This window comes from Lithobates pipiens, unplaced genomic scaffold (genome assembly GCF_037356315.1).
Source record: "Lithobates pipiens isolate NorthernLeopardFrog02 unplaced genomic scaffold, aLitPip1_a1.2 Scaffold_8, whole genome shotgun sequence".
Taxonomy (NCBI): Eukaryota; Metazoa; Chordata; class Amphibia; order Anura; family Ranidae; genus Lithobates; species Lithobates pipiens.
In genome coordinates, this window is record NW_027507903.1 from 550508069 (window position 1) to 550569016 (window position 60948).

Sequence of the window (60948 nt, forward strand, 5' to 3'; positions counted from 1 at the left end):
ATATATATATATATATATATATATATATAATATAGTGCATATATATATATAACTACAACAATGCACCCCCAAGTCAAAGACTATATTATCTCTGCATGGGCTTTAGGTCATATTATCAATTCTTGTAGCTTCTTCATTCATGGCAAAGTGCTTCTTTTCTCAAATTAATAATAGTTCATGTATCATGTACAGTTTTATTTCCCCATATTGTAAAAATAACTTGTCATCTACTTTACTGAGGTTTTGGTTTGCCTGGATCAATAGGATTAAAATAGTTCCACCATACTGAAAGTTGGTTCTCTTATTCTCTTTGGACCTTAGTAGCTTTTGATGGCACAGTGGCTTTGTTTGATGGGCACAGTGGCTGCGTTTGATGGCACAGTGGCTGCGTTTGATGACACAGTGGCTGCGTTTGATGGGCACAGTGGCTGCGTTTGATGGCACAGTTTGTTTGCACCCCCCCCTAAAATTTTGAGCGCCAGCCACCACTGGATGGGATCATCTTTGTGCCCTTCTCCTTACTTGTTGAATGACAGGCTGAGTGCCTGTACATTCCAGTTGAATGTCATTTAATGAGACTGGCTGTTGTTCAAACTGGAGGGCTTATTTTATTTTTATTTTTAATTATTTTAATTATTTATCTTGCTGCTTATCTTGCTCATTCTGCTTTCAAAATTAACGCCAGGCAAACATCTATTCACACACATATGTGAAATGTTTCCTCTACCAAAAGATTTATAATTCTGTGCAGATATTTTTGTGATTCATATTCCTCTGCCAGACAGTACACCCAAAATGGTGTGACAGTACCACCTTCTCTATTACAGTTAAGTAATACAGCAGTGTTACCCTCTCCACAAACCTGCTGACGATGAAGAAGCATTAGACAGTTAAGTTATCAATTATGCTAATTCTGTTGTTATCATGGCTGCCCAGTCTCTGACCGTCTCCTGTATCATTGTCCGCACAGTCTCTGACCGTCTCCTGTATCATTGTCCGCACAGTCTCTGACCGTCTCCTGTATCATTGTCCGCACAGTCTCTGACCGTCTCCTGTATCATTGTCCGCACAGTCTCTGACCGTCTCCTGTATCATTGTCCGCACAGTCTCTGACCGTCTCCTGTATCATTGTCCGCACAGTCTCTGACCGTCTCCTGTATCATTGTCCGCACAGTCTCTGACCATCGCCTGTATCATTGTCTGCACAGTCTTTGACCATCTCCTATATCATGGCCGCACAGTCTCTGATTATCCCTGTATCATGGCCACACAGTCTCTGACCGTCTCCTGTATCATTGTCCGCACAGTCTCTGATCGTCTCCTGTATCATTGTCCGCACAGTCTCTGTTCATCTCCTATATCATTGATCGCACAGTCTGACCGTCTCCTGTACCATTGTCTGCACAGTCTCTGACCATATCCTGTATCATTTTCCGCACAGTCTCTGACCATCACCTGCATCTTTGTGGTGTGATTGTCTTTCAGCACCCTGTCTGTGGCTCCAACTTTTCATACCGTGTTAGCCAGGTAAGAGTTTGCTTGTCATTACCATAATAAAACTCCTGTATCACTGTCGGCACAGTCTCTGACCGTCTCCTGTATCACTGTCGGCACAGTCTCTGACCATCTCCTGTATCATGGCCGCACAGTCTCTGACCATCTCCTGTACCATTGTCCGCACAGTCTCTGACCGTCTCCTGTATCATTGGCTGCACAGTCTCTGACCATATCCTGTATCATTTTCCGTACAGTCTCTGACCGTCTCCTGTATCACTGTCGGCACAGTCTCTGACTGTCTCCTGTATCATGGCTGCACAGTCTCTGACCGTCTCCTGTATCATGGCCGCACAGTCTCTGACCGTCTCCTGTATCATGGCCGCACAGTCTCTGATCGTCTCCGGTATCATGGCCGCATAATCTCTGACCGTCTCCTGTATCATGGCCACACAGTCTCTGACCATCTCCTGTATCATGGCCGCACAGTCTCTGACCGTCTCCTGTATCATTGTCCACACAGTCTCTGTTCGTCTCCTGTATCATTGATCGCACAGTCTGACCGTCTCCTGTACCATTGTCTGCACAGTCTCTGACCATATCCTGTATCATTTTCCGCACAGTCTCTGACCATCACCTGCATCTTTGTGGTGTGATTGTCTTTCAGCACCCTGTCTGTGGCTCCAACTTTTAATACCGTGTTAGCCAGGTAAGAGTTTGCTTGTCATTACCATAATAAAACTCCTGTATCACTGTCGGCACAGTCTCTGACCGTCTCCTGTATCACTGTCGGCACAGTCTCTGACCATCTCCTGTATCATGGCTGCACAGTCTCTGACCGTCTCCTGTATCATGGCTGCACAGTCTCTGACCGTCTCCTGTATCATTGGCTGCACAGTCTCTGACCATATCCTGTATCATTTTCCGCACAGTCTCTGACCGTCTCCTGTATCACTGTCGGCACAGTCTCTGACTGTCTCCTGTATCATGGCTGCACAGTCTCTGACCGTCTCCTGTATCATGGCCGCACAGTCTCTGACCGTCTCCTGTATCATGGCCGCACAGTCTCTGATCGTCTCCGGTATCATGGCCACATAATCTCTGACCGTCTCCTGTATCATGGCCACACAGTCTCTGACCGCCTCCTGTATCATGGCCGCACAGTCTCTGATCGTCTCCGGTATCATGGCCGCATAATCTCTGACCGTCTCATGTATCATGGCCACACAGTCTCTGACCGTCTCATGTATCATGGCCACACAGTCTCTGACCGTCTCCTGTATCATGGCTTTACTGTCTCTGACCGTCTCCTCTATCATGGCCGCACAGTCTCTGACCGTCTCCTATATCGTGGCCACACAGTCTCTGACCGTCTCCTGTATCATTGGCTGCACAGTCTCTGACCGTCTCCTGTATCATTGTCTGTGCAGTCTTTGACCGTCTCCTGTATCATTGGCTGCGCAGTTTCTGACCATCTCCTGTATCATTTTCCGCACAGTCTCTGACCATCTCCTGTATCATTTTCCGCACAGTCTCTGACCATCTCCTGCATCTTTCTGGTGTGATTGTCTGTCAGCACCCTGTCTGTGGCTTCAACTTTTCTTACCGTGTTAGCCAGGTAAGGGTTTGCTTGTCATTACCATAAAACTGTCTCCTGTATCATTGTCTGCACAGTCTCTGAACGTCTCCTGTATCATTGGCTGCACAGTCTCTGACCATATCCTGTATCATTTTCCGCACAGTCTCTGACCGTCTCCTGTATCACTGTCGGCACAGTCTCTGACTGTCTCTTATATCATGGCTGCACAGTCTCTGACCGTCTCCTGTATCATGGCCGCACAGTCTCTGACCGTCTCCTGTATCATGGTCGCACAGTCTCTGATCGTCTCCGGTATCATGGCCATGATACAGCTGCACAGCTGCACAGTCTCTGACCATATCCTGTATCATTTTCCGCACAGTCTCTGACCGTCTCCTGTATCACTCGGCACAGTCTCTGACTGTCTCTTGTATCATGGCTGCACAGTCTCTGACCGTCTCCTGTATCATGGCCGCACAGTCTCTGACCGTCTCTTGTATCATGGTCGCACAGTCCCTGATCGTCTCCGGTATCATGGCCACATAATCTCTGACCGTCTCCTGTATCATGGCCACACAGTCTCTGACCGTCTCCTGTATCATGGCCGCACAGTCTCTGATCGTCTCCAGTATCATGGCCGCATAATCTCTGACCGTCTCATGTATCATGGCCACACAGTCTCTGACCGTCTCCTGTATCATGGCTTTACTGTCTCTGACCGTCTCCTCTATCATGGCCGCACAGTCTCTGACCGTCTCCTATATCGTGGCCACACAGTCTCTGACCGTCTCCTGTATCATTGGCTGCACAGTCTCTGACCGTCTCCTGTATCATTGTCTGTGCAGTCTCTGACCGTCTCCTGTATCATTGGCTGCGCAGTTTCTGACCATCTCCTGTATCATTTTCCGCACAGTCTCTGACCATCTCCTGTATCATTTTCCGCACAGTCTCTGACCATCTCCTGCATCTTTCTGGTGTGATTGTCTGTCAGCACCCTGTCTGTGGCTTCAACTTTTCTTACCGTGTTAGCCAGGTAAGGGTTTGCTTGTCATTACCATAAAACTGTCTCCTGTATCATTGTCTGCACAGTCTCTGAACGTCTCCTGTATCATTGGCTGCACAGTTTCTGACCATCTCCTGTATCATTTTCCGCACAGTCTCTGACCATCTCCTGCATCTTTCTGGTGTGATTGTCTGTCAGCACCCTGTCTGTGGCTTCAACTTTTCTTACCGTGTTAGCCAGGTAAGGATTTGCTTGTCATTACCATAAAACCGTCTCCTGTATCATTGTCTGCACAGTCTCTGATTGTCTCCTGTATCACTGTTGACACAGTCTCTAACCGTCTCCTGTATCATGGCTGCACAGTCTCTGACTGTCTCCTGTATCATGGCTGCACAGTCTCTGACCGTCTCCTGTATCATGGCCACACACAGTCTCTAACCGTCTCCTGTATTATGGCTGCACACAGTCTCTGACCATCTTCTATATCATTGTCCACACGCAGGCTCTGACCATCTCCTGTATCATTTTCCGCAGTCTATGACCATCTCCTGCATGAATTCCCATTTACGAGACAGTACAGAGCATAATAAGCAGGCAGCTGCACAATTTGATCTATATCTGTGTGCGTGTAACATATATATATATATATATATATATATATATATATATATATATATATATACCAACCCACCATATGTTTAATATTTGATTAAAGAATAATTGGTTAGACAAATTTATAGAAACTGTGAATTCATAGTTCATAGGATTTAGGTTAATATATGCGCATTTATACAGTTAATTTTGATCGTTTTTATAATATTTTTCCCATTATGGGCGTGAATGGGGCCTCATGTCTAAGTTTTGCCTAAGGCCTCACAAAGTCTAGAGCCGCCTCTGGCTCTGACGACGGAGTTGTGGTCCCTGCCAAGGTCAGGCATACCCGACCCCATTCTACTTCTGCTGTCGTTAAAGTGCAAGAACCGCAGGTCCCTCATATGAAGCAGAGAGCCAGTATTAGTGCTGCTGATCCTCCTGGTGAACTGGCAAGCACCAACGGCTTAGAACATCCTGGCCGTACATCCAGCACTGCAGTAAAACTTTGTGATGTGGCGAGTCCCATTAGTGCAGTTCAAGCTGGCGAGGTGGCAAGCAAGGGTAGTGTCCTTCTGCCACCAAGAAGAAGACAAACACAGGCCTGCTGAGCCCATAGTGCCCTTTCTGTTGCATTCTGCCACACCCATACTTCCCCCATTCACTGGCCAAACCAGAATTCAGGTGCAAACAGTTGATTTTACATCACTTGATTTTTACTCGCTGTTTTTCACCGAAGATCTCTATGGATCTATTGTTGACCAAAGCAATTTGTATGCTGGTCAATTCATCGCTGCTAATCCCCAGCCGACCCTTGTCAGAGATTGGAAACCAATTACAGTTTCCGAATTTAAGACATTTCTGAGCCTATCCGTCCTCATGGGCATAACTAAAAAGAGTGAGTTGTGGTCATATTGGTCCAGTGACCCAATTCATCATATGCCGTGTTCTCTGCCTCCACGACCAGGACACAATATGAGCAGATCTTGTGGTTCATGCACTTCAATGACAATGAACTCTGTCGTCCTTGGGGTGACCCTGGATTTGATCAGCTCTACAAAATTCGGCCCCTCATAAACCACTTGAACCAACATTTTACAGCTTTGTTTACTCCCGATCAAGTTGTCTGCGTTGTTAGGTTAAGTTTTCTGGCCGCTTGTCTATCAAACAGCATCTTCCCAGAAAGCGTGCCAGATATGGGGTCAAGATGTATAAGCTCTGTAACAGGGCCACAGACTATGCATATAGTTTTATGGTTTACGAGGGAAAAGATAGTCATGTAGAGCCGGAGAACTGCCCAGACTACATAGGGAGTGCTGGTAAGATAGTGTGGGACTTGGTTTTGCCCTTATTTGGAAAGGGGTAACACTTGTACGTGGACAATTATTACACAAGCGTGCCACTTTTTAGTCACCTTTTTGATTATGGAATTGGCGCATGTGGCACCGTGCGATCTAATCTCCAGGGCTTCCCCCAATGGCTTGTAGAATCCCGATTTAGACGGGGGGAGAGAGCCTGCTTGAAGTGTAATAATTTGTTAGCAGTGAAGTGGAGGGATTCAAGGAAAGTTTTTGGTCTGTCCTCGCTTCACACAGACATCGCAGTCCAAATTCCTACGGCGACTGGTGTTGTGGAGAAACCCCTCTGTGTCCACCAATACAACCTTAACATGTAAAGGGTGGACCTCAACGTCCAGAGGTGCAGGGTGCTGTGTAATGTAAAGGGGCCCTGAGGTTCAGGGGGTTGTGTAATGTACAGGGGGTTGTGTAATGTAAAGGGGTCTAGAGGAGCAGGGGGTTGTGTAATGTAAATGGGTCCAGAGGTGCAGAGGGTTGTGTAATGTAAAGGGGTCCAGAGGTTCACCGGTTCTGTAATGTAAAGGGGTCCAGAGGTGTGTAATGTAAAGGGATCCAGAGCTGCGGGGTGCTGTGCAATGTAAAGGGGTCCAGTTGTGGAGAGGGGGTACAAAGTAGTGACAAAGAGATATTGGGGGAAGCAGAGGTATGCAGGGAACACAGTGCAGTGTTTTTACCTTTTAAAGTGGGGGGGTGCCAGATATAGGAGTTGCCCCGGGTGCCGAATGCTCTAGGTACGCCCCTGCTAGGCTCAAAAAAAGTCTCACACATGAGGTTTCCCCGTACTCAGGAGAAGCAATAGAATGTATTTTCAGTTTGTTTGTGCCCCCCCCCAAAAAAAGTTTTGAGCACCAGCCGACCACTGCCCTGAACGTATCATGAAACATGGTGGTGGCAGCATCATGCTGTGGGGATGCTTTTCTTCAGGTGGGACGGGGAAGCTGGTCAGAGTTGATGGGAAGATGGGTGGAGCCAAATACGGCAATCCTGTTAGATTCTGCAAAAGACTTGAGACTGGGGCAAAGGTTCACCTTCCAGCAGGACAACCATTGTTAATTTCTAAAACTTTTTCGTCAAAATTTGCATCAGCAGCATTTTTACAGTGATGAAAACGAAACGAAAAGTACATCACATTTTCATCCACTGATGAAAATTATGATGAAAATCTATTTCGTTTTCGTTGATGAACAAAAACAAAATGAAAATGGGAGGCAGGGACGTTTACTCTTGTAAATTTGTGTGCATCTTCAAAATTTGGCTTTCACAGGGGTAACATCACCCTATCTGATGAAGGCTCTATCAACACAGTTTGGACATACTAATGTCTGATATTGCCTTCAATTTATCAAAGTTGAACTTTATAAGTTCCTGAGTTGTGTATTGTTTTATGTTTTAAAAAACATGCCTGTTTACCATAACAAAGGATATTTCTACTGCCCCCCCCCCCCCCAAAAAATATATATATATATATATATTCCAAAAAATATGTTGGTTTGTTCAAAAACTCTTTTCTAAACGCACATGTAAATGTACACAGAGTAAACATTTTTCTACTCAACAATGTGTGGCTTTCAATGCTCAACAGCAGTTTTTTGCTTAAGTTGGTGTTTACAGTGACAATGGGGGTTATTTCCTAAAGGAAAATCCACTTTGCACTACAAGTGCAGTTTCAGTGCACTTTCAAATGCACTTTTGCAATGCACTTGTAGTGCAAAGTGGATTTTCCTTTAGTAAATAACACCCACAGTGCTGAAAATTATGAATATTATCATTAATGCATTACATACATTAACAACAAAAACAAGGTGTTTGTGTAGCAGAGCCACAACATAAATAATAATTAGCTGAAGAAAAGATTGTCACCTCATGTATCAAAGAAATTACGTTGGAACTATTGAAGAAAGTGGCCAAAAAAAAAAACACATTGGAGAACCTAGGAGACAGCTAAAAGAAACACAAGCAGTAAATCAAAGTAAATATTTTTCATTTTAAAATACAAATTTATTTTAAAAATACATTTATTTAAATACATATAATGTGATGTTAAAGGATAAAACTTACCCTAATATAGTTCTTATGCAGGAACTGAATGATGGCAGAACAGGTCTCTGGAATAATGATCTCCAGAGCCTGGGAGGAGATGCCTGTTGAGAACTTGATGTCCTTCAGACTTCTCCCCATCACTAAAGTACTGCAAGGTGGCCACTAGCCTCTGCTCGGGAGTGATGGCTTGCCACATGGAGGTGCCCTGCTTCATAATATAAGGGGACAGCAAAGCCAACAGACGGTGAAAAACAGGGTCCGTCATCCAGAGATAATTCCTGAAATCATCAGGATTATTCTCACGGATCTCCACAACAAAGGCATATGAGAGAATTGGTCACGCTGGAGCAAACAATTCTTCGTCCGTGAACTCCTCCTCGCCCTGTTCATGGACTGGACTTGGGTCAAAGTAAGAACTCCAACACCGAGCCCCTGCACAGCACAAACTGTACGATGAGTACGTACCTGCAACATGGCTTCAAAACGGTCGGTTGGTCAGAACGAACTAACAGAACACACTGAAAATCAAATAAGTAATATAAAAATACGCACTGAAAACCAGATGCGAAATGACTACACGCACTGAAAACCAGATACAAACCCACAAGCACAAACTGAAGAGCAGTAACGAATTAAAATAGCACAACGCAGAAAATCACGAATTGTCCTTCACCAAACTTCTACTAACACAAGATAAACACGAAGGGTGGTGCACTGGCTATTGAACTTCCTCTTTATAGTGCCATCGTACGTGTTGTATTGCAGCGCATTCTTGACGATTGGAGTTTCCAACAACATTTGTGCGACCGTGGGTATGCAAGACAACCGACTCGAAACGACCCTAAACATACAGCCAGAGCTACAATGGAATGGTTTAGATCAAAGCTTATTCATCTGTTAGAATGGCCCAGTCAAAGTCCAGACCTAAATTCAACTGAGAATCTGTGGCAAGACTTGAGAATTGCTGTTCACAGACGCTCTCCATCCAATCTGACAGAGCTTGACCTATTTGACCTTGACAATACAACCAGAATCTGTAAGCCCACGTACACACGGTCGGAGATTTTGCCAACCAAATCCGTCGGATTTTGCCCGTCGGATTTAGTCCGACGGATTGTGTCCGAAACTGTTGCATACACACGGTCGGGCCAAGTTGGCGAAAAATCCGATCTTTCAGAACGTAATGACGTAATTTCGTTACGATGGGACTACATTCAGGCTAGTAGCCAATAGCTTTGATGTAGGAATTTGATCTGAGCATGCGTGGCACTTGGTCCGATGAAAATGCTATACACATGATTGGATTAGGTCCGTCCGGCCCAGTTGGTCGGGAAATATTTCCAACATGTTGGAAAATTGGGTCGGACGGAGATTCGGACGGAATCAGTCCGATGCATACCACACACAGTCGGATTATCTGACGACACGGTCCGATAAGACTCATTCCGACAGATTCTCCGACCGTGTGTACAAGGGCTTAGACTCCCATCTGCCAAACTGCTTTACCATGTTCTCACCCAATACCCATCAAGACACCTCAGCGGCCGTCCTAATGCGTAAGGAATGAGAAGCAAAATCTGAGGGGTGAAAGCCCACCACTAACAGACATCTGTGGAAGACCGACACAAATTGAAAATGTGACAGGAAGGAGCCATCCCCATGTACTAACAGAGAACCACCCATCCACGGCCGCAACAGAAAGAACTGTTCCAAAGCCATAACCAGGCAAAGACAAGGCTCATTGCCCGGAACAACTCCATTCGCACACCCTTCCCCCACTGGTCCATCTTGGAGCGATGGATCCTAAGCTGGGCAGATTCCAATGTGACTGCTACATCACCCATGAGCAACCTCCCGCTATTCATGTGGACAGACTGACCAGTTTGCCAATGCAAAGAGCTCCAAAAAATGCCGATGAGTATCGTAGGAGCTGCAGCCCCTGCGGTAACCCCTCATTACCTGCTTGACCAAGAAAGCTTTAGTAAAATCCCCAACACCAGACAACTTGAATCAAAAGGCTTGGCCTGCCAGTTTGCGATCCACAGAAGAAGCCAAAGCCCCCCTAACAAAATTACTAAGAACAAAATGGAGAACCATCAATGGAACAGCAACCCCAGAATAGACCCACCTACCTAATCCAGCAAAGAAAATTCATTCCCTCCAAGCCCTGGAATAAGCCTCCCAAGTAGCAGCACTCACGCAATTTCCAAATCAATCCAATGCGATCTGCCACAACTGTTGAGGACAAAGCATACCATGTTGCTCTGCTGCCGGTGCCAACACGCAAAACTCTTCCCACTGAAAAGGAGACAAAGCATCCGCTACTTTGTTGCAAATACCAGGAATATGCACCACATAGATGGAAGCAGTCTCAGACATAGTAAGACTAAATGGCACAAGGCGCGCACCACAGGCAGGGAAGAGGCCAAAACGTTATTGATCGCCGGCACAACTCCCATATTGTCACAGTGAAATCACAATTTTTTGTTTCGATGTTTCGAAAAGGAATAACCCCAGAGTTCAACCTCCAGGACTATTGGAAACAGTTCCAAAAGCACCAGGTTTTTTAACAAAGCAACCGAAACGCCAGGCTGCCCGGCCACCGTTCCGCACTCCAGTGCCCCTGAAAGTAAGCCCCATAGCCAACAAAGCCAGCGGCATCCGTAAGCAGAACCAACTCTGCAGTACTAACCGGACCCATCAGCCACAACAATCGACCATTATAGGACTCTAAAAAAGTGTCCCAAACATAGTGATCAGCCCTGAGCTCCCTGGTCAGCCTAATGTAGTGCCGCGGGGACACTAACATCTGAAGTAGCCAAAGACAACAGACAGCAAAAAATCCTGCCCATAGGAATAATTCTAAAAGCAAAATTTAATTTGCCAAGCAGCGACTGCAACTCATGCAGCTGAATCCTCCAACGACCGTACGTGACTCTGACCTCCCCCCGCAATGCCACCAATTTTTCAATTGTAATGCCAAGGAAAACCAGTTCTTTTGCCGAACCTTCTGTCTTGTCCAGGGCCAAAGGAATGCCGAAACAGTCTTCTATGTGCTGTAAAGTCCCCAGTAGAACCGCACAAACTCTAGAAGCCGGCGGTCCAATGCAAAGAAAGTCATCCAGGTAATGGATGATGGAGTTAATTCCAGACACATTCCTCAGTACCCACTCAACAAATGAACTAAAAGTCTCGAAAAGGGCACAAGAAATGGAACAGCCCATTGGTAGACAATGATCAATAAAATATGAACCCTGCCACTGACATCCCAAAAGTTGGACACTGTCCAGATGAACCGGAAGCAGGCGAAAAGCCGGTGCCCACAGTACGCACTCTCCCCCGCCGGGCTGGCAAGCTGACCGGAGCAACACCAGAAGCACTAGCCACCCGCTCCAGAATCCTGATGGGGTGTCCACTTCCTGTGGGCTCCGCCTGAGCTGGGGATTCCTCCCAGGGCCATCCCCGGCTGAGGCACTGAGCCCAAGGGGTCCTGTCAGGGTTGAAGTGCTCTGGAGGCCTGGAGCTCGGAGCTCCGAGGGGCACTCTGCCGGACCCCTTCTAGTGAGGCTGCCACCTGGCTCTGCACCCATGCCGAGCCATGGACATCAGCAGCAGCCCTGAGCTGAGCTAAGGACCGATCCAGTTCGCTAATTTTTCTTGTCTTTTTTCTCACAGGGTGAGGAAACCCAGACGCCGACTGCACAGAGATGTTTATCCACTGAGTTTTTCCACTGCAATTGCCCTTACCCCTCCTACCCAGTAACATATCTTACCACTCCTCCTGTCACGTACCTGGTGGTGGGAGCCCGGAGTGCAGGGAGTGGCCTCTCGTAAGCCTCTGGCTCGAGATCCCCTGAGAGTGGGAACAGGGGCTCTGGAGGGCAGAGGGCACAAGTGCCAAGTCCGTGTAGGTGGGCCTGGTCCAGGAACTGGCGTCAGACAGCAGTGGATAAAGACAGGTGGTTCTGGAGTGGCTGGAAGTCAGCAGCTGGCAGCAAGTAGGTGGGCACACAGGAACGGCTGGCAGGCAGGCAGCAGGCAGTAACGGTCACAGAACACGGACTGGAACAGCAGGCAGAATCGGGGTCAACACAAGCCGGGTCGTCAACGGGCTGGCAGCAGAAGTACCGAAGGAGGAGGCAGAAGAATAGTCAGGAGGTCCGGGGGTCAGGGCTGGCAGCAAGCAGGATAATCAGGAACAAGCCGAGTAGATCAGAGACAGGAACGATCAGGTAATCAGAGGCAACTCTCAGGAACGCTGTAGACAGGACAGCAACGGGCCACTAGAATGAATCACTTAAGAAGCCTTCTGGGCGCCAAGAACGGTCGCACGGCGTGCCCGTTCGCGCCCACGTCAAACCGTGCAACCGACCGTGACCCCGCGCACCCGCGTGCGCACGTTCGCAACCTTGCGCACCCGCGTGCGCCCGATCGTACCTGCTCGCACCCGCGTGCGTCCGTTCACGCTAACGCGCGCCCGGGAAGACCTATTAGCGCTCAATGGACCAACATTGTGGGTAAGTCTTCCATGGGCTGCTGGAACTCGGAACCGACCATGACATTGCCCCCCCCAAGGGGCAGCCTCCGGATGCCCAATTGGGCCATTTTACTAGGATGGGCCCTTCTGAAGGCGAGAATCAGTCTCCTGGCATGAATGTTGGATTCAGGTTCCCAAGAATTCTCCTCAGGTCCGTACCCTTTCCACTTTACCAGGAATTGAACTTGATTCCGTCTACGCCTGCAGTCCAAGATAGACTCCACCTCGTACTCGACTTCACCGTCGACAACCACAGGTTCAGGTGGGGCAATCCTCCGACTGACGAAGGGGTCTGGGACGGCTGGCTTGAGTAACGCCACATGGAATACGGGGTGAATCCGGAATGACTCTGGCAGTTTCAGCTCAAATGCTACATCGTTTATTTTCTTTACAATTGGGAAGGGACCCACAAACCTTGGTCCCAACTTCTTAGTAGGGCAGGCCATCTTTAGATTCAACGTGGAGAGCCACACCTGGTCCCCAACCTTGAGTTCAAGCTCCCCCCTTCTCCTCCTGTCAAAGACTTCTCTATTATGTCTTTGGGTCTTTGCCATGGTCTCCTGCAGAAGTTTGTTATTGGCACTAAAGAAGTCGATATTCTCCTGGACTGCTGGTACCGGGCTTTCAGGCAGGTCTTGGGACAAGAATGAGGGGTGGAAGCCGTAATTGGCGAAGAACGGAGACTGACTTATGGCAGAGTGGATGGAGTTGTTATAAGCGAACTCCGCTAACGGGAGCAAGGAAGCCCAGTTGTCCTGAGAAAAGGACGAGAAGCAGCGTAGGTACTGCTCCAGCGTCTGGTTCGTCCGTTCTGTTTGCCCATTGGTCTGTGGGTGGTAGGCAGACGAGAGACAGAGATCAATTTTCAAGGCCCTGCAGAGTGCCCTCCAGAACTTGGACGTGAACTGCACACGCCGATCCGAGATAATGTTTGCGGGGACACCATGCAGCCTCACGATCTCTTTAATAAAAACCTCAGCGGTCTCTGCAGCGGAAGGGGTGCCCTTCATCGGCAAGAAGTGGGCCATCTTGGTTAGCCTATCTACTACCACGAAGATTGTGGAGTAGCCTTCTGATGGAGGAAGCTCTACGATGAAATCCATCGAAATCATCCGCCAAGGCCTCTCTGGAACAGGTAATGGTTTCATCAGGCCCCAGGCCCTGGACTTGCTGCTTTTATTACGGATGCAAATGGCACAAGCCTCCACGTATCTTTTACAGTCGGATCTCAACTGGGGCCACCAAAAGGTGCGCTGGACCAACTCGGTGGTCTTGAGGGCGCCGAAATGGCCGGCCAACGGGTGGTCATGGCATGCACTGAGGACTGGCACCCGAGCCTCCTGGGGGACAAAAATTTTGCCTTCATGCCAGAGAAGTTCATCTTGGGCCAGAAGTGTGACGTTAGGTGGAGGAGTGGCACCAACGGAGACTTGCTTAATCAGGGACAACAAATCAGCTTGAAGAAGAAGGAAGTTCCCTGAGGTCAGGATGGTATCCGGATGTGGAGAGGTCTCTGGCTCGTTGAACATTCGGGACAGGGCGTCCGGTTTGGTATTCTTGGAACCCGGGCGATAAGTTATGTGGAACAAAAACCGGGAAAAGAAAAGAGCCCATCTGGCCTGGCGTGGCTTCAACCTCTTGGCGGACTTCAAGTATTCCAGGTTTCTGTGATCCGTGTAAATGAGGATTGGATGCGTAGCCCCCTCCAGCAGGTAACGCCATTCCTCAAGGGCCACTTTAATGGCCAATAGCTCTCGATCTCCGACATCATAATTTGCCTCTGCTTCGGTTAGCTTGCGGGAGAAGAAGGCTACTGGGTGCAAGCGGGCCCTAGGCCCATGTCTCTGGGAGAGAATCGCCCCAACCGCGATCTCAGAGGCATCAACCTCTAAGATATAGGGCCGGGTCGGATCAGGATGTTTGAGGATGGAAGCCGACACAAATAAGTCCTTCAGGGTAGAGAAGGCTTCCTGAGCCTCTGGGGACCATTGAAACTTCAGACCCTGCCTGGTCAGTCTGGTGATGGGGGCTATAATAGTGGAAAACCCCTTAATAAATTTCCTATAGAAATTTGCGAATCCCACGAAACGCTGGACCCCTTTTCTGTCAGTGGGAGCGGGCCAATCACGGATAGCGGAGACTTTCTGAGGGTCCATCTCGATGCCATCTACAGAAATTACCAGCCCCAGGAATTGAATACTTGATTGCGCAAAGGTACATTTCTCCGGCTTGGCATATAGCCCATGCAGACGAAGTCGGGATAGTACTTTCCTGACATGCTCCCGGTGTTCTGCCAGAGAGGAGGAGAAGATCAGGATGTCGTCCAAATAGGTAATGACGAACAGGTCTAGGTAATCCCTGAAAATATCATTGATAAAGTGCTGGAATGTGGCGGGAGCGTTGCATAACCCGAAGGGCATGACCAGGTACTCGAAGTGCCCGAAGCGAGTACGAAAGGCAGTTTTCCACTCGTCGCCATCACGGATGCAGACCAGATTGTAAGCCCCCCGGAGATCTAGTTTCGAAAATACTGCCGCTGACCCCAGTCTCTGGAAAAGCTCCGGCACAAGTGGTAGGGGATAACGATTCTTAATCGTTATTTTATTAAGGGCCCGGTAGTCAACGCAGGGGCGCAAGGTCTGGTCTTTTTTTTCCACGAAAAAGATCCCTGCTCCCGCCGGTGAAGTAGAGGGACGTATAAATCCCTTCCTGAGATTATCGTCCAGGTAGGACTTCAAGGTCACCAACTCAGTCTCTGATAGCGGAAAGATCCTCCCAAAAGGAATTTCTGCCCCGGGAAGTAATTCAATGGGACAGTCGTATGGCCTGTGAGGGGGTAAGGTCTCCGCACCCTTTTTGCTAAACACGTCCAGGTAGTCATGGTAGGCAGATGGTACAATTTGGCGGGTTTCTGCGTCAACTTCCAGGCAGAGCAAAGAAGAAGAGGCCTGGTCGGTTCCCGACAAACAGTGCTGGAGGCAGTAAGGTGAGGGGAATCTCAACTCCCCGGTGGTCCAGTCAACAAGGGGGTTATGTGCCCTCATCCAGGGCATGCCGAGAATGATAGGGAAGAGGGGAGAAGTAATAATGTCCAGACAGAGTAATTCTTGATGGGTCCCGGCAATAGTGGTTAACAGGGGCTGAGTCTGCTGGGTTACAGGTCCGGACTTGAGGGTGGAACCATCGGCCAGATGTATAGAAAGTCCCCTTGCCCTGGGCCGAAGAGGGATGTTATGTTTAGAGGCGAAGGTTAGGTCCATAAAGCCACTGCAAGCTCCCGAGTCAATAATGGCGTTGGTCTGGACGTTCCCTCCTGGTAGCTGCAAGGAAATGGACACAGTCAAATGGGAGGCAGCACTAGGACAGTCTAACGTAAGGGCAGGAGATACGAAGAGGGACTTACGGAGCTTAGCAGGGCAATTGCGCACGAAGTGTCCAGACCCTCCACAGTAGAGGCAGAGATTTCCTTCCCGGCGGCGTTGGCGTTCTTCAGGCGTTAAGGAAGGCCGGAGTAAGCCCAGCTGCATGGGCTCAGGGAGGTCTTGACTTGTCGTGGTGACAGCAGGAGGGGTGAGATGAGGAGAGCTGGGGACCCGAGGAAGCATCCATATCGGACGAGAAGTGGTTGAAGACCGCTCCAGGCGGCGTTCTCTCAGCCGCCTGTCTATTTGGATCGGCCAGTTCCACTAAGGCTTCTAGAGTCTCTGGAATGCCCACTCGGGCGAGCTCGTCCTTCAACGGTTCCGATAGGCCCATCCGGAACTGATAGCGTAATGCCGCGTTATTCCAGTCTGTGTCGGAGCTCCAGCGTCGGAACTCCGACACGTAGTCCTCTACAGGCCGGCGACCTTGCTGCAGCGAATGCAGGGCTGCTTCAGCGGTGGCGGTTAGTTGTGGGTCTTCATATAACCGCGACATGGCCTGGAAGAAGATGTCCAAGGTTTCAAGGGAGAGATCCTTCTTTTCTAGTAGACGGTGGGCCCAAGACTGAGGTTCACCGGTTAGCAGAGAGATCACATAGCCCACCTTGGTAGCCTCGAGGGAGAAGGTCCTTGGCTGTAGAGCAAAGAACAGTTCACATGAGTTCCGAAAAGCCCGGAATTTTCCTCGATCTCCGGAAAATCTCTCGGGTGTAGGCACCCTGGGTTCGGGTGGCAGCATCACTACAGCAGGAGTAGCAGAAGTTCCGGAAGTAGCAGGAGAGGAGGTGGACAGGGCCTGGACCCGTTCCTCCAGTTGACTGTAACCCTCCTGTAAACTCTTCACTGCTTGAGTGAGGCCTGCGAGATGGCGGCAAAGTTCGTCCATTGGAGAGGCTCCCTGCGTGGGCTCGGACATGGCTGTCCTGTACTGTCACGTACCTGGTGGTGGGAGCCCGGAGTGCAGGGAGCGGCCTCTCGTAAGCCTCTGGCTCGAGATCCCCTGAGAGTGGGAACAGGGGCTCTGGAGGGCAGAGGGCACAAGTGCCAAGTCCGTGTAGGTGGGCCTGGTCCAGGAACTGGCGTCAGACAGCAGTGGATAAAGACAGGTGGTTCTGGAGTGGCTGGAAGTCAGCAGCTGGCAGCAAGTAGGTGGGCACACAGGAACGGCTGGCAGGCAGGCAGCAGGCAGTAACAGTCACAGAACACGGACTGGAACAGCAGGCAGAATCGGGGTCAACACAAGCCGGGTCGTCAATGGGCTGGCAGCAGAAGTACCGAAGGAGGAGGCAGAAGAATAGTCAGGAGGTCCGGGGGTCAGGGCTGGCAGCAAGCAGGATAATCAGGAACAAGCCGAGTAGATCAGAGACAGGAACGATCAGGTAATCAGAGGCAACTCTCAGGAACGCTGTAGACAGGACAGCAACGGGCCACTAGAATGAATCACTTAAGAAGCCTTCTGGGCGCCAAGAACGGTCGCACGGCGTGCCCGTTCGCGCCCACGTCAAACCGTGCAACCGACCGTGACCCCGCGCACCCGCGTGCGCACGTTCGCAACCTTGCGCACCCGCATGCGCCCGATCGTACCTGCTCGCACCCGCGTGCGTCCGTTCGCGCTAACGCGCGCCCGGGAAGACCTATTAGCGCTCAATGGACCAACATTGTGGGTAAGTCTTCCATGTGCTGCTGGAACTCGGAACCGACCATGACACCTCCCCATCACCCCATCTCATGGGCCAATCATGTAAGAGTCCGTACTAGCCATGCCATCCTGAATATTTAACCCCCTTATGTCTGGTTCCCCTTCTACCCTGTCATGTATACCCTATGCTGACTATGTTCCTTCTCAGCTCCGGGCATGTCTTTCTTACAGTAAAGCATGGAGGTGGTAATATCCTGTTATGGGGGTGTTTCTCTGCACCAGGGACTGGAGAACTTGTCAGGATAGAAGGAAAATTGGATGGGGCAAAATGTCATCAAATTCTTGAGGAAAATCTGCTGCCTTCTGCCAGAAAGTTGTCAATGGGAAGAAGGTCAGTATTTTGTTAAACCACCTTTTTTCTTTAATTACAGCCTTTAGTCTGTTGGGATATGTCTCTACTAACTTTGCACATCTAGACGTTGCAATATTTGCCCACTCTTCATTGCAGGGCCAGTGCTGGACTATTTTGCACCCTAGGCAAGACCAGCTACTTGCGCGCCCCTCACCACGAAAAAAAAAAAAGGGCGCACAGGTACACGAAGGGCCACCCTTCCACAGTATATGTGCGTGGGGCGGTCCGGAAGCGGATATATACAAAAGCAGCAGTCTTTTATTATAATAATATTAATATATATATATATATATATATATATATATATATATATATATATATATATATATATATAGTTATATTTAAAATACTGCTGCTTTTGCACTGACAATTGCGCGGTCGTGCGACACTGTACACAAATAAAATTGATGTCCTTTTTTTTTCCACAAATAGAGCTTTCTTTTAGTGGTATTTGATCACCTCTGCGTTGTTTTTTTTCGAGCTATAAACGAAAAAATACCAACAATTTTGAAAAAACACAATATTTTTTTCTTTCTGCTATAAAACATATCCAATAAAAAAAATATTTAAAAAATCGCATTTCTTCATCAATTTAGGTCAAAATGTATTCTGCTACATATTTTTGGTAAAAAAAAAAGTGTATATTGATTGGTTTGCGCAAAAGTTATAGTGTTTACATATATAGGGGAATGGCACACAAGACTGCCGCTTATATCATTTACTTCTGATATTATACACTGATCCGATCCCATCTCTTCTCTCATCTAGATCAACAATCCAGTATCCAATATTTATCCATGACCATAGTATAATAAATATGTACATGAGGCCATAATACTGTACACAGGGAATTCCGATTATGATTTCTGAAGCTGCAGACTGTTTCTGTATTTTATACTGTTTGTCGACTACAGGCCAGGCAGCAATTATTACAGGCCAGTTCCACACTGTCTGTTATTACACACACACACACACACACGGGTGGACTGACAACTCACGGGGCCCCCGGGCAATAGGAGATTATGGCCCCCCCCAGGCAATCAAAGATTATGGGGCCACACAGTATACACACACAGTATACAATCACACAATATACACATACATGTACACACAGTATACACAGACATGTTTCTATTGGCTGAGAAGGTACTGGAGATTCGGGGCAGCTATAATCTCAGCATTTTTAGACCAAAAGAAGAAGGTAAGGGACATTTCAGAGACAGATGTAAAAAAAAAAACACAGATTTTTACATACTGTCCCTGGTTTTACTGAGGCTGGCAACCCTGATGGGGCCCTCTAGTGGCCCGGGGCCCTTGGGCAGTGCCCGAGTAGCCAAATGGTCAGTCCGCCCCTGCACACACACACACACACACACACACACTGACATTGTACCTTCTCAGACTGTTTTAGCCTGAGCCTCCACAAACAATCCACACCGTATGAGACAGTCCAGACAGCCAGGGACCGCCTGGGCTTCTCTACTCTTGCGTGGGTGGGACTGGAGTGGACTGGGTGGGACGTCACGTCGAGGCAGGCGGAGTACCATGCCCGCGCTCAGCACCTCATTGGCACAGCAACTGTCCTGAGAACACAGTGCCAGCCAGGTCACAGGGATTGGCATAGTCTGATGGGCGGCTACGACTCACCACCAATCCTATACGTGCACTGCACATAGACAGCGCTGCCCGGACACACAGCAGCAATCATGCAGAGCAGCACAGAGCGAGTGACACGCCATCAGACTCAGCACGGACACAGCGCTATTCCGGCGGAGCCGTGCCGGCTGCGACTGACCCCGGGCCCGGCAAACTGATTCATTTGGGCCAGCCTGCACCCTTCTGGCTAAGCTAGGCAGCAGGGCGCCCCTAGGCGGCTGCCTAGTTCGTCTAGCAGGAGTGCCGGCCCTGCCTGTTTGCAGAACTGCTCAGGTTCAGTTACATTTGATGGGAAGATGGTTTACCTTCCAACATGACAATGACCCAAAGCACACAGCAAAAATGACCACACAGTGGTTGAAAGTGAAAAAGGTGAATGTCCGTACATGTCCTAGTCAGACTTAAAGGTGTTGTAAACTCTTGTGTTTTTTCACCTTAAAGCGGTTGTATACCCGCTGATGTTTTTTTTTTTTTTTTTTTTTTACTCAGCCCCCCCCCTCCCCCCCTGTTTTACCTACCTGAGCCCTGGAACTTCACCCGGCGGGGATGCACTGTCCCTCTGCCCAGGGTTCCACAAACGGTCATCATCACATTTATCTGACCTTGAGTAGTTCTACAAAGAAGAGTGGGCAAATATTGCAAAGTCTAGTAGAAAGTTAGTAGAGAGATATCCCAACAGACCAAAAGCTGTAATTAAAGCAAAATGTGGTTCAACAAAATACGTAGAGGACGATCCTTTTTACTCAGTGATTCTGTTTTTGATTTTTTTTTTCTGCCATGTTGGTGTTATATCTTTCACTTGGATGTTATAAGCTGCTCTGATTATACAAATAGGTAAAACAAAAACTGTGTCTTCATTTCAGGCTGCAAAGCAACAAAATGTGATTATTTTAAGGGGGGGGGGGGTTGATTATTTTCTATACCCACTGTAGGTGACAGTGACAGTGCGATAAAAACATATAGTGAATAACTCACAAGGTGTAACCTCAGTCACAATATAAAGTGCTTAATAGCTTAAAAAGTGACAATATATCTGAATGATGAAAAATCAAATAAATGTGATACATCCAAATTTCATCCACTATAAATAAAGTGCTTGTGCAAAAATAGATGAGAAATAAATGCCAAAAATACTTTTATTGGATTACTACACTATGGAGACTTCTTTATATTGCATGTGAGCTTTGTATGGAGGGAGGTGAAGGTTACTAAAGAAGATATCAATATTGAAGCATATTCGATCTGGCTGGATATTCTAAAGGAAGGAGTCTGCTGCTTAGGATATCGAAATTATTCAATAACAAAGGCTCGACTAGACCTGTAGGGGTCTATAATTGGGGTGAGCGGCTGGGGCACATCATTGGCGCACTACGGATGGTGAAAGCGTTTCTATGAACTGGATTTTTTTGGTATTTATTTCTCATCTATTTTTGCACAAGCACTTCATTTTATTGGATGAAATTTGGACTTATGTTTATTGGACTTTTCATCATTCACATATATTGTCACTTTTTAAGCTATTGCACTTTATATTGTGTTTGAGGTTATCAGTTATCAATTATTCACTATATGTTTTTATCGCACTGTCACTTTAAGCCCTTGTACACACGGTCGGACATTCCGACGGAAAATGTCCGATCGGACCGTGTTGCCGGATAATCCGACCATGTGTGGCCTACATCGGACTGTTTCCGTCGGATTATCTGACCGACAAAGTTTTAGAGCAGGGCTATAAAATTTTCCGACAACATGATCCGATCTGACTTTGTCTGATCATTTGTAGAGAATTCCAATCGGACAAAGTGCCACACATGCTCAGGTCAAATTCCTAGACCAAAGCTATTGGCTACTAGCCTGAACGTAGTCCTGTTGTAACTAAATAACGTCATCACGTTACGAACGATCGGATTTTCCGACAACTTTGTCCGACCGTGTGTCTGCAACACCAGTTTCGGACAAAATCTGACGGATTTTGTTGTCGGAATGTCCGACCGTGTGTACAAGGGCTAAGATTTATTGCACTTTATATTTGAAGAAACATCATATTTATTACTTATTATTCCTGTACATATCATTTTGAATTGGTCACTGAGTAAGCGTCATATTTATTGATTAGCAATTTATCACTGTGTGGGAACATTTTTTCATGTTGGAAGCTACTCGCTCTTGATTTAGTTCTTGGGGTTTGCACATTAGTATTTTTACTTCATTTAGGTATTGAGTGTTGTCACCCTAGAACAGCAATTGTGCAACTGACAGGATCACCAGTCAAACATAAATAAATAATAACCTGAAAGTAATGCAGCCATCAAATGTAAGAACAGATAAGCTGCATGTTTAGAGGTTTAGATATGGTTTAAGATGGGTGGAGGAGGTGTATGCCGAAACCTCTGGTTTGACTCAGGAGACAAAAGGGTAAATTCACAAAACTTTACCATAAGGATAAGGATCTTTATTTTCAGCCATGGGGCCGTAATTTTCCAATCTTTTTGGACTCAGTAGAAATATAAGAAAATTTCCTTTTTTAAGGCTGGGTTCACACTTATGAGAATTGGATGTGGATTTCCTTGCATCCAATTCGATGACAGAAGACGGAGACTGGCTCTCAATGCAGACGGTTCACACATCTCCGGGGTGGCTGCGGAGCAGATTGCACAGAGATCCTGCGTCTTTGGCTCTGCACTGAGAACAGGGACACACACCGGAGCCCTACTGTCAGCAGCAACTGTTTTAAGTGTGAACCCAATCCTAAATGAGGTTCCCTATCTTGGTCTTTTTTTTACTAAGCTTAAAGTATTCTATTATTTCTCTTTAGATGAGTCAGATTTTGGTGTCTCCAGTCATCCATGGCCATGAGACAAAACCAGCCAGACCAGGGGATGTCTTTTCATGTCTATAGGTGTGTTTATGTGTAGAAACAACTCAATACAGGTGGAACATTCGACAGGTGCACACATTGTTCCCAATTTCACCCCCTGCAACCTAGGGACAATGGGCCAGTTAAAGGACCCTAAGAACATTAAGACATGAAAGGTACCCTGGGGAGATACACACATGGAAAATGAAACAATGTGAATATGATTAAAGAGAAAATAGATCATTTGGGCTTGAAAAATAATTCCTGAAACATAATTATGTAATCTCTTGTATGTAACAGTTGCTTAGCGGCCAGCACTGCTGTTCTGTAGCACTGAGGTTCTTGGTTTGAATCACATTCATACTTGTGAGGGTTTACTCCCAAATAACATGCTGGCAGGATAAATGTTTCTTGCCTAAATTGGCCCTAGTATGTATGCATGTGATATAGGGACCTTAGATTGTAAGCTCCTTGATTCAGGGACTGATGTGAATGTATGTAGTGTTGGCACTATATAAATACCTGTAAGAAATAAAATGTAATGTATAGCCTTGTCTGAATAGCCTGGACATCCATAGGATGGATGGTCTGTTTCTGTCTCTGAATGCTATCACAGTTTACAAAAAAATTGTCTGATTAGCCTGAGGACTCCCAACCAATGTCTTGCCATCCACATGTGGTTCTCGGTGCCTTTCTTATTAATATTGGCAACTTGTTCTTTTTTTAAACTCAAGAATAAAGTTTATTAAGTATTAACAAAGATATAAATTACTGAAAAAGAGGACAGCGGTATGTGTCCAAGCTGCCCCTGAGCTGCCCCTGAGCTACACATGGCACTGTCCCATAGAATACAAATACATACATGACCAGTGTAGTTCAGAGGTACCCAACCTGCCTCTTACTGCTATACCACTTGTACTCCACCATCCCCATTTCTTACCCTTCTAAAATGATGAGACCACACCTTAATTTTGGAGTATAAATGGCCATAGCAGCCTATTTATTATTCACACCATATAAATAACTCCAATATCAAATATATACCAAAATATCACCTCCGTAACAACTTGTTCAACTCCAGTCTGTTGGTCTTTGATGGCACCCCGGAACTCCAACACATATTCCACCAATACACTGCGGGACCTTTTTCCACACGATAGGCCTCCAGCAGATAATCAGCTCGGAGACAACCCCCTTCCCGCAGTGCAACCATTACAGTATTCCAGCTAACCTTTCGCTGGAATACACCGGAGGGGCACATACTACCGATGAGCCCCCCACCCCTTTCCATCACATATGTTTACTGCCACCGTCAAAGACCAACAAAACACCGCCACAGCCCGCAAGGATGACACCTTACCCTTAAGGGCTCCCCCACACCCCCGGGGCCCGCTGGATCCCATCTTTGAGTCCCAGAGCCCAGAAAACTATCCCCACTACCTAGAGGTATATTCTAACACCCTCAATTACAGGCCCACATTAGTTTCCACCTCTACTTTCCTGATCACCAGGCCCCCCATTCTGAGCCACAACCTCCCCACCACCTGAGTGTTAGACAACTGTACGAAGTCGTAAAATATCTGACTTAACGTCCGAGATCAGCTCCCTGATCATTCGAACCCAAAAGCATTACCCCTTGCATGCATAACCCAAATGGCCGGCGGTTTATCCCGCCGCGCCTAACGTTCCACTTCCCATATCACCTTGCTGCACCTCAACCCTCATACACCTAGCCAGTGAACACATGCCTCCCTCCTCTAACTACCCAACTGTCTGCCAACCGATCTCGCATCTGCTCTCCTGGCCCCCCCAACAAACATACAGATAACAAAGAAAATCCAGACAAGGCGTATAAGTCCTCCATCTGGACAAAAAAAAAAAAAAAACGGCAAACAAAGGCAGCACCAACTTTAAAGTAAACCAATGTAACCCCATACCACAAACAACACAGCTCTATGTACAGACTACTCCCCCACTCGTGTGTTTTTATTTTTTTTTATTTTTTTATTATTATTATTTATTCCACCACCACATGAAGGCATAGGTAAGTGCGTAATCGCTTTGCTTCCCACCTACCATTCCTCCTTACCGCCGCCTCATCCAACCCATATCTGGCAGCTTCTAAAGCTGCCCCGATGTGGAAGGAGTGTGAAGCGTATTCTGCACCATCCAACCTTGCGTCCCAGTGGCATTTTCAGAACACCCACCCAAACTGGAACCTCGACCAATACTTCCCAGCCTTGTGCCACATGAACTGCCCCCCATGCCATCTGTTCCAAACCCTAGAAACTCCCTAACCGTTTTATCCCTTTTTTTTTCTTATTATTTTATGATTTATTTATTTTATTTTTATTTATTTTTTATTACTCTGAATCCTGGTTACACAAACAGCAGCACCACCACCCCTCTAACTCTTTGATCATTTTTTTTTTTTATTATTATTTATTTATTGTCCAACCCAAACTCCTTTTTTCAATCCACCCTGCACAGCAGGTTAAACAAAAGCCAAAAACCCACCAGTTTCCGCTCAATGGCAGATACCGACCCCGTTTACCAAGTTCCTGGAACCACAGTACCACCAACAACCTTACCCCCCACACAGCCATGTTCGACCTCAGACTCCTGCACCGAACAACCCACCCTTCTTTTCATACCTTTACATAAGCCGCCCATGTGGACTCACTGGCTGACTGCCCTGTTACCTCCCGTGGTGACTCCAATGCCATCTCCCCTATCCAGCCCGAGTAGGGAACTCCTCCCCCTCTGTGTCCGGCTAACTCTCTGAACCTATCCCACCGAAAATAGATGCACGAGTAAGCCCCCCGTGTTTCCGAAGCCTGCAAGATGAATAGCATATAGAAAATGTTCAACTGCACCTAACGCAACACAAAATGGCATAGCCACCGTAATTCAACTCCGTGTCAGGTTCCTGCATGACCCTTACCCCAGCTCCATAGCCGGAACCACTGGAAAAATTCCAATAGCACAAGATTACGAATGAACACCCCACTTCCACCCAACAAACTTGGGGCCAAATTTCCTCACTCTATTGCCCCTGAAAGAGAAATTTCCCCCAAACCTGTTTACCCCGCCGTGTTCGTGACCTCTTTTCCCATCGACCTGGCATCCACCCATCGTCCGTTATATGTGGCCAAGAACTCGTACCAAACCTTGTAACCCTCCCTATGTTCCGCATTTAACTGTTTAAATTATCCAGGGCCTGAAACCCCCACTGTAGCAGACGGCAGCCGTCGGCCAAAACCCGCTCATTGGAATAAAACCGGCAGGTGAAATTGAACTTACCCAGCAATGAATGCAAAGTCCTCAACTGTACCTCACGCCGTCCCTGGGCCTCACACACCCCCTTCTATAGTACCTCCAACTTGGTCACCGACAGATGACCCTCCGTAACCCCTGAAACAATCGCAATGCCAGAACAAAATAGTACAATATCCCTCGTCGGCCCCCTGTGTTTTGCAGCCAATGGCACTAATGAACCTACCTGCAATGTGCTGCAATGTATAAAGTATAATCGCACACACATCGGAGGAAGGCGGCCCAACACACAAACGTCCAAGCCATGTATGATTGAATCAGGGACCGACACGTCTCTACCCCCCCACTCCGGTAAAGAACTAAACATCTAACCATAGCCCACTAAATTGAGAAACCCATGGGCAGGCATCGTTCCAAGTAAAAAACTCCGCTTGCCAGCATCTATCCAGCAGCCAAAGCTCTCCGAATAAACTGGAAGCAAGTGGAACACGGATTCCTAGTTTGCCATAGGTGCCCCTTTTCCGTCACACCTAACCCACCTTATAGCTGTGTACGTGAAGTATCGGACACAGTGCACCGCATCGGATTATGACAGAACTCTTTTTTTTTTTTTTGACAGATAAGTGGGGAAACGAGGCGAAACTTGTCTGGTTCCTTCTCAAGCACCACCCCCACTGTAGACCCCATTAAAAACCCCGGAGGCAAGCAGCCTCGCTATTTCCGTATCTACTTATGAAAGGCTGCAACCTTTTCACCCCCTTCCAAAAGTCATCCCTTGTGTGACTAGGCTCGCCTGTACATTGTCCTCACATGAAGCCACAATACAATGGATGGGTCCCCCCACCCTTTTAACACTTGTGTTTAACTGAACTGACAGGAGCTCACATTGCACTGCCAACCCACCCCTTTCTTTTCAGTCGAGGAGGGTATAGTTGCCTCTACTACTACAGAAACCGCATCCAGAAGCCGCTATTCTTTGATCCCCATTAAGAAACGGCCATACCGACCTGCGCAGTCTAAACTGCTCATCATCCTGTAGCCAATCAGATCCCCCTTTTTAACATGTGCACCTACCAATGGCCTACATATAACAGAACAACGCCGAACCATGTTCGGGTTCTTCCCCCCATGACAATCGCATAATGGCGACTGCCTTCGGCAAAAGCGATCGGTACCTCCTCTTACCTTCATCCTTTTTCCCTTGATCTTCCTACTTGACCCTATACACTTAAAATGTAAATTTCCCCCTTTCTTTTTTTTTTTTTCTTTTTTTAAAGGTGGCCATAACGAGAAGATCTCCACGCACTTGCCTTTTCAAATCGTATCCTGGACCCCCTATTTAAATGTGTTCCCAGGGGACCCTCAAAGCACCCGTACGTCTCACATTTTTATTTATTTATTTTTATTTATTTTATTATTTATTTATTTATTTATTTTGCATCTGCAATCCTTACCATCTCCATCCTACCATTACCTGACAACCCCACCACTGCACCACTGTCCACAAACTGGCAGGTGCACCGCCCGCCACTTGTGGGCCAGCATCCACCAACTCTGTTCAAGGAGGAGCAACTACTGCCGACATTGCACCCCCCTTTCCAACCCCCCAACAAATCCTGCAATGCAACTTAAACAAAAAACATTTAGACATTATTTGACTTACCAGGCTGACTGGAATCCCAACAGCCGCCTCGCTTGCCTCCATCGCTGGCTTGCATCCCTGCGGCTCCTCCTCCTTGCACACTGTCAGCTCGCCTTCCGACCTGTGGTCCCAGACCAGGACCGGTGGTGTCATCAGCCCCCCAGGCAAAGAGGTCCTGGGGGCCGTGGAGTCCCTCCGTTGTACTGCCTGTCTCACCCCTGAAGCTCTGCCTCCTGCCATGGTTCCACACATGCCCTCACATACTATGACCTGGAAGGTCAACCTTGTCCTTCCACCGCCATCTTGTGCCATCTCGAGCCGCCGGTATAGGCCACGCCCACCCGCTGAGCCCCGCCCCCCTTTTAAAAAAAACTTTTTTTTTTTTTTTGCATAAGCAGCCTGATGGCCATACTAATGAGTCTCCCTCGCCAAGCGATGCAGGCAGAGGAGGTAGTAGTCCTGTGATTCATGGGCGGGGAAGCGGCACCATAACGGCCCGTGGCCCCCCCCCACCGAGCTGGGCTGGTGGCGTGGAGTCCACCCAGACCTTGCTCAGGCAGACGGCTGGCTATTCTTTGCTGGGGGACCGGATTGTTCCCCCCAGAGGGCTCCTTGCCTGGTGCATGGTCCCAGATGAGGGCCCTGGTGAAAACAGAGTGCCAGAGGCTGCAAACTCTGCATGCACAGCAACCCTCACCTCCCAGCCACGATCAGCTCACCTGGTCATCCATAAAGGCCCTCATCCGAGTGACATCTCAGCCATGTTGGAGGAGCAGAGCAAAAAACTGCCTCCTCATTTCTTTCTCCACAACTTTCTGTTTCCCAGCCCAGCCCCGCCTCCTCCTTATATATTACCACTCCCCCTTGGACTTTTCTCACTGTCCCCTCCCCTCTTATCTCTTCATATTAACCCATGCATTGTCTCCCCTAAACACATGGTCATGCCCGGCCCTGCACTACTTTTTCTTTTCTGTCTTTTCCGTTCCGGGCCTCACTCAACCTACATACGGGATAAATTAGTATTATTATAAAAAAAAGTTTTACAAAGGATCCTCAGGAGAGGGTTCCCTCCAAGCGTCTTCCAAATACCATGCTATAATGATCAGGCTGGCCCTTAGACTCCACGCCCTGGAGGATCCCGTGTCACCTGCTCGCTTGTGGGCTCACTGTAAGTAGTACCGTGACACAGTACATCATAGTATCTTGCTTTTTGGTGTACTGAAATGCATGCGTGTGAGACGCACGTTGTCTTAGAGCAGTGGTCTCCGGAATTGTGGCCCGGGGGCCAGATGCAGCGATTTGCTTGCTTTTATCCAGCCCTTAGAACACTATTTTATCCACTAACCCAAATGAAGAGGCACAATTCCTCCCACTGACACCAACAATTGGGCCCAGTGGCACCAACAATGGGACACAATTCCTCCCACTAAACCAAAGGACGAGGCATCATTTCTCCTACTGTCACTAATGATGGGACATAATTCCTCCCAATGACACCAACGATGGGGCACAATTCCACCCAATGACACAACAGTTTGGCCCAATGTCACCAATGATGGGGCACAATTCCTCCCAATGATACCATCAATAGGGCACAATTCCTCCCACTGACACCAAAGATGGGGCATTGTTTTTTCCCACTGATATCAGGACCTTTTCTACTCCCAATGACCACAGTCTGGTCCCCACTGAAGTTTGAAGCATTGGGGTGCCATTGGAAATTAATGGCAATGCAAAGTGCTAATACATGTATTGCGCTTTAGCATGCATTACCGCAATGTTTCATAACCGAGAAGTGTGAATGGTCCCTTAGGGTCCTTTTTACACTATATTTGGGTCAACTGGGTTCTGGGACCTCTCTTTACTGTTCTTTTGACCTAGAAAATGTTACTATAAATTCATAAAATCTATAGTGAATAAATGTTTTTGCCAGACCAGCAGTTAAATGAAAGTGGGACCAAAAGTTGGTAGAATAAATTATAATAATAGGTTATTACAGGAGTATTAATATTACTAGTAGTATCACTAATTTATTCTCTGCATTTTTGTGTAAGGCACCCTTTCTCAATCTTTTTTCCCCTAGAGGTACCCACTGAAATCATTTTCAGGTCTCAGAGAACCCCTTCTGGGATGCTGTACTAACTCATATATGGCTAAGTTGGAATGTCTTGTCCTTCTCTCTATTTTCCATGTGCTTCTCTATTGGTATATATTGTGTTTGCAATGCTTATTTTTATTTTTGAGGATGTATTGGCATTGCCTTGTCTGTATTGCTTTTTTCTTTGTGTTTTATTTCCTTAATAAAACTCTTTTTGATAAAAAAAAAAAAAAAAAAAAAAAGGGAGAACCTCTTCTGAAATCAGTTCATCCAAGGTCAATGTGAAACATGCCCCTTACATTTGTGGCCACTTGGAAGAATGGCATCCTTACAGACAGCTAGCTCATTGGTGTCATGCAGCTGGTTCTGCCAAGTGACATTGGCCACCAGAGCTAACGCTATCAAATGGGGCTGTCAATCTGCCACAGCTCAAGGAACTAATAGCAACCTCTGTAGGAACTCTAGGATTCCACTGAACTCTGGATGAGAATGGCTGGTGTAAGGGCACAATGGATACTAAAGCACCAAAAGTGAGCATGGCCACACAGGGTCGTATGTGTGTCAGTTGAACATCACTCTGGTACATCATTAATACTTGGGTTCACTTGTAGGACCACCAGCACAGAGTGACACTAAACATTTCCTGCACCATGTTAGTGTCAATGTGTTAACGCTAGAACAAGTCAGGTATATGGGAACAGTTGCCTTTAATGTCACATTGCTCTTCAACGTAGGCCTAGTAAAGCCCAGCCTATGACAGCAGTAGGGGACGGCGTGACACTGACCTGACACCTCGACATTATGTACCTCCACATCTGTTTATGACCTAACACCCTGCTGTATTATGTCTATATTAGAGTGTGAGCTCTTTAGCTCTGGCCTGTGAGAACAGTAGCAGACTGTGACGTCACACCTTTTCCAGGCCTGAGTCTTTCTTTCAACTGGCAGTGTGAGAAGAGACAAAAGAGTTTTTCCAAAGACATAAAAGCTCATTAATAGCCTAAATACCCCCCTTCAATACCTCCCATCTCCAGCCAGCTGACATGGATGACCCCTCCCAGAGACACACAGAGGGGCTTTTATCTGACTATCCCACACTCACTCCCACATTGCTGAACAGTCTTTCTCACATACTGAAGCACAAGGAGGATTTTTGCCAGCAGAGCTATCAGTCTGTACATCTATCACAGCAAGATGCTGGGCCGCCACAGGAAGCTAAACCTCGGGGCGCTTTGGAGTGAAGGTAACTAACAGGAGGTTTTACTGATAATATCCAAGATGACGTTAGGAAAACATTCGATTTGGTTTATCGATCCTACAGATTTCCTATGTGCAGAAACTTTTGTAGCACTTGTTAAATTGGGTCAAGACGTGAGCTTCCTCTGAACCTACAGGGTCCAGATTTACTGCTTAATGCTACTTTTGCTAAGGATTTGGGTTTTTTATTAATTCAGACACAGATCAATGTCAGGAGCTCCCCTATGGACTTTGCTTCATGACTGGTTAACTCTAAGGCCGCGTTTACGCTTGTAGTTGGGGGTTGTAAAAATACGCAGGTGAGCCAGAGAAAAATGATCACTGCTGTCGCACTCAGTGGTCAGTACCGCCTGCCGAATGCAACCCATTTCCCTTAATGAGGCTGCAATACAACTGTCCTGCAAATGCGTGCAATCCACATGGTTTCAGAACAGTGTTGCAGGATTTTAGGAGTTAAAAAAGTCAGTAAGGAGGGAAAAAACACCTCCTTGCTGCTTGTCAATTGATGTCGCACTGCTGTTATGAGAAAGGCTCCGGCCGAAACATGTTAGCACTTTAGATGTCGCACTGCTGTTATGAGAAAGGCTCCGGCCGAAACATGTTAGCACTTTAGATGTCACACTGCTGTTATGAGAAAGGCTCCGGGCGAAACATGTTAGCACTTTAGATGTCGCACTGCTATTATGAGAAAGGCTCCGGCCGAAACATGTTAGCACTTTAGATGTCGCACTGCTGTTATGAGAAAGGCTCCGGCCGAAACATGTTAGCACTTTAGATGTCGCACTGCTGTTAGTGCTCAATAAAGATTTAAGAAGAAGCAATCGAGTTGCCGGCATTTCTTGTTATTTTGATATTTATGGGACACAACAAGCCTGAGCACCGTTATTCAGCTCATCGAACTACAATGCGGTAGAGCTTGGGTGAGTTTTTGTCTACTTTGTAGCACATACTATGTCACAATGGCATAATTACCATTTTGCATTATTGGCATTTGTTATCACCATACATACCCCCAACTTTTTGACATGGGAATGAGGTACACCTATTAACAAAAGTATGCAGGCATAGGATAAACCCCCTGTCATGCCCACTTAAAGGAGAATTATACAAAATAAAAATTAGTTAAACCCCCAAGTGTTTTTTTTTTTACCACTACTATCTATTTTTCTGGCTTTTAAAAGTTACAATTGCAGCGATTTAGAAATTGAATGAAAGCTTTAGCACTGGGAAGTACTTTTTGAAAGACAAAAAGTGCATTTTATATACAACTATACAGATCAGACCAAAATGAGGCACAAATGAGGAGAAAAGAGAGAGAGAGGGATATTGTTCCAAATCAGTGACAGTTCCTCAAAATCAGTGACAATTGGGAACTAGGACCATATAATGTTTACATTTAGGGTGCAGAGAACCGTACACTGTGAAAAATAAGTGTATCCATGAACTGGAAATGATAGGTGTTTATGTACAGCTGCATGTCAAAAATCAATTACAGGCCGTGTTTGTACACTGGTGACTGCACATGCAAGCATTTACTTACAAATAGGGACAGATGTGGGCCCTGGATGCTGACAGGTAGCGCTCAGAGACGCTCATATTTTCCTTTAGACAAGTAAATGCTTGGATTACCAGTGTACAGCCACAGCCTGTCATTGATTTATACAGGCAGCAGCCCTTGTACTGCAAAGGCAGAGTGAAGACAGAACTCCTAATTTGCATACTAGTTCAAGGTCAGTCCTGAGGCCATTTAATTAGCATAGAAGCCAGACAATTAGTATTTTAGAAGGAAAAGTCAATAATATCAGCGTTCTGCAATTTATTTTTGATCGCTTATGTATAAATATTAAAGCGGGAGTCCGCCGTTTTTTTTTTTTTTAAAAGCCAGCAGCTACAAATACTGCAGCTGCTGACTTTTAAAATAATGACACTTACCCGCCCAGCACGCCCGCGATGTCGGCACCCGAAGCCGATCTCTCGATCGTCTCTCGGATGCTGCTGCCGCCATCTCGGGTATGGGAATCAGGAAGTGGAGCCTTGCGGCTTCATTTCCCGGTTCCCTACTGCGCATGCACGAGTCGCGCTGCGCAATAAGGATGGTCCCCGCTGTCTCTGGGATCCGTGTGTTTCCCAGCAGGCAGCGGGGGACCTTCGGAAAGGGGCGTAGATTCTGCGGAAAGGGGCGTAGCTTCTGCAGAATCTACGCCGGAAGTGGGTGCAGATACCTGTACTGTACAGGTACCTGCACCCCCCTCCCCCCTGAAAGGTGCCAATTGTGGCGCCGGAGGGGGGGAGGGTTCCAATGAGCGAAAGCTCCACTTTAGGGTGGACCTCCGCTTTAAAGAGACCTGTAGTGGGCGAAGTTGAAGGATGCCATTGCTGACTTCTCTTCCTAGCTGTCATGCTAAATCAATATTTTCTGTTTAACTGATTCCGAGGCCTGGTTTACACCTATGCTTTTTGTTAGTGCGTTTTTCAGTTTTGCAGAAACACACTACAGTCCATTGAACATGGTTTCCTATGGGTAATGTTCACATATGTGCATTTTATGGAAAGGGCCTGGGACTTTTTCTGGTTTTTGGTTCCAAAGACTTTAATGGATCAAAAATGTGTATTGAAAAATACAAAATGCAACCAGAATATGCAACTTGCAACTTGCAACTTGCATAGGTGTGAACCAGGCCTTAGCCCTTGTACACACGGTCGGAGAATCTGTCGGAATGAGTCTTATCGGACCGTGTCGTCAGATAATCCGACTGTGTGTGGTTTGCATCGGACTGATTCCGTCCGAATCTCCGTCCGACCCAATTTTCCAACATGTTGGAAATATTTTCCGACCAACTGGGCCGGACGGACCTAATCCGATCATGTGTAGAGCATTTTCATCGGACCAAGTGCCACGCATGCTCAGATCAAATTCCTACATCAAAGCTATTGGCTACTAGCCTGAATGTAGTACCATCGTAACGAAATTACGTCATCACGTTCTGAAAGATCGGATTTTTCGCCAACTTGGTCCGACCGTGTGTATGCAACCGTTTTGGACACAATCCGTCGGACTAAATCCGACGGGCAAAATCCGATAGATTTGGTTGGCAAAATCTCAGACCGTGTGTACGTGGGCTTAGTGTGCTACAGTCCAAAAAACCCAGGTAACTTGTATTTTCAGAGGACAACAATAACAGCCTGGAATCATAGGCTGATATGCTATATGTTTTATACATTCTCATGTATACAGTATACATTTAAGGCTTGTGGAGAAATGTCACTAAACTGAGCCTGCATGTGTTTGTGTGAATTCCTTCTTTCATACATTTTAAGCTTTTTAGTTCTGTTTTATAATATGATGCAAAGAGAAACATGCAAACAATCAGGATTCAACTTTCATTTGGATGTACTACTCATTATTCAAAACACTGACCTTACGTTCACACCTATGCGGTTTTTAGTGCGTTTTGCAGTAATGCACTACAGTCCATTTAACATGGTTTCCTATGTTACACGTTCACACCTATGCGTTTTGCAGCCAGTGCGTTTTTGGAAAGGGTCGGTGACTTTTTCCCCGTGTTTTGCATGTAATAGACTTCAATTGAGTCGCACCAGAAACGCAAGTGTTGTGTTTATGATGCAATTTTTTTTTGTTTTTTTAAAAACACTGTATATAGCTGGTTGCTAAGGAGCAGACCGGGAAGCCAATGTAACCCATACTCATTCACATGGATGGGGGGCTTGGATCTTGGGACCCCCTTTCTTAAAGGGGGCTTTCAGATTCCGATAAGTCCCCTGCCTGCAGACCCCCACAACCACCGCCCAGAGTTGTTGGGAAAAAGGCCTTGTCCTTTGGGGGCCCCCTGCCCCAAAGGACAAGGCCTTTTCCTTTGCCGCCGTGCCATCGTGCGCACGCTGGCCGGGACCTCTGTGAGTCGGACTCGACATCCGTGGGGATACACGTGATCACCTCACGGAGAGGAAGAACAGGGAGATGCTAATGTAAACGAGCATCTCCCCATTCTGTCTAGTGACAGTGTCACTGATCTCTGCTCCCTGTGATCGGAGCAGAGATCAGTGACGTGTCACACATAGCCACGCCCCCCACAGTTAGAATCACTCCCCAGGACATGCTTAACCCCTACACTGCCACCTAGTGGTTAACCCCTTCACTGCCAGTGTCATTTACACAGGAATCTGTGCATTTGTATAGCACTGATTGCTGTATAAATGACAATGGTCCCAAAATAGTGTCAAAAATGTCTGATGTTTTCGCCATAATGTCGCAGTCACAATAAAAATCGCTGATCACTGCTATTACTAGTAAAAAAATTTAATAAATAAAAATGCCATAAAACTATCCCCTATTTTGTAAACACTATAACTTTTGCTCATCAATCAATACCTTTTTTTACCAAAAATATATAGAATAATACGTATCGACTTAAACTTTTTTATATATTTTTGGGGGATACTTATTATAGCAAAATATAAAAACACAGAGGTGATCAAAAACCACCAAAAGAAAGCTCTATTTGTGGGAAAAAAGGGCGTCAATTTTGTTCCGGAGCCACGTCGCACGACCGCGCAATTGTCAGTTAAAACTACGCAGTACCGAATCGCAAAAAGTGCTCTGGTCTTTGGCCAGCAAACTAGTCCGGGACTTAAGTGGTTAAAGAGAAAAAAAAAAGAAAAATACATGAAAACTGCATGCAAAAAGGCATAAAAAAACGAGGGTTTAAAAACACAAAATGCACTCCAAAATGTGCCTGAAAAACACATCAATCGCAGCCTGCATAGATGTGAACCTAGACCAATATCTAATTGATTGCCTTTGTTTTTTAAACATGGCTGCTCTGTGCTTTTCTTTTTTAAATTGGCTTCATATTAAATTTAGCATTTAGGTTTGATACTTCTTTGTCATCATTTTTTAGGCCCCGTTCACACCTATGTGAATTAGATGTGGCTTACACCGCATCCAATTCGCAGGACATGTCAAAATACATTAATTTTAATGAGGCTGGTTCACATATCTGCGGTGCATTCGCACGCCCCATTGCACAAAAAACGTGTGCGTTTTCTAGGCAGTTCGGTCCGGCTCAGGTGCGAATTCAGGCCCATTATCTTGTATGGGCACGCATCTGATAAAAGGATAAAAATACTGAAGCAATCCTGAGCTGATACTGTTCAAAAACTGACATGAAATGCTGAACAACTGAGTTTTCTCTTCGCAGGGAAACCTGAGCTTCAATTCGCTCCGCACATGTGTGAACCCAGACTCACTTATAACTTGACAAGTAGAAAAAAACTCACTAATTACGAAGTGAAATGAGCTCTCATACAAGGCCAGCTATATATCTTTACATTATTCTCCTTGTAAATGTAGGCCTGCTATAAACACATCAGAGAAATAACTATGCAATCCTATGGGAGGGATAATCACAATGAGGGACTGTTCATTGTAAGGTGAAAGAAAGAGACAAATAAAATTAGGTGTCATTTAAAGGCTACAATAAAATTGTCTATAATTTTAAGATATATCTCAGTCATTGTCTAATCATCCAAAAACAATATACACACTTAATGTTCTTGTTTTCCACTAATTTAATCTCTAAAGTACTGATAACCTAAATTCCCTCTTGTTAGTTTGTGCTGCTCACTGTGTTATGTGTACCACTGTGGGGCGCTGTTCTTTGCCATCTGTACAATTAATACAAGTTTTTATTATAATCCCGTTGGCTTTTATTATAATCCTGTTGGGTTTTTTGCTTTGTGTATATACAATGCGAATGTGGTCACTGATTAAATATTTGAAGACTTTTTGTAACATCACATCACACGGCATCACACTGTCTTCATGTATGACTGTAATAGCTTCACAAAAATAGTGGTATGACAACTTTTGCACTTATTTATTTTATTACAGGTACTTATATAGTTCCATCAATTTACATGTTACATATTTATTATACAGTACATTCACATCAGTCCCTGCCCAAGGAGCTTACAATCTAAGATTCCTATCCTATCCTATTCCAGCAGCTAGAAATACTGCAGCTGCTGACTTTTAATAATAGGACACTTACCTGTTCCAGGGTCCAGCGATTTGGGGAATCACAGCCCCGCTTGTCTCCTCCTCTGCTTGGTGGCGCCGGCATTGTAACTGTGGACACCTGGCTGTGCAGGACACCCACTGCGCATGTGTGAGCTGGCGTGACTGGCATCATCTGGGACCTGTGACTTGTCCCAAATGATTGCCTAGAGGGAGGGGGCAGAGCTGATCGCCCTTCCGGCGCCGAGGGAAGTGACGTAAGGACCCGAGGTGAGTAAGGAGGCAGATTACGAGGGACCCCCTAGCAACAGGTATACTTTTCTCCAAATGTTTTTCTTTTATTTATTTCATGCGCATAATTACATTTTTTTTTTTTTTGGGTGGAATTCCACTTTAAGCTTTGACAAAAAAACCTGGGAGCTAATTGGTTTCTATGTAGAGCTGCACCACATTTTGCACTCTCCAGTTTTATCAAATGAAACCCATAGTCTTATCTGTACAGTAGTAATTGTTGCTACATTGGGTATTGTTTCCACTACATGGTCTTCTGGGTTATCCCTACGACATCTGAATGTAAAGAGGTGGGATGAACCCTATTGTATTACAATTGTGTTATTGTATAGGCAGTTCATTTTTATTTTAAGGAAGGTGTTACTGCAATCTCTAGTTGTGGTTTTAATCTTATAATTAGCTTGTATTGACAAAGTTTCATGTAGGCGAGGGTGAGATTTGCAGGGAAGTCTCAATCAAATGTTCAGCCACTAATTGCATGTTTTATTGAGTCAGCTACCATAGAACTGTCAGTTTGGCAGATATACCTAATGAGATCAAATTAAAAGCTGCACTGGAAAATGAAGAGCAACACTGACAGTTCTCATTTCAGACTCCTCTCAAAATGAAGTTCAAGGTTTTGTAGCTTATGGAATACAGTGGATGTCAGGAAGTTACCTCTGTTCTTAGGATTGTCTATGAATCTGGTGCATAGGTAAATATAGCGAGCACCTGCTGAATAGGAGATTGCTAATGTGTAATCCCCTTTACTGCCAATCCCCCCATATAGAATTTGCTTAAAAAAATATCTAAAAATGAAAGTTTTGACCAAAAAAAGTAAAGAAAAAAAAAACTCTGCTGCTTCCTGGGAAAGTTGGGCAATTGAAATCCCACAATAATACCTTCCAACCCACTGAAGGAGTGAGAGATCTGCCAAGTTTACTCCATTATATCACAGTTGCAAAGTAAAACCAACAATTACATGGAGCCATAAAGGCAAATGACTCTAAATTTGATATCTGTGCAAGGTGGGTTTGGCGGCTGTCACAAGGCACGAGACGAGTGCAGCAAACACTTAGATCTGCTTTTAAGGCTACTTATGGGCTTTTTGCACTACAGACACTGTTACCTAACACACACTGTAGACTAGCCTTTCAAGTTTAGCAGAGAGGCAAACCATCAGCCGATAAGTGCATGGTTGGACACAAGTCACTATTGCTTTGTGGAGATAGGTGTGGAAAGAACCTTTTGTCTAAGGTAAAACAAGGAAGAAGTTATGAAAGGTAAATATAGTATCAGACTAAAAGGTACACGATCAGACAGATAACATTTGTCTCCATCTGATGTTCCAAATATCAGATAATTCCCCGACATGCACAAAAATACAGATCCGGGCGGAGGAACCCGGTACAGTTACCATATCAGAATATGGTGGAATTTCTTAGCATGCTATTCTGGTTTCCTTGATACAAGCATTTCATACATAATTGAAATATTTTCACAAATAGATTTTTTTTTCCACATTTGAGTTACAGTTAAACAAAAACAGGTGTCACATTCTACATGTAGATTGTTTTTTGAGTTATTTAGTTTTACATACTTAAAATAAATGTACAAAATGGGAAAATTATGAAAATGTCATATTTCTCTGCCCACAAGGCCATGTATGGAGAGACTGGGCTGTCCAATTTAGTCTTATTGACTAAAGCTCACTTGTTCAAGTCAAACTGGGCAAACTAAATGGATACAGACAAGGGAGGATTTGGCCAGCAGCCCTGAGTTGAGATACTTCACCATCCAGACATCAGTGTGTGTCAGTCAGTGACATATGCTGGGTACTAGGTTCATGATCCCGGTTCAGATCTGCAATCACAGCATTGACTTCCTTTGTGGCTCTGACACGTCATGTGGCCAAATGCAAGAGTTGAAAAGGAAGATGTAAAAATGAATAAACCAAGTTCTATAGGAACACCCACCTTCCACAATGCCCATTAATCAGTGGGGTACCATGGCACTTTGGTGGTACACTTTCATTAGTTTGTAGAATGTGTTCCTACTAATTAAGGACCAGTTGGTTGTTTGCTTCCCCTTCCAGGCCAAATGTTCACATCCTCATCTGTATACAGATACATCACCTGTACTGTATATCTGCCAGGCTTATGGGAAAGGATGCTAGAGTCTAACATGTATTTTTTTACATACAAATCTTAATAGCAAACAAAATTAGAAATAAAGATTTTGCTACATGTAGAATATCCTTTTTATATGGCATTGTGAGACCAAAAAGATTGTTGTTTTTCAGTGAAGGGTGAGGGGGTTACACAATATTATTACCCTAAAGGCTCACACAATTGATATGGTGTCGACAAACATATCCTTTATACCAGGGGTCTCAAACTGTTGGTCCTCTAGCTGTTGCGAAACTACAAGTCCCATGAGACATTGCAAGGCTGGCAGATACAAGCATTACTCCCGTATGCGTGATGGGACTTGTAGTTTCACAGCAGCAGGAGGGCCGCCAGTTTGAAACCCCTGCTTTATACCTTCTGTCCAATAATCACAGAAAGAAAGTTTCTAAGAGACCCATCTAACCAGACTGTATATTTACACCTTTAATGTTCATGATCATACACCTCACAATACTCCAAGAAGGAAGGAAAATGATTTAAAAATACAACTATGGATAAGAAAGCACAGTTCTGATTATTGTTAATGGTAACACCTCCATTTGCTCTCATAAGATGTTTGGGTTGGGTGTTTTAGAGATATTGGTGCCTCTTAAAGTCCAAAACAAGGGGTTCTTTTGAATCTTTGGTACTCTTGATACAAGGCCTTCCAATGAAAGATCCACCTTGATTGCATTGGGATCACCACCAGCAGTCATCATTGATTGGTAGGCAGTGGGCATGATGATAGGTGGGTGTTCCTAAAGGACATGGTTTATTGTGACATGTCTTTGTACATTTTCCTTTTTGGCTTTTGGCATTTGGTCACATGACATCAAACAGCCACAAGGGAAACCAGTGCTGGAATACAATTCTGTGATTACAGATCTGAACAGGGATCATAATGATAAATAGTGCCCAGCATATGTCACAGACTGCAAGTCCCACTCTGATTGATGTCTGAGTATCTCAACTCAGGGCTGCCAGCCAATTCCTCCCTTGTCTGTACCCATTCAAGTTGGCCTTTATAACAGACAGCCATACCAATCTGCAAGTTGCAGGCAAAACGATGGATTGGACAACCCATATATGGCCTTATGTGAAGAGGAAACTACAACTTTTGATTTTCTTTCTTTTTTTAACTTGAACATGGAAAAAAAAATCATATTTCACATATCTGGGAAATTATTGAAGTTATGTATGAAATGCTTGTATTTTGTAAAGGAAGCCAGGATAGCTTGCTAGGAAAACCCACCATATTCTGAAATAGAAACTGTATTGAGTATCTCCGCCCGACTCTGTAATCTGAGGGAAATTACGTCTGGGATTAATCAGATACTTGGAAAATCAGATGGAGACAAACATGTCTGCCTGATCACATTCCCTTTGGTCTGGTTCTATATATACGTTGTGTAACGTCTGCCATAGACAAAAGTTTATTTCCACACCCGTCTCCACAAAGAAGTAGTAACTTGTGTCCAATCATCCACTAATAGGTTGGCAGTCTGCCTCTCTGTTATACTTGAAAGGCTACTCTACAGTCCATTAGCAGACATAAAACCAGATCTGAGTGCTTACATGGTTTCTGCCACTAGACTCACCTCGCATAGATATCCAATTTAGATAGGGTCACTTTCTTTCATGGCTCCTATGATTGAGGATTTCACACACAACCCCATGGATCAGAAGGTTTCAAAGGACACATTGGCCCTTCGACTGGTCAGGATGGAACGTCAATCTTTTGGTGGTGACAGCTCTGGGTCGGATTAGTGTTTCTGTAAGAATTAGGAGGTTTCTTTTTAAGTATCATCTTTAAAGGATATCAAAGCCAAATTTGAGTAGGCAATGGTTAAAGCCCTTTTTGTTATCTATGTCCCATTCAAGAGATTTCTCCTAGTTCCCTATCTGTTATTCACAATAAAAATAAAAATAAAAATAAAGAGACGTCTCTGTTAGATAGTTAACATCAAAACAAGCATCTGCATTAGAAGGGTTCCCTTTGTTTTCTGTTCTGGTGACAACTCAAACATTCTGGATTTTCCTTCATTTTCAGACCCCGTCACAGCTGTCACCAGGACAAATAGAAAGTAAGCCCCTGTACACACGGTCGGAGATTTCGACAACCAAATCCGTCGGATTTTGCCCGTCGGATTTTGTCAGTCGGATCTTGTCCGAAACTGTTGCATACACACGGTCGGACTAAGGGCGCGTACAAGTTCGTCAGACAATCCGACAGACAGTCTGTTCAACTTTTGAATGAACGGACTTGACCACACACGATGAACAGACAGTCCACTGAAAGCTTGCGCGATGACGTATACAGCACGTACGACGGGACTAGAAATACGACGTCCAATACACTGCAATGCAACCTTCGGCCGTGTAAATCCTTTCTGAGCATGCGCCATACTTAGTCCGTCCAACTTGCCTACACACGAGCGGACTGTCCGCTGAAACCAAGTTTGGACGGACAAAACCAAGTTTGGACGGACAAAATTACGGAAATTCCGAAAGACTTAGTCCGTCAGACTGTCCGCTGAAAAAGTCAGCTGAAGCCCACACACGAGCGGATTGTCCGCTGAAACACGGTTCAGCGGACTAAGTTGGGCAGACAATCCGCCCGTGTGTACGCGGCCTAAGTTGTCGAAAAATCTGATCTTTCAGAACGTGATGACGTAATTTTGTTTCAATGGGACTACATTCAGGCTAGTAGCCAATAGCTTTGATGTAGGAATTTGATCTGAGCATGCATGGCACTTGGTCCGATCAAAATTCTCTACACATGATTGGAGTATGTCCGATCGAACCAGTTGGTCGGGAAATATTTCCAACAAGTTGGAAATTTGGGTCCGACGGATATTCCGACGGAAACATTCCGATGCATACCACACACAGTCGGATTATCCGACAACACGGTCCGATAGGACACATTCCGACGGATTCTCCGATCGTGTGTACAAGGCTTAAGTCTCCCTAACCGAGACATAAATTGCAATAAACACTGGACAAGGATTCTTTCCCTTTACTACTCTATCCCAAAAAAATTTACCTAATGTTTAAGGGCAAGGTTTCATGTGATAGCTGACGCATAAAAAAGGTAATGTCTTGTTACATTTTAGGCTGTGCCATATAGATAGGGAAAATTTTGTTTTAGGGACCCTTGGGGAACAATGTTTTACTTTTGCTTGACTGCTGTATCAGTTTCGTTCCATGGGAGTTTGCCATGCAGAAGGTTTCTAAGGAAATTTTAAATATAAATCCACAATTTGCACACTCTGGGATGGGCCGCACAGGAGCTAAGTGGTTAGCACTTCCACCTAGCAGCACTAGAGTCTTCCGTTTCAATCTCAAGCATGGCAGTACTGGCCCGCAGTTTGCATTTTCTCCCTGTGCTTGTGTGGGTTTTCTCCCAAACTCCAAAAACATTCTAGGAAGGTTAATTGTAGCCCTAGTATGGGTATGTATGAGTGTAAGTTAGAGATCTTAGTTAGTAAGCTCCTTGAGGGCAGGGACTGATGTGAATGTACAATAATCTGTATATGTAAAGCGCTGCATAAATTGACTGCCCTATAAGTACCTGTAATAATATGTCAACCAAATACGTAGCATATATCCAGGAGAGCCACAGGATCGATGCAATTAGGAGAAGCACTAGGAACATATTTTGCGATTCTGTGGAATGTTAGGTAATGGAGCATTAAAACTTTGTAGTTTTCATAAGCTATAGGGTGGCTTGCCAAATTTTTGGAGAAAAAAGAACAGATGTTGGTTGCCAATTTTAAAACCATCAGGAAAATTCTATGTGTACTAGCACAGTAAGGTTGCGAACACTGAACTTATTCTCTCTGGAGAAGAGATGCTTGAGAGGGGATATGATTTCAATTTACAAATACCGTACTGGTGACCCCACAATAGGGATAAACCTTTTTTGCAAAAGGGAGTTTAACAAGACTCGTGGCCATTCGTTAAAATTAGAAGAAAAGAGGTTTAACCCTAAGCTATGTAGAGCGTTCTTTACTGTAAGAGCGGCCAGGATGTGGAATTCCCTTCCACAGGCGGTGGTCTCAGCGAGGGGCAACGATAATTTCAAAAAACTATTAGATAAGCATCTGAATGACTGCAACATACAGTACAGAGATGTACAATCTAATACTGACATATAATCAAACACTTAGGTTGGACTTGATGGACTTGTGTGTTTTTTCAACCTCAGCTACTATGTAGCAGGTTTTTCCGATCCTTGGATTCCTTTGTTACAAATCTGAAATTAATCCTTAAATGGGCAGTCATTGCTAGTAATGTTCCAATTCTTCACATCATTTTCTGGACTGCACAAACTGCTGACGCTATACAAATCCTGCACAGAGCAGCCCTGATCCTTCTCTTCTGGGGTCCCCCACCGGCACTCCTGGCCCCTCCTCTTCAGCGATTGCCCCCATAGAAAGATGCTTTTTATGGGAGAACTCATATAGAATGCAATAAAGGATAAGTTCACCTTTGGGAACGTTACATGTTCCACCCATATTTAGGATAGAACATATAACATGTTCCCAATGCTGCAGTCACTGCCTGCTGCCCCACAGGGAGAGGTTTCCCCTACTAGCTGTCACTTTTTAAAATCAGCGCGGCTGTGCTGGGCTCCACCCGTTCGGCTGCGTCATTCATTCACACAGCTCTGTGTGTGAATGAACTACAATACCAACATCCTTTTGCGGTTGTCGACTTGTAGTTCTCATTGAACTACCATGGCGCTGTGCAACGGCGTGGTAGTTCATTCATTTCTTCTTGTCAGTGTATCTGCCTGCCCATACGGGATAAATGGGCACAGGGATATAACGACAGATCTGAAGGGGACCGGCATGGCAGCAGAGATCTGCTGATCACTGGTGCAATGCCCCTTTCACACTGGGGCGGGAGCAGTATCAGCGCCGCTGTACCGTCGTTTTAGCGGCGGTATGCGGCCACTAGCAGGGTGGTTTTAACCCCCGCATAGCGGCCAAAAAAGGGTTAAAACCACCCGAAAAGCGCCGCTGCAGCGACGCTTAGCCCGCGGTATAGCCGCGCTGCCCCAGTTCTTCACTGCTCCAAAGATGCGGCTAGCAGGACTTTTTTCACTGTACTGCCAGCGCACCGCTCCAGTGTGAAAGCCCTCCGGCTTTCACACTGGAGTGAAAGGGGCCGGTTTTTTGGAAAACCGCCTCGGTGTGAAAGGGGCCTTACAGGCTCCAAAAGAGAAAAAAATAATAAATGCACATTTTTTTTACCTGCAAAAAAATTTGCATTTATTATTTTTTTTTCTAAAAGATGAACTTATCCTTTAAAGTAGAAAACCTTTTAGGTTTTAAAAACACTTTAACATCATAGGGCTGTTAAGCATTTATCTAATATTTTTATTTCCATTATTGGCATACAGTATATGCTACTGATGTTATATATATTTTATTTTCTATGGAACTGTCCTCAGGTATAGTTTTGTCGATGCTTCTGTGCAGATTTGGATACTTATCTGGCTCTGCACAGAGACGGATAAGTACAATCCCTACGTGTACAAATACTTAGGTCACATCCTGTTCCATTATTCATATCTCTGGAATGTGACTTTGCACTCCGATAAATTCCACAAAGAGTTTCTTAGTCAATAAAGCACAGCATCATATGGGTGATATAGAGGTTAGAGAATAGCAAGCTCGGACCTTTATATTGGGGCTATGACTTATTCTGTATTGTGTGAGTGATGATTAAAAAGCATGATACACACAGAGGTATGTAAATCACTGGAAATCCCTGTTCACATTACATTATTTGATGATTCTCTAATTGAGATGTTAACAAATCTTCTGAAGGAAACACATATAATATACACCTGTCACTAGGTGTAAGCTGTGAAACTAACCTTACAAATGCAAGGATAGTAACTCTAAAGCCTCATACACATGATGACAATATCGGATAAATGATAGTCTTTTTTTGCACGCTAGTCTCATACTAAAAACTTCAGAAGTGATGTAATGCATTGTATTGTATTGTAATGTATTCTTTTTTTTTCTAAATACGCACAGTCTTGGTCTTCCAGACTTTTTGGAAAAATATTGTACTCAAACAAAAATCGTTTGTTCTGGTATCGTACGAGAACAATTTTCGTGTTTGTGCCTTAGGATAATTTTGCATGAACTGTCGTGATCGGCTCTTGAAAGTTGTGTAGGAATGATCAGATTTTCGTATGATCGTTTTGAAAGCTGTATTTTTATTTTTTTTCGGCAAATTTTCTGATTGTGTATACTAGGCATCAGTGCTATAGTGCCTTTACAGTACAGAACCGCATGGACCCCATAGTATGCAAATTCTAACTTGTGGAATAGTTAGTGCACAGCCCCCACCCCATTGGAAAAGCTATATAAGCAAACCTTTCTGAATATTCATGTTTAAGGCAGGAAGCTGCATAATGCAGGCTTTCACGGCTCTCAGAGCCGGCTGGAACGGCACTGCTACAGACGTTCTACAGACTGTCGACGGGTTTTTGTTCGCAGACGGGTTCTGCATTACCATATAAGCCTGCTAGGCTACATTCACACCTGTTATTTTTTTTTTTCGATTGAAAAGACTGTGGCGTGTAAAACACAACCCAAAAACTTCCACCCGGTGCCAAAAAAAGTGCACACACATAGAGAGTGAACACAAAAACGTGCAACGGGTGTCTGCTGTCCTCCACAAGGAAGGACCTTACCCTGATCCCCCGGGGCTTTAGGCTCCAGACGGGGACTGAGGTACCATACATGGCCCATCCAGCCGAAGCCGGACGACTGCCTTTCTCCGGAAGGTCTGCCGAAACAGACCCACCCAGGTACTAGGGTAGGGGCTCCCCTGAAGGGAGACCCCCCAAAGAGAGAGCGAACCAAGCCAGAAGGCCTATGTCCACCCTCCCACAAGATGTTCAGGGTTGGCCCGAGGACCGACACCCTACTAGCCAAACGTGCAGTGACAAACCACACAGAAATAAAATAAATAAATAAAGTGGGGAAGGGATAGTGAAGAGGAGAGTGAAAAAGGTGGCCATTGTGTAAACACAATGACCAGGCCCTGTTATTTCTAGGGTTCCTTCTAGTAAAAAGGTTCAGAAAGGCTGCCATAGATCTACTCTGGTACACGCAGCACATTGTAGTGCTTGTATATCACTTGTGGAGGCTTAAAGATATCAGTTTTATCCATCTGAAAAGACCGTTCCATACATCAAATGGTACATCTATCAACCCAATCACTTTTACAACCCACCCAGAGGTTTTTATCTTTGGATTAATCAAAAGCTGGTAGTGCAAGCAACTCAAAAATGGTTATATTTGATCAGAATATGAAAATAATTATTTTATAATAAGGGTCAGAGAATTATGACCAGCTATGACCAGAACCAAAACATTGGACCAGTTTGGACTACTTGTCTGGTATAGCCACAAATGTGAATCTAGCAGGAAATGCTGGAACTTGTAGTACCCCAGCTGTTGCAGGAGATCCACAAGCTTACCTTGGGAAAGGAAGGGTTATATGCAGGTTTATGAAGGATGAGTATGGTATTGGCTTGGGAGGAAGGGTCAGATGCAGGTGTATGAAGGATGAGGATGGTATTGGCTTGGAAGGAAGGGTCAGATGCAGGTGTATGGAGGATGAGGATGGTGATACCTTGGAAGGGTCAGATGCAGGTGTATGAAGGATGAGGGGGTGGTGATGCCTTGGAAGGAAGGGTCAGATGTAGGTGTATGGAGGATGAGGATGGTGATGCCTTGGAAGGAAGGGTCAGATGCAGGTGTATGGAGGATGAGGATGGTGATGCCTTGGAAGGGTCAGATGCAGGTGTATGAAGGATGAGGATGGTGATGCCTTGGAAGGAAGGGTCAGATGCAGGTGTATGGAGGATGAGGATGGTGATGCCTTGGAAGGGTCAGATGCAGGTGTATGGAGGATGAGGATGGTGATGCCTTGGAAGGAAGGGTCAGATGCAGGTGTATGGAGGATGAGGATGGTGATGCCTTGGAAGGGTCAGATGCAGGTGTATGGAGGATGAGGATGGTGATGCCTTGGAAGGGTCAGATGCAGGTGTATGAAGGATGAGGATGGTGATGCCTTGGAAGGAAGGGTCAGATGCAGGTGTATGGAGGATGAGGATGGTGATGCCTTGGAAGGAAGGGTCAGATGCAGGTGTATGGAGGATGAGGATGGTGATGCCTTGGAAGGAAGGGTCAGATGCAGGTGTATGGAGGATGAGGATGGTGATGCCTTGGAAGGAAGGGTCAGATGCAGGTGTATGGAGGATGAGGATGGTGATGCCTTGGAAGGAAGGGTTAGATGCAGGTGTATGGAGGATGAAGATGGTATTGACTTGGATGGAAGGGTCAAATGCAGGTGTATGAAGGACTATGATGAGGAAGGTGTTATCTAGGGAACCAGGGTCAGATGCAGATGTATGAAGGACTGGAGATGTGTGAGAAAGCAGGGTCAGTCAGCTGTAGGTGTATGAAGTACAATGATGAGGATGGTGTCAGAAGTAGGGCGATGTCCCTGCCTATAGTGCTAGTCTTGGATGAAATACCATGCATGCAGCTGAAGGTGTGCCCCATTCATGTGGATGGCGAGACCAGCGTGCGCCCCATTATGCCCAGTGGATGTGACCGGTGTTATCAGATGGGAGGAGGAATGCGGCCGGGCCGGTCTCTCGGGATTCCACTATCCCGGCACAGAGGCTGCACTGTGTCAGCACGGGAGGAATGCGGCAGATGAAGAGCTGCCATATAAGGAATGGAGAGGGCGGGGTCACGACGCAGGTAGGACTGAGCAGATAGAGCTGGGATTGGACAGGCGGAGGAGGTCAGTGTGAGCGCAGATCATCCAGGAGAGCGGATGGTGATAGACTGAGCGCTGTCCATACACAGCACAGGTACGTGTCTGCACCCTATATATACATCTGTATATATATCTATATACTTCTCTAATCACTGATCAATGCTACAAATACGAGAGTCATACGTCATGCATTGATTGCGCTGGATCGCATTGCATTTAATTGGTAAGGTGTGTAGGCAATGTGTGATCGCACAGTCAGCCTGTAGTAGTAGGGAATAGGAATAAATGTCCCCATCTCTTGAATGGGAAGCTGCAGTTTGTCGCACAAAGTCCCCTCTTTCCCGATTTTTTTGTGATTGGCAGTAATTGAACAGGGAGACATCTATGAACGTTTTAAAATCAAATGATAACTTTGGACAAGAATAGCAGAAGATTGTTCAGGTTTGCTGGATTGCACCATTTTAATCGATTGCACAATTAGATCATAGCTATATATATATATATATATATATATATATATATATATATATATATATATATATATATATATATATATATATATATATATATATATATATTACACATGCAGGTGACACCATGATAAAGCTCACCACAATATCTTTATATCTTGTTTAATGACGATGAAGTCATTGTTATATCTAGGCATAGAATAGTCACATTACATATACAATCCACTTTATTTCACATTGATGAACTTATTATATTAATCAATTAATGAAATAATCATATTCACATCAATGACACACAATATAAATCCAGCGATTTGTCTGGGGGCCACAGGCAATATTGTTCGGAGCTCATGCACACTTTTCAGTGCGTTTTTGCACGCACGTTAACGCATGTTATCTCAAAAGGAGGTGCAGTGGTGACATATTTTGTTCTGTAACATCACACAGCTCCTTCCACTGGTTGTTTCAGCACCCCGTATGTGAGCGGGTTCTAATCAGGTGTGCAATGGGGAAATCTTTATACGCGTTATGGTATGCACTAATGTGCATTGCATTAATGCAGCCCATTCATTATGAGTAGGCAGCCAACACACCACAATGGATTAAAAAAAAATACAAGACCTTTTTTTTTTTTTTACGAACTATGCAGTGTGGTGCATTGAGTTCTACTGTACAATGCATTGGGGTGCCATTGAAAATGAATGGTATCACAAATAGAGCGGTTGCATTGCTACACAATGTGGTAATGTGGGTTATCGCATGTGTTTTACTATGCATTGCCACTACACACAAGTGTGAATGGGCCTTCGGGGAGTCTTGGTACAAATAGCTATTTGCTAGGGTAAGCTGGATTTTTTATTTACTATATGGATTGTTGTGTTGGCAGCACATCTTGTGGGTCTGGATATCTTCTGGAAATATACCTGTACATTTATAGAGGTAATGTACTCAACAGTTGGGAAGAGGCCTACAAATATACATGCATTTTTGTTTGAGTATTGGAGAAGGCAGAAATAGTTGGGAAGTCAAAAGTCTTCCTCCACATTCTAATATCTATGGCCAGCTATGCCAAGAATTTGTTATAGTAATTAGCAAATACATTTGTAATTCTTTTTCCCACTCATTGGTTGAGTATTCATACTGCTTGGGATTCCTAGTGCATTGAAATGATGAATACAGTGAAATCTAAATATAGAACTGTCAATGTCTATTGATTGAAAGCATTGTGTCATTGCTGATCATGTAGGCTCAACGCATGATACTTGAACACTGGAGTTTCATAATCTACGTTAGCCTTTCTCAACCAGTGCACCCTAAAGCCCCATACACACTATCAGATTTTCTGCTGATTTTTTTTTGTCTTCAGATTGACCAAAACCATGTAGTGCAAGGGCCTGCCTGATTACATACAATTTTAAACTCCTAAGGTTTGACCTCATATTATATGGTTTTGGTAAATCTGAAGGAGAAAATCAAAAGAAAATCTGATAGTGTGTATGGGGCTTTAGGGTTCCTGTGGGTTTCTTGATTAAACACAAATGTAAAGGACATTCTTCCTCCAACTGTTTATGTAAGTGGTCTATTTCACACTGCCATAAGTGTAAGAGGCCCTTCTCTGCTGATCACTAATGTAAGAGGGGTTTTCTCTACTGACCATCGGGGTACACGTCTACTGACCACCAACTAATGTAAGGGGGGAGGGGTTTCTCCATTGACCACTAATATGAGGGTACATTTCACATTTCATTGTCTGCTTTTCCTATTAATATCATTCCATTTGGTTCATTTTAACTTCATGAATATATAGAACATCAGGTTTTTAGAAATCATCAACCTTGGGTGTCAAATACACCAGATACCCCAAATTCTTTATTCTTTTCATTTATAATTTTTTTCTTTAACTTATTTATCACGCTATGTACTATGAGCTGTAGATATAATCATTTTAGCAGGGGCTCCCTGAGATGTGAGGATCATTTTGAAGGTTGAGATACTGCGGAATGCACCTGTTGCACTATAGAAGGATGTTATACCTTTTCAGTCTAATGCGGCATACACACGATCGGAATTCCGGACAGAAAAAGACTGATGAGAGCTTTTCATCTGAAAATGTGAATGCTCCATCGGAATGTAGCTGTCCGAATTCCCGCCAGCCAAAAATTGATAGCATGTTCTCAATTTTCCAGACGGAAAAACTTTCTATCGATAATTCCGATCGTGTGTATGCAATTCCGACATGCCAAAAATCACGCATGCTCAGATTCAACTACGAGACAGAAGCTATTGGCTACTGGCTATTGAACTTCCTTTTTCTAGTCGCGTCGTACGTGTTGTACGTCACCGCATTATAAACGATCGGAATTTGGTGTGACCGTGTGTAGGCAAGACAGCTTGAGCCGAATTCCATCGGGAAAACCATCAGAGCTTTTTCCAACGAGAATTCCGATCGTGTGTACGCGGCATTATGGTTGCTAACAATGAAGTATCCAAGCTGCACATCATTGCAGGGATTCAGTAGAAATTGGTCAGTAGATTTGGGTTTGCATGGATTCCCTCTCATTATTGACTTTGTGAGTTATTACAGTTAAATACCCATAGTACAGCAAGATGCATTTAGAAAGCACTATCAAACACATCCATCTGTCATTAGTTGGAACAGTGAGACCATATTTTATTAGTGTTTTAGTGAGGTACATGGGCAACAGAAGATAAAAAAAATCAACTTGTGCTGTGATGCTAAAACCGGTAATATGACAGCTGTCTGATAAGACCACGTTAACACTTTCCAATCTGTTGCTGAATTCCCTGGCAAATGATCTGATTTATTTCACTATATTGTTGGCACAAGGTTTTTTTTTTAACACACTGTTTTTCTTCCACAATTACAGAACGACCAGAGGGTTGTGTACTGCTGGGAAGTACTGCTGTTTATCGGCGTCTCATGGATCCTTCATCCAGTTGCAGCATCTCTAGAGATTCCCTCTATCCCAAATTGTCAGCTAACCAAGAGGGAAATGGTGAATACACTGGGAAACGTAATCGTTTTGAGAAATCAGAATCAGAAGATTCAGGGGTGGAGCTGCCACCACCTTCCCCATATGGATCTGAGAGCAGCTTTAATCCGGATGAATATGGAAGTGTAGAGAGCTCTACCTCCGAGGATCATGAGAGTTTGGAAAACCCCACCCCCGAGGAGTCTCAGGACCTGAAAATCCATCCCTTAGGACAACCAGATCATTTTCAACATTCTCAAGAAGCAGCTTCAGTGGAACGCCCTTCTTCAGAAAGCCCCAAAAGCTTTATTATGCATTCACCTAGGGATCTACACAGATTGGAATATTGTATGAACAAACCGCCTAGTAATGTTTCAATTGTGCCCCATAAACTGGAACAGGCAATTCTCCGAAGCAGGAAACAGAGGAGCAGTAGCCGGGAGGCCATCCAAAATAGAGCAGCAAGATGTATCAGGCAGTATCCGGGCTCACTAAAGGACCAGCATAGAGGGAAATCTGTTGGCTATGAAGAAAGAAGCCCAGGTCGCTATAGTCTAGAAAATGAGGTATGTAAAATGAGTGACACCTTCATACATCACACAAGCTAGTACAGCACAGAAAAGCATTTTTATGCTAAATGAGATGTCTTGTCTTATTTACATTGAAATCTACTTTCTGCCTTGGCCCTCTACTCCTTAGTCCCCTAGTAAAAAAATCAAAAACAAACCCACACTACTATATCTATGCAACTCTGCTGTTATCCTGAATTGGACAGTGGGTCATGCTGCAGGTAAAACCATGTACGTGATTGAGTAAACAAACAGACTTGCATATGTACAACATACATTCTAGTGACCGGTATAGTAAGCACATTTATTACAGGTATTTGTATAGCATTGACAATGTACACAGCACTTTACATGTTGTACATTCCCATTAGTCCCTGCCCTCGAGGAGCTTGCAATCTAAGGTCACATGTATTTACTAGAGTCAGTTTACCTACCAGCATGTCTTTGGAGTGTGGTAGGAAACTGGAAGAAACCCACAGAAGCACACTGAGAACTTGTAAACTCTGCAGGTAGTGTCCTGGTTAGGAATTGAACTGAGGACCCTAGTGCTGCAAGGCAGAAGCGCTAGCCACTACTCCATTGTGCTGCCCATTCAAGTAGATGCCTCATACATTGACATTGTTTCTTATCACTTTTAGGAGCAGGACGCCCTAAACCTTCCAGGTGATGGTCTTCGGTATCTGGAAAATCTTTGTCACATGCTGGAGCAAATTGCAGAACTGCAGCAAAGGAATCAGAAGCTTCAACATCAGAAGAGAACACTGGAAGAGAGACTGCAAAGCAAGGTAAGTATCGGTGTACATGGATATCAGACTGCATCTAACAATTAAATCAGTTGATGATCCTTGTCCATTAGCCGTGTACTTTAGCCTGTCATCCAGTAGCCCGCAGGCACATAAAGTAATTGTACACTGATATATATGCAAACAGCTTGCCCTTCACCCCTCCACCTAGACCTCTGGGCTAATCCACCTTGGAGATGTCACTTAGAGGCTATTTGACAGAATGCATGTTTGTCATTTACTGTGGCCACAGAATAGTCTATATCAATAAAAAATAAAGACCTGAAAAGCAAACTTTCACATGCCTGGCCATTGATTGATGTTGGTGTCAGTTACAAAGTGCTGATCTGTGTCTGGTTTCTTTGTATAGGTGCTGTTTCTGGACTCATGTGTGTGCGGTAGCTCCCGGGACTCCAGAGATTTGGAACCAGACAGGACAGATAACCCCCTTCCCCACGAGGCAACCTGGCAACCACAACATTACAGGAAGAGGTCCAGCTCCCATGCCGGGTTCATGCTCAGTTTGGACAGACAACCAGGTAAGGGTTAACCTACACTGTAATACAGAATGCTGAAAAGGTGGCAGGCGAAGTCTTGCCCTCGGCAACCAATCACATTATACCCTATAAATTTAAATTCTTTAATGACACTTGAAATTATGCTGCTATGTTTTCTTCTGTAAGACTGAATCATTCTATTTAGAAAGACACTGCTTAAATTACGGCTGGTTCCTGCTGGTTCGGCTGGAGATTGAGCAGTGTGGTTGTGCCAGTACCATTTCATTGGACTAAAATCGATTATTAAATAACCACCTCCAGAAAATGTATCCCCCTTCGTGACCAGGCCATTTTTTGCTATACGACACTGCATTACTTTAACTGACAATTGCACGGCCATGCAATGCTGTACATGAATTACACACACACACACACATATATGTGTTCTAAATGTATTATATTTTTAATTATATTTTTTTCCCCCACAAATAGAGCTTTCTTTTGGTGGTGCTTGATCACTGAGTTTGTTTGTGCGCTAGAAACAAAAAAATAGACTGATCATTTTGAAAAATAATAATAAATATATATATATATATATATATATATATATATATATATATATATATATATATATTCTCACATTTTAGACTTTTTTTTTTATAAAACATATCCCATATAAAAATGACTTCATAAATTTAGGCAAATATTTATTCTGCTACATGTATTTTGGTAAAAAAAATCCCAATAAGCACAAATTGATTGGTTTGCGCAAAAGTTATAGCATCTACAAACTATTGGATATATACTGGCATTTTTTTATACTAGTAATGGCAGCAAACAATCTGACACTAAATTACACTTTGTGGCACTAATACCGTGATCAGTGATAAAATATGCGCTGTTCACTGTACTAATGACACTGGCCGGGAAGGGGTTAAACATCTAGGGCAATCAAAGGGTTAAAATTGGTGCCTAACCAGTATTTGTGTGTACTGTTAGGTGCTTTCACTAAGGGATGTGCTGGTTTTTATTCCCTGCTTTGCATGGAAACAAAAACTAGCAAATCTACTGATAGGACAGAGCTCTGTATTGTTTACATGTCTTCCTCCTCGCTGATTAGAGGGTGCCGGAAGCCATCCATTGGCTGTCACCTGCTGGTAGGCTTGTGCTGTGACTAATCACAGCACAAGTGACACGCCAGCAAAAGTCCCCTGCCCAGAAGAGCAGAATCACGTGTGTGCGTGTATATATACGTGATTCTGTGCAGCCGGCCTGCACTGTAGCAGTAAAGCTACAGTGTGCAGCCAGCAAGTGGTGGCAAAGTTCACCTTTCTGAAAAAACAATAAATGCACACATTTTTGCAGGAAAGACATTTTTTTTCTTCTTTTTACAGGGGCATTGCAGCTGTGAACAGTGGATTGTGGGTGCAATGTTAGGTTTCTGCACACACTTCCTGTAGCTCTGTTGCCAGCTTTCTGTTACAGGGCTGAAGGAAGTGTCAATGAACTATGAGGCCGCGTACACAGGCGGGGACTGTTCGGCCAACTTTGTCCGTCAAACAGTTTCGGCAAACAGTCCACTCAAAATTAGCATGGACGGACATGGCCACACACGACGTACGAACAGTTTGCTGAAACCGTGCGCGATGACGTGAACGGCACATACGACGGGACGAAAAATACGACGTCCTATACACTGCATTATAACTTTCGGCGTGTAAATCCTTTCTGAGCATGCGCGGAACTTAGTTTGTCGAACAAGCCTACACACGAGGGAACCGTTCGCTGAAACAAGGTTTCAGCGGACAGTTTTTCGGAAATTCCGAAAAACCTTGTTCAGCGGACTGTTCGCTGAAACTGTCCGCTGAACGCCCACACACGGGCGGACTGTCCGCCGAAACACTGTTCAGCGGACAAAGTTGGCCGAACAGTCCCCGCGTGTGTACGCGGCCTGAGTGTACCGATGAGCAAAACATTAGTTGGTTTGAAGATGATTATCATATCTCATATATTACTTTTTAGGTTTATTGATTTTAATTGTATAGATCAGCCATTCTCAACCAGGGTTCCTCCAGAGGTGGCTAGGGGTTCCTTGAGCTGTGGCTGATCTACCTCCCGTTTGATGGTGCCTACATAGTTCTGAGCCAATGCCACTTGGAGGAGCCAGTGGTTTGACACCAATGATCTTTATAGCTCTCTGCAAGGGGGCTATTCTTACACCAAAGTATGGGGCATTGTTCCCACTGACCCCCAATAAATGGGTTTTATCAGGGGGTTCCCCGAGACCTGAAAATAATTTTAAGGGTTCCCCTGGGCTGAAAAGGTTTAGAAAGGCTGGTATAGATACACCCGATATGAGAGAGATACAAATGTAACACCAAAGTTATTTGTTCTTTATTGGTGACTATCAGCATTTTGTTAATAAGTATCTAGCAGCACTTCATTGTCCTGTTACATGAAAAGTGCATGCATTAGGCTTGAATATGTATGTGGACACCTATGGACAGCTCCCATTAATGATGCTATTCAGGAAACCTGTATAGCTGGAATTGGAAGAGAGAGAGTGTAAGCCAGGAGGCTGCACTTAATGAGCTCTAAGAATTCTAAGACATCTTTTGTCATTTATAGAGATTAAACTGAAAGAAACCAACAAAATGGACCCACAATATGGGAGCGTGCCAAACCTACAGGAAACGGAAAGACAAAGAACAAATCAGAACTACAAAGTAAGTAGAAGTGGTTTGGAAGATACTGCCGCTTATGCCGGCGATATGCATTTGAAATAAAGCTCATGAAATGATCAAGAATGTTTTAATGGATTGGAGCTGAAGACATAATCCCCCAGTATCCCCTGCTTAAGGCCCGGTTCACACCTATGCATTTTGCAGTGCATTTTCAGTTTTGTAGAAACACACTACAGTCCATTTAAAGTGGTAGTATAGTCTTGTTTTACAACTTTTACCTGTTGGTAAAAAAGAAATCTCCTAAACCTGTACGGTTTAGGAGATATTCCCCTCGCAATGCGCCGCTGACTGCAACGGCGCATGCGCACAGGGGATTCTTGGCTGAAAGTCCGGCAGACGCCGGACCCTGTCGGAAAGGAATCTCCCGTGCGCATGCCCACTCGCAGCACCGGAGCCTCGATACCCGGAAGACACGCCGAGGGAGCTGACATGTTCCCTCGGCGTGTGGATCGGGCGAGATGTCGGGGCCTCATTCTAAGGTATTTTTTATAATGAGCTAGTATGCGGTGCATACTAGCTCATTATGCCTTTTCCCTTGCAGGTCAGGAAAAAAAAAACCTCAGCGGGTTTACTACTGCTTTAACATGGTTTCCTATGGATGTAGTTCACATCTGTGCATTTTATGGAAAGGGCCAGGCTTTTTTTTCTTCTGGTTTTTGGTTCCATAAACTTCAATGGTTTAAAGATATGTATCAAAAAAGTGCAATCCTGCATTTTCAGCACTTGCCGGGCCTGCTGTCAGAGAGACTTTAAATTGGCGCTGTGACTGGCAGGCATCTATAGTGTTGTTTTATTATAGTACCTTGTTTTAAGAGATAAACTTTTGAAACATGATTGCTGCAGACAGCACAACTTTTTTTTTTTGCAGCACCAGTATTTATTTATTTTTTTACTATCCCTTTGTTATTCACGTATGTTGACCCTCATGGCTAAATTAATGATATTTTGATGGCATATGTATTTTATTACGGTTTAAAATAAAGGAGGTGTGCAAGGTTATGCCTTAGGAGCATTGGGTCATAGGATTGAAGTCATAGCTTTGGGGCATAGGATTGAGTCCCACTTGAGATGCTATCTACATTGAGTCTGTATGTGTTACGGGTATGTATAAGATACTTTAGGGAACAGGGAGCAATGTGAATGATTCTATGTACTCCCTTCATTATATAGAACCAGGAACTCAGATTTTTCGATTACAGGTGGAATCCAGTGGGCTGAGTCACCCATTTGGATTTGGCTCAGTCTGGGAAGATGCAGGAAATTTTATATTGAGGCACATGCATCACATAACTGGAGTTGGGGCTTCAGTAGACATTACAGGAGCCATTGTTGTACTTTAAATATTAGTGTAGAATTTCAACAAACGCAATGCTCTCCAAGCAATAAATGTCTGAATTTGTATGCAGAAAACAATACTACAGGACGTTCTTTGTGTTCTGTTAGCAAAGAAAGCAAGACCAACAAAAAGTGCCAAAGGCCGTTATTAAAGAAATGCAAATAGCTAATACCATGCACTTGGAAAGACAAATGGTGACAATGTAGAAAAACTTGTTACCTATCAGCTGAAGGGGATTTAATGTGCCTAGAGCCAGTCCTAAATATAAACCAAACTGGAGGATGAATGTATAATCATGCTTTATCAAAGAAAAAAGTAGCAGATACATATCAACCAAACAATGCATTCATCCCCCAACCAATAGAAATCACAGCTGGAGGTGCTTGTTGCAGGTGTTCTGGCAGATAGTGTCCTGCCATCATATAGTGTCCTCCCCGTACTGCGCATGCGCAGTACAGAGCAGAAGAAACGTCGGAAAATCTCAGAAGATGAATGGCGCCTGCGCCGTGAGTGGAGGGGGTAGCCCCACCATCCAAGCAGACATAGGGTTGGGAAAATTAGAGGGCCCCTCGCTAGCTCGCTTCGCTTGCCATGTTTTGGGCTCGGCCTCGCTGCGCTCAGCTCTTTTATATTCCAACTCTATGTCCACTTGGATGGTGGGGATAGAACCTGGAATCACGGCGCAGGCGCCGTTCATCCTTGGGTATTTTCGGAATCTGTGTGTGCTGTGTACTGCGCATGCACAGTACACAGCGGACACTATCCGATGGGGGACTGTATATGATAGGACACAGGCAGTGCAGACTTTTTTGACAGGATAAAGGATAAGTTCACCTTTTGTAAAAAAAAAAAAAAAAAAATAATAATAAAAAGCACTTCTTTTTTTTTTGCAGGTAAATTTTTTTTTTCATTATTATTATTTCTAGGAACCTGCAAAACATTGTACCCATGTTCAGCAAATCAGGGCTCTTGCAGACTGTCGGTGTAAGCTGTCTGCTCATACCTTTGCTGGCAGGCAGGCAGGCATCAAAAACTACCCAGGGAGCTCAATAGCTCCCTGGTACTGGTACTTTGTTGAGAACTACAAGCCGACAGCCACAAAGGCTGTCAGTACTTGTAGTTCTCCCCTCTGTGAATGACTGATGCAGCTGGGTGGGTGGAGTCCCGTTCGGCAAAGGGTTTTATAAAAATTGTGACAGTAAGTTCGGGGAGAAGATCCCGGGCAGGTCGGGGAGAGGTTGCAACAGTGGGAACATATTACACGTTCCCAAAGGTAAACTTATCATTTAAAGCAACCCAGTGCAGTATACCCACAGGTTTTAAGAGGGTTACTTGGGCTTTGGTATGGACTTCTATTGCATCGTGTGGTTTTGGGGTGTTTTCTGAATGTGCATTAAAATTCCTGCATGCAGAACTTTTGATGTTCTTTTAGAAAACGCACCAAAACTGTTGATGCAATAGAAGTCTATGGCAAAGTGCAGATAACCTGTGGGTACAGTACAGGAGAGGGCACTGCATTAGTGTGAAAATCTGAAATTGCAGTTTAAATATACAGATATGATCATCCATATTTAGCCTGTGCGATGGAGCTCACCAAGCAAATGTTTTTTGGGGGGTTTTTGTTTTGTCTTTTTTAGATTTAAATGTTCCTCATCTTGTTGATCCACATGCTAATCCAGCTTTTATCTCTTGTTCTAAACAGGCAGAATCATCACAGTGGTTTAAAGTGAAGGATTTACTCTCTAAACTTGCCGGGAAGAATTCACCACGAGCACCGTCTCGCAGGACCCAAAGCAACTTCAGGTAGCGCGCTGCTGTTTATTACAATAAGGCTGGGTTCACACTGCTGCGATGCGGGAACGCTGCCAATCTACTGCGGGTTCCCGCATCGCATGCCTCCTGTCGGCAGTTCACACCTGCCCTATGCAAACTGCTGGGAGTGTCAATCAAAAGTTAATGACACCTCCAAATCAGTTTGCATATCGCATTGCGATCTGCAAACTCGTACAGGAATTGGATCGCATGGTGTGAACACCCATGTGATCTGATTCTGCTGCGGACCAAAATAAGGGTCCTGTACGAGTTTGGGCCGGATGCGTGGCGAATTCACCCATGCTATCTGTATGGCTGAAATCGCATCGCACAGAGATTTGCACTGCAGTGCGGTGCGAATCACATCCGATCTCGGACATCGCAGCAGTGTGAACCTTGCCTTAGTCTGGAGGATTATAGAACACACCAGTACAAATGTCTAGGACTGTTGATCTGACTTGTCCCCCTTTCTCCCCCCCCCCCCCCCCACAGAATGCAGACAGTTGTAGATGAAACACCTCAACACTCCAAAAGACTTTTCCTGCCTGGCCTGGTGATTAGACCACGCAACCATGGCCGCCAGTTTCATTGAAGAAGACTTTTCTGTAGACAAAGACTCATGCACTGAAATGAACGGACTTGCTTTCGGTAACAGATTCCCTCAGAGGGACTCACCAGTATCTGGGAAAACGGACAATGGCACTGAAACTCTGCCAGGGAAATCACCTCGCCTCATTACTCATCTGCCATGCTATCTGTGGTATGAAAGGAATGCTCTGTGGGAAAAGCCATTCTGATGGAATGGAAGGACTAATGAGGTCACAATGTGGAGGAGTCACCAATCTCTGATCAGACAACTGCCAGCACAATGCGTGCATTTTATATTTATACTCAAAGCGCTGTTTGTATATATGTATTTAATTAACGTGATATAATGTATTGGAGTAAAACTGTTGCTATTCTTTTCACTAATATAATTTATTGGTATGTTTATTCTAAGTGAAGGAAGGCAATAAAAGTCTTTATAAAAAGGACCTGAAACAGGTTTAATGTATTCGTGTCTTGTAAAAAGCCATTATCATGGCACAGCGGTTAAAACATCAAGGCAAAACACGACACTTAGTAATGTGTAAAGCAAAAAAGCTATTTACCTGTCTCTGCTTTTTTGTTTTTTGAATATGTTATACGGAGAAAAATTACAACGTTTTAAAGAGATACAAACCTAGAGGAAAAAACAAATCTGTCAAAACTTTCCTTATGTGATTCTGGTCAAAAGGGAAGACTGGGAACTTCCGCCTGGAGGGGCTAATAGGGCTTAGTGGTCAATGAACGTTCATCAAGATTGTTTCCTAGCTAAAGTGGGCAAAAAAAATATAGATCCATGAAGTTAAAGAGCTACAGATAGGCAAATATATACCCAACAACAGCAGTTGTGGAGATATTTATTCATCATGAAATGACCCATTCTAGCAATGGTGACCTAATGAAACTCTAGGCCTATTTGTACCACCACCCTGTCCCTTTAGAATGTAAGCTCTACGTGCAGGGCCCTCCTGTACCTTTTTGTATTGTACTGTAATTGT

The 60948-nt window shown here is 44.8% G+C and overlaps 1 protein-coding gene across 2 annotated transcripts; it reads left to right on the top strand.

The window, feature by feature from the left end:
• Positions 1-30721: 30721 nt before the first annotated feature.
• Positions 30722-60399, top strand: CUNH8orf58 (chromosome unknown C8orf58 homolog). Of its 2 annotated transcripts, none has more exons than XM_077469856.1 (7): positions 30722-30847; positions 51521-52191; positions 52833-52979; positions 53347-53515; positions 56102-56199; positions 59256-59356; positions 59858-60399. In XM_077469856.1, exons 1-7 carry the CDS (start codon positions 30799-30801, stop codon positions 59955-59957), a joined length of 1335 nt encoding a protein of 444 aa, XP_077325982.1. In that variant the 5' UTR covers positions 30722-30798; the 3' UTR covers positions 59958-60399. The 2 variants fall into 2 exon arrangements, with proteins under 2 accessions (XP_077325982.1, XP_077325983.1); XM_077469857.1 differs by lacking the exon at positions 30722-30847 and adding an exon at positions 48116-48256.
• Positions 60400-60948: the final 549 nt, after the last annotated feature.

What these genes read in the sequence shown, in the direction of transcription:
- CUNH8orf58 (XM_077469856.1), top strand. Translation starts at nt 30,799, where the DNA reads ATGCTGGGCCGCCACAGGAAGCTAAACCTCGGGGCGCTTTGGAGTGAA. An exon ending in GCTATAGTCTAGAAAATGAG is followed by an intron (nt 52,192 to 52,832) that starts GTATGTAAAATG and finishes TATCACTTTTAG; the next exon opens with GAGCAGGACGCCCTAAACCT. An exon ending in GAACAAATCAGAACTACAAA is followed by an intron (nt 56,200 to 59,255) that starts GTAAGTAGAAGT and finishes TGTTCTAAACAG; the next exon opens with GCAGAATCATCACAGTGGTT.